The 58340-nt window shown below is 51.1% G+C and overlaps 2 protein-coding genes across 3 annotated transcripts; one reads left to right on the forward strand and one right to left on the reverse strand.

Annotated features, from left to right (window-relative positions):
* Positions 1-24864: 24864 nt before the first annotated feature.
* EDA2R (ectodysplasin A2 receptor) lies at positions 24865-38414 on the forward strand. 2 transcript variants are annotated; one of them, XM_082289153.1, is made up of 9 exons: positions 24865-25006; positions 29946-30054; positions 30712-30890; positions 31661-31746; positions 31900-32064; positions 32536-32682; positions 32825-33303; positions 33531-33579; positions 33971-38414. In XM_082289153.1, exons 2-9 carry the CDS (start codon positions 29968-29970, stop codon positions 34264-34266), a joined length of 1488 nt encoding a protein of 495 aa, XP_082145279.1. In that variant the 5' UTR covers positions 24865-25006; positions 29946-29967; the 3' UTR covers positions 34267-38414. The 2 variants fall into 2 exon arrangements, with proteins under 2 accessions (XP_082145279.1, XP_082145278.1); XM_082289152.1 differs by having other exon boundaries at positions 29964-30054.
* A 9921-nt stretch (positions 38415-48335) lies between these two features.
* Positions 48336-54158, reverse strand: LOC309577334 (G-protein coupled receptor 83-like; the record flags this gene model as incomplete). The annotated part of the gene is made up of 4 exons (XM_082289273.1): positions 48336-48930; positions 52084-52217; positions 52877-53002; positions 53775-54158. The coding sequence occupies 4 exons, from the start codon at positions 54156-54158 to the stop codon at positions 48336-48338; spliced, it is 1239 nt and encodes a 412-aa protein (XP_082145399.1).
* Between the last annotated feature and the right edge of the window lie 4182 nt (positions 54159-58340).

Raw genomic sequence — 58340 nt, forward strand, 5'->3', positions numbered from 1 at the left:
CTGGGGACTCTTGTCTTTAGTTAGCAGCTGATTCAGGAAATCTGCAGCAAGAAAAGTTCTGTTCTTTCATTTGGGATTTAACTCAAAGATGGAATCAACCTGCCATGTCCAAACTGGTCAGGGAGTATCGGTGCCACTGAATCTAATGCTGCTGTGACTGAGCTTTAATTGCACCTCTTGCTGAGGTATGCTGACCACCTAACTTACAAATCCTGTACACTAATGTACTAGTTTGAAAACAAACCAGTGGGAGGCACCAAGTCAGAATAACAATTTAATGGGGAAGTTAAAGAAAAGGAAAGAAAAAAAACCAAAAGAAAACACTGGTTCAAACTGACAGAGTCAAGATACAACCTGAGTCCCTGTTAGGCAGGGTGGTGGTAGCAGTCTGCTTGAATGGTGGCTGCAGTCCTCTGAAGCGGTGATCCTGTAGAAAAGAGGGTCTGCTCTTCCTCAGAAGGTCCAGTGGTGGCTGTGTAGCTCCTGTCCTCTGGAAATCCAGTGGAAAGGCCTTGTCTCTGGTGTTCAGCCTCAGCTTATATCCACGCTGGGATGCTTGGTTCCTCCCTCTGGGTGGAGCATCTCACAATGGGGTAATGAGTCATGAGGCCAGGTGTTGATTGGGCTCATTAACAGATGATAGTCCAGAGGGAGTTATCTATGAGTCATGCGGCAGGACAATGATGGGCCATTAACAGCAAGATAGTCTGGGGGGAGGAGGCAAGGAAACACTGCCCCACCTGATCTCAACGGCTGATGGGGATGGTAATAGAATACACTGCAACCCAGGACATTATCCACCCCTTATTCTATTACCATCTACATCATCCCAAATCAATACCTTCTTTAAACTCTACACACACATACATATATATATATATACAATGAAAGCCTACGCACCGTTCTCACCTAAGATTAGGTCTCCTTGTGGTACACAATGGCTTTCCCCATCTTTCTGCATTACCCACCAAATGCAACCAGGTCCTTGAGCAAAGACAATCCCACTGATGGGTTTGCCTTTGCCTGAGGTGGGATTGATCCAAACAGTCTTTCCTAAAATACCCCTCAGGTGTACCACAGGGACTCTATCTCCATCCACTGTGTGCAAGGGTTCAGACTCGGCGGGACCAGCTCAATTGATGGACCCTCGGGTATTGACCATCCAGGTGGCCTTTGCTAAGTTCACTTCCCAATTTTTGAAGGTCCCCCCACCAAGTGCCTTTAGGGTGGTTTTAACTAGTCCATTGCAGCGTTCAACTTTTCCAGCAGCCGGTGCATGATAAGGGATAGGATATATCCATTCAATACCGTGTTCTCTGGCCCAGGTGTTGATGAGGCTGTTCTTAAAATGAGTCCTGTTGTCCGACTCGATCCTGTCAGGGGTGCCATGTCTCCACAGGACTTGCTTTTCCATTCCCAGGATGGTGTTCCGGGCTGTAGCATGAGGCACAGGGTAGGTCTCCAGCCATCCAGTTGTCGCTTCAACCATGGTCAACACGTAGCGCTTGCCTTGGCGGGTTTGGGGAAGGGTGATGTAATCAACCTGCCAGGCTTCCCCATACCTGTACTTTGACCATCATCCACCGTACCACAGAGGCTTCACCCACTTGGCCTGTTTGATTGCAGCACAGGTCTCACAGCTGTGGATGACCTGTGAGATGCTGTCCATGGTAAGGTCCACCCCTCGGTCACGGGCCCATCGGTATGTTGCATCTCTCCCCTGATGACCAGAGGCATCATGGGCCCAACGAGCTGGGAATAATTCTCCCTTGTGCTGCCAGTCCAGATCCACCTGAGATACTTTCACCTTGGCAGCTCGGTCCACCTGCTCGTTGTTGTGATGTTCTTCATTAGCCCGACTCCTGGGTACGTGCGCATCCACATGTCGAACCTTCACGGTCAGCTTCTCTACTCGGGCGGCGATGTACTGCCAAATCTCAGCGGCCCAGATGGGTTTCCCTCTGCGCTGCCAGTTGGCCTTTCTCCAGCGATCCAGCCATCCCCACAGAGAACTAGCTACCATCCATGAGTCGGTGTAGAGATAGAGCCTCAGCCACTTCTCTCGTTCAGCAACATCCAAAGCCAGCTGGACGGCTTTAAGCTCTGCAACCTGACTCGATCCACCTTGTCCCTCGGTAGCTTGTGCAACTCGTCGTGTGGGACTCCATACTGCAGCTTTCCACTTTCGGTTAGCGCCTACAATTCGGCAGGAACCATCAGTGAAGAGGGCATAACGTCTTTCAGTCTCCGGTAGCTCATTATATGGTGGGGCTTCCTCAGCACGAGTCACTTGCTCTTCCTCTTCTTCAGAAGATAATCCAAAAGTCTCACCTTCAGGCCAGTTTGTTATAATTTCTAGAATCCCAGGGCGATTCGGGTTTCCAATACGGGCACGCTGTGTGATGAGGGCGATCCATTTGCTCCATGTGGTGTCGGTGGCGTGATGCGTGGAAGGAACCTTTCCCTTGAACATCCAACCCAGCACCAATAGTCGGGCTGCCAGAAGCAACTGTGCTTCAGTGCCAATTACCTCAGACGCAGCTTGGACTCCTTCATAGGCTGCCAAGATTTCCTTTTCTGTGGGAGTGTAGTTGGCTTCAGACCCTCTGTAGCTTCGGCTCCAGAATCCCAGTGGTCGGCCCCGAGTCTCACCAGGCACCTTCTGCCAGAGGCTCCAGGACAGACCATTGTTCCCAGCTGCAGAGTAGAGCACGTTCTTCACCTCTGCTCCTGTCCTGACTGGGCCAAGGGCTACAACATGAGCGATTTCCTGCTTGATCTGGGCAAAGGCTTGCTGCTGTTCAGGGCCCCAGTGGAAATCATTCTTCCTGCGGGTAACCAGGTAGAGAGGACTCACGATCTGGCTGTACTCGGGAATGTGCATTCTCCAGAAACCTATGGCGCCTAGGAAAGCTTGTGTTTCCTTCTTGTTGGTCGGTGGAGACATCGCAGTGACCTTATTGATGACCTCGGTGGGAATCTGACGTTGTCCATCTTGCCACTTTACTCCCAGGAACTGGATCTCTTGAGCAGGTCCCTTGACTTTGCTCCTTTTGATGGCAAAGCCAGCTTCCAGGAGAATCTGGATGATTTTCTCTCCTTTCTCAAACACTTCCTTTGCTGTGTTTCCCCACACAATGATGTCATCGATGTATTGCAGATGTTCTGGAGCCTCACCCTTTTCCAATGCAGTCTGGATCAGTCCGTGGCAAATGGTGGGACTGTGCTTCCACCCCTGGGGCAGTCGATTCCAGGTGTATTGCACCCCCTTCCAGGTAAAAGCAAACTGGGGCCTGCATTTTGCTGCCAAAGGAATGGAGAAGAAGGCATTGGCAATGTCAATAGTGGAGTACCACTTCGCTGCTTTGGACTCCAGCTCGTACTGAAATTCCAACATGTCCGCCACAGCGGTGCTCAATGGTGGTGTGACCTCATTCAGGCCATGGTAATCCACCGTCAGCCTCCATTCTCCACTGGACTTACGCACTGGCCATATAGGGCTGTTGAAAGGTGAATGGGCCTTGCTGACCACCCCTTGGCTCTCCAGTTTACGAATCATCTCATGGACATGGGAACCACAGAGTCTCTGTCAGTGCGGTATTGCCGGCGGTGCACTGTTGCTGTGGCGATTGGCACCTGTTGTTCTTCAACTCTCAGCAGTCCCACAGCAGAGGGGTCATCTGAGAGGCCAGGCAGTGTACTCAGTTGTCTGATATCTTCTGTCTCCACAGCAGCTATCCCAAAAGCCCAACGATGTCCTTTTGGGTCCTTGAAATACCCATTTCTGAGATAGTCTATGCCGAGAATGCACGGGGCCTCCGGGCCCGTCACGATGGGGTGTTTCTGCCACTCGTTCCCAGTTAAACTCACTTCAGCTTCCAGTACAGTCAGCTGCTGGGATCCTCCTGTCACTACAGAAATAGAAATGGGTTCTGCTCCCACATACCTTGATGGCATCAGAGTACATTGAGCGCCGGTGTCAACCAAAGCCGTGTATTTTTGTGGGTCAGATGTACCAGGCCATTGGACCCACACAGTCCAAAAGACCCGATTCTCCCTTTCCTCTACCTGGCTAGAGGCAGGGCCCCTCTATTCCTGGTCATGTTGCATTTTGCTCCCTTCCGGTGAATACGTTCCTGAGGTCCCTTCAAGAGGATCGGTCATATTATCATTCCGGTACCGTCTGGAGTTCTGTGTGCGAGAGACCGGAGCAATATTGACTCTAGATGCGCTTCTTGTGGTAGTTGTCCCTCTTTTTAGTTCACGTACCCGAGCTGCTAAGGAGGAGGTTTTCCATGCCACTTACTCATGTCTTCTCCATGTTCCTGAAGGAAAAACCAGAGGTTACCTCGTGGGGTGCGTCCTCTCTCCCTGGTTGGGGGACGCCGGCTCCTAATGGCAGAGACACTTGTTGGTTCTGGCGAGATCGGGTAAATCTCTTCCTTAAGTTCCTTTTTCAGTTTCTGATGGCCTTCTTCAATCAAGCTCCGGACTTGCTCAGCCAAAAGACTTGTTTCCACGGATGAGACATGGGTGCGAAACGGGGGCTGTGACGGTGTCCTCGTAAATCCTCAGTTTGTTCACCAAGACGCCCACCCTGTCCTCGCCTTCCCTCCATTGCAGCGTTGCCAGGTAACGGGAGTATATCTCTGGTCCAAGGCGTGCGAACCTCAACCACATCTGTGACGTGCACTGGACACCATCTGGGCTCTTAGGAAATCTCTCGTCTTCTGAGAAAATGATCTCCAGCACAGACAATTCCCTCAGGCACCGGATACCTTGTTCCATTGTGCTCCATTTCCCTTGGTGCACCTGGAGGTCTTCTTTACAAAGGTACCTGTCCCTTACACTTGTAAGCAGTCGCCGCCAGAGGCTGAGAGCTTCTTGGGTTCTCCCGATCCCCTGGTCAATGACCACATCCCGGGACAGAGATCCCAGCTGCCTGGCCTCACTTCCATCCAGAATGGTGTCATTGGCTGCAGCATCCCAGATGCGGAACAGCCAGGTCAGGATGGACTCATTTGTCTGGCAGGTGAATTCCCTTCGCAGGTCGCGCAGCTCACCCAGGGATAGCAACCGAGTGATGATCTCTGGCTCTGCCTCTTCTGGTGGGTGCAAAGGTCCTGCTGCATCCTCGTCAGTCACAATGCGGGCTGATTTGCTTTTTGATTTCTTCTTCTGAACGGGGGCAACTGCAATTGGTTTAGGCTGTTCTGGTTCGGTGATGGTTTGCATGGGGACACTGAGAGTGCTTTTGGTTCCCTTCTCCTCTGTGTCAGTCTGCGTGGACATGGACGCTGTTGTCTTGCATCTGGGTCCTTTCTCCTCGGTGTCAGTCTGCGTAGACATGGACGCTGTTGCTTTGCATTTGGTTTCTTTCTCCTCTGTGTCAGTCTGCGTAGGCATGATGTTTGTTGCTCTGCTCTTTTTCCCTCCCTCATCCTGAGGATGCTGTGCCATGGCTCTGATTCTAAGCGTGGTGTACATGGTGCAGGCTGTACAGAGAAGACAAAGCAGAACTGACAGCAAGTTTATGCCGTCTTTGACATCCAGAGGGAATTCAATATTTTCAAAAACTGCTGTGCCTGGCCTGAAAGGCTGGAAGAAACCACTCTCTACTCCTCCCACCAGGGGCTGGGTGCGATTGTTGGGGAGATCCCAGACATAGGAGCCCAGACTAGGACAGCCAAACAAAATTGAGTATATACTCCGAATGGTATTCATCGCCTCGCAGGTTATTATGCTGTAGACATAATAAACCATTAAAGCAATTCTGATACCATTCCCTGGTTTTAACAGGAGTAATACTACAGGCAGGTAGTTCCCCATGTGAGGAAAAATATAGAGAGCAAGATACAGTACCCACGTAGACAAGCTGAGCACCATGGTGAATAGGTTTCCGTTAACACAAAATTGTAATTCTGACTTTCTCTCAGAGCTGCCACACGTTGGGCGCCAAATTATGTACTAGTTTGAAAACAAACCAGTGGGAGGCACCAAGTCAGAATAACAATTTAATGGGGAAGTTAAAGAAAAGGAAAGAAAAAAAACTAAAAGAAAACACTGGTTCAAACTGACAGAGTCAAGATACAACCTGAGTCCCTGTTAGGCAGGGTGGTGGTAGCAGTCTGGTAGAATGGTGGCTGCAGTCCTCTGAAGTGGTGATCCTGTAGAAAAGGGTCTGCTCTTCCTCAGAAGGTCCAGTGGTGGCTGTGTAGCTCCTGTCCTCTGGAAATCCAGTGGAAAGGCCTTGTCTCTGGTGTTCAGCCTCAGCTTATATCCACGCTGGGATGCTTGGTTCCTCCCTCTGGGTGGAGCATCTCACAATGGGGTAATGAGTCATGAGGCCAGGTGTTGATTGGGCTCATTAACAGATGATAGTCCAGAGGGAGTTATCTATGAGTCATGCGGCAGGACAATGATGGGCCATTAACAGCAAGATAGTCTGGGGGGAGGAGGCAAGGAAACACTGCCCCACCTGATTTCAACGGCTGATGGGGATGGTAATAGAATACACTGCAACCCAGGACAACTAATAATTCTTCTCAAATACCTAAATCACTGATCCTGCCTGGGAAACAGGGGTGTTTTCCTTCTAGCCTCACCAACCAGTGAATTTTCTTTGGGCGAAGGTTAAAAGCAAAATAATGGGGAAAAGGAGAAAAAAAAAAGAAATCACAGAATGCAACCAGTTCCCACCTCAGAGCACTGCTTTCTTACTTGCTGAACTACAGTGGACACCTTTGAGCATCTGCTGAAGAAAGAGATAGAAAAAGAAATCTGAAAAAAACACAACAATTTCCACTGTTAGGAATGCTTTTAGCAACCCTTCCGTGGTCTGAATTTTAGACCATTTCTCAGTTAAACTTAGCAAATTCTTAAAGTTTAATTATAGACTTATTTCGTTCAGCCTGACAGCAAATTATTTCTTCAAGATTTCACCCCTCGGGGTGTACACTGGAGCATCTTTCTGGGAATGCTCCCCTTGATTTAAACATCCTTCTGAGGGTGATGTGCACAGACTGCTGCAATAGGAAAAAAATCCACATCCAGCAGTCACATAAGTAGTGTGTTCCTAATTAGTATGACTAAAGCTAAAGATCAGAAATTTTCCAGATGAACATTATGGCTACACACTGTCTTGTCTTTTCCTTTTGGGAACAATCAAGGAAGCATTTAGCTAAAGCACTTGCATGGGTAATGTTGCCATCTTGCTTTCATTCTGAGTTGACAACTGTCTGCAACTTATGCACAAAATATGGAGCATAAATACTGCTCCATTGAGGGGTAACATGTTATGCTGATGTAGAATTCAAAAGAGAAGTAGGGACTAAAGGGCCATTAAGTTTTTGTACTGGTTTTAATAGCACTACCTCACAAATATTCCGGTGTGCTGATGGACTGTCTCTCACCACAAACACTCAATGCAGACTCTAGGGCTCCCCAAGAGGGATAGAGCAGGATGCCAATACCTGGAAAGACTAGAGAAAATTGGTCAGAAATGAAAGAAAAAAGTTAAACTTTAGGACTGTTTGTTCCACTCTCAACAAACTGAGGCATCTCAGAGGAGGGCACAGGCCTAACTTCAAACTGCCATGAAGGACTTGAGAATCAGTGAAGATCTGGCATATGAGTAGTTCTGGTCACTTCGCTCACTGCTTCCTCTTGTTTCCATGAACATTCCACACAGATCACACAGGATTAACATAAAGCACGGGGTGATCACCTTAACTTCACTCAACTTCCATCTTCCCAGTCTCTCACCCTACTACTCCCACAGCTCTCATGTCCCCTGTGTGCCCAACAGCAAACTCTTGCAGTGGTTAAATGAGCCCAAGCGTGCCTGAGCTGGGGCAAAGGGGGAGGGTGGAGTAAACTTGTGGTTCTGGGAACAGTTCAGCACTTCTCAATATACCTCACGTTGCATGCTAGCTCAAAGAGAGCCCAGAGGTCCAGCTGCAACCTGCCTGGTCCTAGGCAGTCCACACAAAAAGAGAGCACGCAGGAGGGGACGAGCTCCTCACCCGAGCGAGTTTCCTCTGAGCTGGGTGTGAGGGCACGCAGGTGGAGGTGAAGAAGTAGAGGGAAGGGACTCCTCGTGTAGGTTCCACGCAGAAAGTTCACTCACACCAAAGGGTAGGGATGAAGAGCCGAGGATCTGCGAGCGTCCAGGGATTTTTGTAGTGGGGATAGGGAAGGCGAGGATAAGGGATACAGCCAATGGGATATGGGATAGGAGGAGGGGTTGAGGGCAAGGGGACCAATGGGATTAACAGAAAGGAGGGACTAAGGGAAGGAGTCAATGGGGTGTCGAGTATTACAGAACTTTCTGGAACTTATACGTATTAACTTAAGGGAGCAAAATGTGCATAGATTTATACATAAAATAGGGAGGGGAAAACATGGACCAATCATACAAAAATATGTGAACTGTGGAACTGGGGGATTATGGGCTCTCACCCTGAGAGTGAGGCATTAAGCTTCGGTGCCTGACCACCACAGCTTGGTGTTGGTTGTATCCTCAGGAGTCAGCGTGGCTGCAGCCACTTGCACCACCACAAATATACTTTGCAGAAGTGTTTAAAATATCTTGAATTCTCCTTGAATTAAATCTTTCTTCAGTTTTTTCTTTCTTTTGTTGTTGTTTTTCCTACCTTTGCTATTTCTGCAGCAAAACAAAGAGTGGCAGAACCCCCCAGATTTCTTTGCTTCTACTTTTTGTGAGCCTTCCCACAAAGCCACATCACTGATCCTGTTTCCTGCATTCCCTTCACCATGGAAGTGCTGTACTTTCATTATTGTGACACTTTATTTTCCTGCTTTAAATCCTCAGTAACTCCGTGAAAGTTGAAGTGACAGTCAAAGCTAGACACACTACTTGAGGAAATGATGGCTTGTTTTGTGGTATCAGAAGATCATGGGCTTTGGGGACTCTAAGTTCCACAGGATTTTGCATCCATACACAGCATCTTCATCACCAGTGTGTCCCTGCCCATCCTGTTCCTATGCTGGAACAATTCCTTACCTTCTGTTCAGTTCACAAACCCTCATCCTTCCAAGCTCCTCAGGCAGTCTTACATTCTCCCATCAGTTCTTCACTGCACAGTTGTCTTTCTAGAATAAAAAGATGCCTTTTTCCAAAGAGGCCAGGATGCCTTTTCTGTGACACAAGCATCTGTCTGTCACTGTGCACATCCGGTCCCTCAGCTGGCCCACGCTTCTGAACTCTTCTCAGTGGTGATCAGGAATTCTCACAATACTCTGAGTTTGCTTTAGCTTCCTTTCTTTGGTTTCCTTCTTAGATGCTGAGCGTTCCTGCCAGTCCATGAGCCTGTCATGATGCCTTGGCACAGTGAATACTGCAGGCTCCCATGGCTGCCTCCCTGACATGCCTGGCCCAGCACAGCGTAGCTGCACATGTCCTGGCACCCCCTGAGCAGAGCAGCCTGGGGTTTGTTTGGCCCACCTGAGCAGCCCTCTGGGGTGCCTCAGCAGGAATCTGCCAGTCCTCCAAAATCTCCTCTCTCGCCTTAGGCAGGATTTCATTGGCAATTTGTAGGATTCAGCACAGAAGGCAGGAATTGAGGAGGATTGGCACAGAACTACTCACCACTGCTCCTTTCAGAACTTCCTCTGCCTCTGGTGGAGCTGAGCCACTTCCAGAGGAGTCAGGGGGTTCAATACAGCACATCCAACAGCCCCCACCCCACGCCAGCTCCAAGAGCTTTAGGCTTTTCCCATCCCTGCTACAAGTTCTGAAGTAAAGCAGCCAGCCCCAGACATAAATCCACAGTGATTTATGTGCTGCTGGCAGGTTGTTGGTTTAATCTGTACAGATTCAGGTGTATTAAATTGATATGAAGGCTTTAGCTACAAAAAGGTGCAATTTTACATTCCGTGTCCCTGATTGCCTTGGCATATGCTGGAGTTTGCTTAGAACTTTGAGAAGGAAATCAGTCAGCAAGTCCTGCTGCTTCCAGCTCCTCAGATCTGGCTCTTCTCCTTCCTCTATGTCTGTAACATGACCCTCTGCTACCTTCCGTTACCTTCTGCTCTTCTGCCACTGACAGATGCTTGTCCCCTTTGGGTTTTAATCTCTACTGGGTTTAGATTTCAGCTTTATTTTATCATAAACTCTGCTCTAAAGTCAGGATATCTATTATCTGTGACTCGTGTGCATGTTCCAAAATGTAATTCAGCATCAGGGCATGGTAAAGATCCATTTTTGGAAAGTAAGTACTTTTCTCACTCCAGTGTTTCTCCAGCCATGCAACAGTGTGATGGGTGTCTCCCACTGAACAATGAACCCTCTTTCATGCAGCTCCTTAGCAATGGTAGAAATCACAATTTAAGTCTGCCTCCACATGGAAAAGGAGCCATGTGACCAAACAAGAGTAATGATGGTTAATGATCACCAGTGGGGTGTTGGCAACCACAGATCCTGCTCAGGCTAACAGGAGAGGTGGTGCCCCTCATCCTGACCAACCAAAGGCACCACTGAATGCTTTCCTGTGACAACAGTATGAACAGAAGAGACTGTCACCTGAGGTGAAATGTTGCTTTACAAGAACTAAACAAGAAATAACTGTGCCAAACCCAGACATTTTGCTAAGAAACTGGCTACCAGTGCTCATGGGGCATTGCAGTTTTATCTGAGTTCAGGGAAGAAGGCAGCTGGAAAGCCTCAAAACTCACTGGAGAAGAGAATAAAAAGGGCTTCAGGGCACAGAACTGGCTAGGAAAGTGTGCTTGAAAACTGCCAGCATGGAAACTGCTAGCTATTGCTGACCTTTCCCTTGTTTACAGAAACAGAACTTTCAACACCTGTAACTGGGACGGAATTAGCTGAAGAAACTTCTGACTCATATCATCATTTTCACCTCCTAAGAAAAACAATTCTGTAAGGCTTCAAGCACTCACCATGCAAGCCACAAGGCAGCATCCCTGGAGAACAAGCTGTCTCTGAGCACTGCCACCCGATTTCATTGCTGGGGTTCATTCCACGTCCCTCTTCATCGCTCCCAACAGCACCCTGACACTCACATGTTGTCTATTCATTGCTGCTGCTCCATCCCCTGGACTCCCTCCCATGCTCCTGCCTGCCAGCCTGGCAGCAGCACACAGATAGATCCTGCCTGATTTCACAGTGGATCTTTGCTTTCCATGAGGGCATTATGGATCTCTCTCATCTGTCACTGATAACACTGACTGTGCGAGGCTTGTACCGACCAGGTTCCTGTCAGACCTTTGCTGCTGAGCTGGAGCCGAGTGATGCTCCCCAGGCTCAGGAGAGCATGAGGACACTGCTCACACATGGTTGTCAGGACAGAGCAGCACTGTGGGGAGTCAGGCCTCCCTGGCTTGGGACACAGGTGAGAAAAGGGCACTGTTGATGCATGCACTGCTAGGATGTTCTTGCAGGGAAAATAAACAGTGAAGCTGTTGCCCAGCCTTTCAGAGTGCTGGGAGACAAGACAGGGCTTGAGTATCACTCATTATTCAGCTTTCTGAAAAGAGCTCAGTGGAGAAAAAACAATTCATTGGTGTTGATCTTTCGGATCATTTTTTGGTTATCCTATGCAACCAGGGGAGCTTTAAATTTCTGCTTTCCAAACAACAAACCAGTGAGACTGAGGTTTGGATGTGATCATCTGGGACCTAGAGCTGAAACTAAAATCTGCACACTTAGTGATGAAATTCCGTGTGTTGGCAGTGTCAGTGACAATCCAGCTGCAGCACAACTGCTCATGCAGTTGTCTCCATGTGCTTCTCCTGTTTCTTGAAGAAACTCAGTATTTCATCTTCCTGCAAAATATTTAACCAATTCCCTTCTCTGTACAAGGCAATTTGTGATATGGGGTAAGGAGAAAGTTCACTGGAAATAACTTTGGGGAATTTTTATAAATATCTCACTGCTACCAGGATGGGGGTTTGGGTTCTTTCCCCTTCTTTAAAGTTTATTTTATATCAAGTTTGTAACTGTGACTGCAATATTTTTTCTGCCTATAAAATACCAAAAAAAAAACCTAAAATCTGTGGGATGATGATCATGTACTTTTTTTAAAATCTGAGATAGGTTTATTTATCTCCATTAATGCTAGACAGGGATATTTTAGAGATTCATGGCTGGATCCATGTAAAGCCAGGCACGACAAGGAGAAATGCAGGCACGGTATTTTTCTGTTAGTGCAGTTTAATGAGCAAATGAAAAGGAGCAATCCTTTTTGTGCCCTACTCCTGCAAGAGCAATTCCATGATTATTGATTTTTCCTAGAAATAACTGTTTAATATTGAAATAGCTGCTGAGGTACAGGATGCACAATGTTCATACTGCTTGAGCTTTTTATTTCAAAGTGTTATCAGCACTCACAAATCAGAGTTAAACCACTGCCTTCCATAGGATGAGATTTAATTACAAGATTCAATTATTTCTGTATTGAATATTGATTTCTGGAGAAAGAAGTGACAGAGAAGAGGGACACAGAAGGACGATGCAGAACCAATCACAGTTACACAAGCATCCCCAGACCCAGAAGCCAAGACATTCCTGTTTCATCATTCACAGCAAAACTATCTCAGCAATGTGAAAGTTGCTGGGTTTTTTCTTGGGTATTTAAATGATGTTAATAAATGTTAGCTTATTATCCAAGCCGTTGGTGTCCTCTTGTAGGGCTTAAAAACTGACCTGCCCCAACTCTTGGGGTCATGGTCCCAGTTCCCCCACACCATCCATGTGGAGGTAATGGGACTGACCTGAGAACTGCAGTGGTGCGAAAGCTGGAAGAGGAATCTCTCATTTTCTCTCCCAGCTTTACAGCATGCCCAGACAGGCTCTTTTAAATTAAATGCACATAGATAGGTGTGAGAAATCTCTCCACTGATATTTTTAATGTTTTTTTCTTAATTATGTAGTGCCTAGGTGTCTTGGGGTGATTTTATGATAATACTGTATTTCCCTATCATCTGCTTTATGCCCAGAAATGGATCCCATAGCTTTAAGCTGGGTCCAGGAGAGGGGGGAGAGAAGCCAGGCGAATTCTTCAGAGTGGTTTGTGTTCAAGGACTCATGCACTCCCCCACGTTCTCACCACTGCAGAGCTGAGGGAGCACCTTCCTGCTTTTAGCTGGCCTGTTAGCTGAGGCAAGAAATTTTCCCAGGACTGCATACCGAAATCCTCAGGAACTTCTTCTTCTTCTTCTTCTGGAACTGTTTGGCCTAGCTGTGATCCAAGAACCAGATCATCAGACCCCGTGGACCAGCAGGGAGGCTGAGGGAATGCTGCATCCCAGCCTCGGACTTCAGGAGGGGCCAAGCCAGCTACACAGGGAACTCTACAGAGGGAACTCTCAATCCACCAGCTTTCTCTGCAATGAAGAGGTTTATTATCTAACATTACTCTATTTTTTTTCTTTGCCCTGCCGGCACTCTGCTTGTTAAAAAAAGAGTTTTTTTCTCTTTCATCTGAGAAATTCCTTCTGTATCGGTGGGGGAGGCAGAGCTGAAACCTGCCTTCTTATGAGGAGACATTCATTACAGGACGTTTCCTCCTAAACTTGTCTCAAAAGTGAGGCACTAGGTTAACCCTTGTGGTACATAGCAACTGTCCTTAAGAAAAAGAATTTCCTCAGCAAGGCTTTCTATACACGGCCCTTCTCTGCCCCGGTGCTGTCTTGTGTAACAAGGCTGAGGGAGGAGTCCTGCTGAAGGTGGAGGAGAGAGCAGAGGGAGGGAGACCCAGCCCTGCAGAGACGCCAGTGCCATGGATGATGCCAGTTTCCCTCTCCTTGGGAACATGGCCTCTCCCCCTGACTGTCTTCTCGGCACGACTTTCAGACCAAATTAGTTTTGCCTTTATGACCCCTGGAAGCTCTGAATGCTCAGTGTCTTGGCAGGGCTAGAATCCCAGCTCCAGGGGAGTCGCGGGGGCAAAGGTACAACCTCAGTCCCTTTGATCAGTCTGGCTGGCAGGAGCCCTGGCACAGGGCGTGCAATGGCATCCTGTGCTCAGTCTACTGTCAGCTCTGAGCGTGGCATTCCCCAAACACCTACGAGTTACCCTCCAGCTTTGATCATCTCAGTTTATTGGGAAACAGAGATTATGTGATACTGCTGTGCTGAGCTTCTTGGAATCGCAGACATCCAGCAGTTCAATCAGCAAAGGTAATGCACAAGGTTTGGGCAACAGAAAGTATCTTCTGTAGAATAATAATCACCGAAGTGTCTTTTACTGCTCTCAGTAAAATACACACTTGCTTTGGTGTGCATCTTGAACAGAACCAGGAGAACCTTCTCACACTGCTCCTTTGCCCTCCTCTGCTCTGGAATATGCTCACTGCTGTGCCTGCAGCATAGGGGGAGCTGGCAGCATGCAATGCTGCCTTTTAAAAATGTTTCCTATTCCACTGGAAGAGAGGTGCACTGCAAAAAGCACAGAAATTATTTTGTCATGGACCTGATTTACTGCATGTGTGTTTACCTGGGTCAGCTGCCAGGATGCAGGTCTAGTGCACAAGTTTTGGCAAAGTTTGGTAACAAAGAATGGCAGTCCCATGCCAGCCTGCTCCAGGAGTACCAGTGATCCTGGGAGCACAGTCGCAGTAATTAACACATTTCAACCCAGTGCTGACTGTGACAAGCTCTGCGCTGTGGAGACCTTTTGCTCACCACAGGCAGCTCTGCAGCATCTCCACAACTTCAGCAAATCATTCCTTCAGTGAGACAGTTATTTGCATGTTGTCTAACCATTTACACAGAGAAAAAATGTCATAGAAACATAGAAGGGAAGGGTTTGGGTTGGAAAGGGCCTGAAGGATCATCTCATTCCAACTCTCTGGCACAGGCAGGGGCACCTTCCACCAAACCTGGTTGCTCCAAGCCCCATTCATCCTGACTCTTGGGTGGTGAGAGCACATGTCCCAGAGTGTGTGGGCTGGGAGGGTCTGTGATTTGCTTTACTGTATCTGTGCACACACAGAGATGAAGTGTACTAGTTTGAAAACAAACCAGTGGGAGGCACCAAGTCAGAATAACAATTTAATGGGGAAGTTAAAGAAAAGGAAAAAACTAAAAGAAAACACTAGTTCAAATTGACAGTCAAGATACAACCTGACACCCTGTTAGTCAGGGTGGTCGTAGCAGTCTGGTAGAATGGTGGCTGCAGTCCTCTGAAGCAGTGATCCTGTAGAAAAGGGTCTGCTCTTCCTCAGGTCCAGTGGTGGCTGTGTAGCTCCTGTCCTCTGGAAAGCCAGTGGAAGGGTTGTCTCTGGTGTTCAGCATCTCAGATTATACCCATGATGGGATGGTTGGTTCCTCCCTCTGGGTGGAGCATCTCACAATGGGGTAATGAGTCATGAGGCCAGGTGTTGATTGGGCTCATTAACAGAAGATGGTCCAGAGGGAGTTATCTATGAGTCATGCGGCAGGACAATGATGGGCCATTAACAGAAAGATAGTCTGGGGGGAGGAGGCAAGGAAACACTGCCCCACCTGATTTCATGAGGATGGTAATAGAATACACTGCAACCCAGGACAATGAAGTTTCAGGGGGAGTCAGTTCTGGGGTTTTACTGGCGCGAAGCACCTCCTCTGTTATGGTGTTTGCTTTGCAGATTTGTACCATCCCCATGTCACTGCCTTTGTCAGTGACTGCCACAGGAACTGTTAGTGCAGGTGTTAATTCATCCTGTGATGGGATGAGTGAAAATCCCTGCTACTTATCCCTCCCCTGGGCATCCCTTTACAGGCCCTTCTGTTAGGCTGTTTGGATGCATCCCCCTTTCATAAGGAGCCTCCAGGAGCCCATTCCCAGAGGAGGAGAGGGAGCTGTGTGTGAGCACTCCCTGCTCCCAGCTGGGTCACAGATACATGCAGGCAAACTTCCTTGCAATGCTTTGGCACTTGTATTTCTTATTGGGCCAGATATACTGAGGAGGAAAAAAAGGATTTAACTATTACAGTTTGTAAAAGTTCCAGTTAAGCTTGAAGTTAGGCAAAAAGGAAAACAGCTAGGAAATAGATCCATTTTTCACTGCTGACTCAAGATAAAAGATTCAGTGAGAGGCAACCTCTGCAGTGCTAAACTGATGATGAGTTCTGAAGACATACGTCTCTGTTCTGACAGGACCTAATACTACATAAAAGATATTTTTCAAGAAGCAGTTCTTCAAACATTTATTGGTCAGAGAAGAGGGTCTTAATGTGTACATTCATGCAAATTATAAACCACAATATTAACCTTCACTGAGAGCAGATAAACATGCTATGAATTGCTTGGAAGGCATTAGAAGTGTTGTTTCAAGCATCTTGATTTTCTTCTACCTCTTCTTTTTTATCACAGAGTGGGAATAGTGTGCAAAATCATTCCAGTTTGTGCAAGACTGCAGCTTGCACATGCTGCCTGTGGTACCGAGGCACACAGCTCCCATGGTTTGGCAGGGAGAGTCACAGCTCTGAACAAGCTTCAGGACACTCCAGAATTCTGCTGCTCTCATCATCCACACAGCACATGCAGCAATGTGGACATTAGGGTGCTGTGCCCAAGCTGCTGGGGCCTGGGCAGTGGGCTCACATTGGTCCTTATGCCGTGGCTCAGGAGCGGTTCCGCCCCATCCTGCAGCGTTCTCCTGCAGCCACCTGTCTGCACTAGCTTGTCCTCTTGCTCCAAGCTAGGTTGGCATCTGTACCAGAAGAGAATGGGAATTGGCAACTGAGTGCTGTTCTGAGGAAGCTGATGGCATTTTCTGGAAACCAAGGGGTTTGTCAATTGCTTTAATTACTGAGTAAGACACACCCAGTCCAGTCAGAATCCCAGTTCCACATTCTCTCAGCTGTTTGCTGATGTTGTTATCATTCTGCTATCAATGGTGTTATCAGCCCTTCTCCATGCTTGGTGAGTTTCCCTTTGTTGTCATCCAGGTTGCAAGGTGATCCCTCAGCTGTGGTCCCCGTGATGAGCTCCACTGAAGCCCGACTTTGTTTGCTTCCCTGGGATTTCACAGGCACAACCAGTCATGGAGTTCAGACACGCGTTCCTCTGAAGTGATAAAAACAATATATCTGATGAACCTAGAAATGTTGCTGAGAAACAATTTCTGTGAAAAATCAGGCAAATTAGGGAGGGAACGGGGAGAAAGACCACAGGTCTGATGTGGAGCAGCTGAGGGAGCTGGGGGCACTCAGCCTGGAGAAAAGGAGGCTCAGGAACTCCCTGACAGGAGGCTGTAGCCAAGTGGGAGTCAGTCTCTCTTCCCAGGTAACAGGTGTCAGGACAAGGGAAAACAGCCTCAAATTGCACCAGGGGAAGTTTAGGTTGGATATTAGAAAAATTTCTTTCCAGGAAGGACTGTCCAGCCCTGGCACAGCTGCCCAGGGCAGTGGCGGAGTCCTCATCCCTGGAGGGATTTAACAGGCATGTGCATGTGGCACCTGGGGACATGGGTTAGTGGTGGCCTTGTCAGTGCTGCAGGTGCAGTTGGACTTGATAATCTCAGAGTACTTTTCCGACTTTAATGCTGTTGTAATTCTGTGTGTAAGGAGGAAGTGGAGGAGAAGAAAAATGAATAGAAACCCGTGTTGAAGTTTGTTGGCTCAGTCCAACATGAGTGCATTCTGTGCCAGTCACTCACATGAACATGCTGAGATATGATTAGCTTTGACTTCTCTGATACTTATCTTCACAATTTGTTCTATGTTTTCACTTGTCTTTTTTTTAATAAGGAAACATGCCAATAAACTGAATGAGTGGGTCAAGTTCTATTTGTCAATTTAATTTGTTTTGGCTACAATGTGAAGATTAAACATGCAAGTGAGAGGGAAACAGGATGAATATGAAAGCAGGTGATCTGAATGCACAGCCAAAAACCTGAGCTTAGACCATGCACTGCAAACCCACCACCTGGGTCAGGAACATGTTCCTGTAAAAGGGAACTGATGTAATCAGGTTAAAACTTGCCTCTGGTGAGCCAGATGTGACCAAAAAGAATCTGCTCATTTAATACGAACCATAAGTATCTCAGACACCCCCCCCCCCCTTCTGAATTATCATAAACAGGACTGATTTTTTTTTTTTAATTGGCTAGTAAATGCAGCTGGAAATCACTTTTCTTTTTGTAACTGCCAGTATTGTACAGGTGTCACACAGCCAGAGAATTTTGGGAAGAGGATTCAAGGGCTTTCTGCTCAGCTGAAGAACAGAAATGTAACGGAGAGGCAGATCATCCCTGGCATTCGCAACATCTTGCCCCTGAGTGAAAAGGGCAGTGGGTGTTGGACACCACCGTGCGTGTCAGAGTAAGGGGATTTTACAGAGAGAGCAGTTCATCCTCCACGAGTTCATCCTGCAGACCATCCAGGTATGCCCCCCGAGCAAAGATATTTTTCCTACAAGAAAATCAGTAGTGGAAAGGGGATGTAAAAAAGAGTGATATTTAACATGGTGTGAGAGAGATGATTATTCATGGCAGATGATGGTGACAGCTGGGGAATCACAGTGTCAAACTCTGCAGCGTGATGGAGAGGAATTACTGGTTGTACACACAGGGAATTGTTCCTTCTCCCCTGAATAAAACATACTTTGCTTTCACACGTACTCGCTGATGTGACAGGCAGGACAGTGCAAAGGATGAAGGATACTTGCACTTAAAAGCTTCTAGGAAGGAAATCTTGTTTTGTTGGGTTTCTTATTTGGCAGAAGAATCTTGTATGAATCCAACCCTCCCTTCTCTCAGCAGAAGGCAGCTGGAACTGAACCCTCACACAATCTAGGGTAATATCGTATGTGCGATATTAGAAATGGTTAGACTTGATCATCTTAAAGGTCCTTTCCAACCTAAATGGTTCTGTGATTCAATGGAAATCCCAACTAGCTAGGGTAACAGCTAGGACTGACCTGAAAGGACTGTCTGCTTTTCCTTGACTCAAAAGACAGACTATGATACCAAGAAATGCTTCTCGTTAGACAGGAGCCTGATCAGGGCTGGCTCTTCTTGTCATGGAGTTTTACACAGAGGGCTGAGGTGTATCCACTGCCAGAGCAGGTGTCTCATAGTGATTCCCTGCTATGACTCCCTTGCTGCCCAGGCTCAAGCCAAGCTGCAAAATCTTGAGCTGAAGCTGAGCCAGACTCAAGGGACATTCACCAGCTGCCTGAGGGACCCTGCTGGCTCCTGGCTGGGTCGGTGCAGCCCAGCCCTCCTCCCGTCTGTGCTTCCAGTAGTGACACGATGAGGGATCTCTCACCAGACCAGAGGGGGTCACCCATCAGGAGAGCAATTCTATGTGTATTACCTGCTTCTAGGTTCTCCCTGGAGCCAAGAATGTTGCAAGTGAACAAGCAGCTACAAAAGAACCATCTAATTAAGACCTGAAGTCATAAATCCGTGGTAGTTTGTTTTCAGTGTGGCTTTATTTGATATTTGCCTCAAAGAGATCAAGAGAGTCAAGGGCAAAGCAGGCTGTAAGGAATGAAGTGATGGCTTTGTCCACTCTTCTCTCCTGCACCAGCAGGGCCCAGAGTGGTACAAGCAGCTGTGGACAGTCCTCCTCTCCACCCTGCTGAAACTTGCCAGGCACAAGGGGCTCTTGTGGGCTCATCAGATATGCCTCACGCTCCTCACACTGCCCACTGGGCTCTGCTGAGCTGGGCCTCACAAGTCTTCCTGTTCTGGGGAGTCTTTGGTCTTGTGCTTTTCCATGGACATACTTCACCCTCTGGAGAAAATGCGGGATTTGGAAAAGCTGAGGTCTGCAGCTGGGTGAGCAAAATAAGAACACTTGTGTCCAAAGTGCAAGTGTGTCCAAGTTGCTGTCAGAGCAAAGTCAGACAGGGAAGATGCTGGAGGCAGGAGGAAAAAAGGTCATCTGGTTTGCTTTTGTCTTCCAAAAGAAAATGAACCTAGGAAGAAACATATCAAATGGTGACATTGCCTAGATTTCTGAGCAACTTTCCTGGGCCAAGAGCCTGGGCCAAGAAATATTTGAAGCTGTGAGTGCACTGGGCCCTTCAGAGCAGACTGACACAAGGACCACTTCCTCCATGATGTGTACCAAGAGAAATTATGGCCTGGGCCCATCTTTAAGCAGTTTCTGTCTTTGCAGCCCCACATCCCAACCTGTCAGTGCTGGAGCTGACTGCCCCACAGCACAGCAGCCCTGGCAGCAGCCTGCCCTGTGCCCGTGATCATTGTGCTGTGAAAATGACCTGGAACAGGCTCATGGACATACATGGCTGCTCATTTATAATATAGCAGAAAAGTCACTGTCACTGCCAAGAAAAGACAAAAGGCCACCAAACAATAACCCAGCCGTAAATGAAGGCTATAAATATGGAGATGGGTGGGAAGTAACTGCAGGTTTCCTCTCATACGCATGGCACCCAGCTTGGAAAGTCAAGATGCTGTGTGTGCCATGGGCAGCCTTTTCTGATCAGAAATTTTTCAGTGAAAAAAAAAAATTAATCTGCTTTTCTTAGTTTCCGTCTGTCAACATTAGGATGCAAGGTCAGAGCTCAACTTTGAGTGGAAAACAGGGATAAGTGAAGCCTGTGGTCCCTGGGCACCCTCTCATACAGAGGAAGCTCCTTCAAGGATTTGAAAGTAAGTTTGAAAAACCAATTCAAAAATATGATCAATTGCAGAGAATGAAGCTGTGGGGACAAGTGAGAGCAAAAGGTCACCCAAAGACCCTGGTACATTTAAAAAATTGCACTGATTGCAGCTGCCTTCATGCTGTGACTGCCCTCCCAAAACAGTTCTCTGTGAGATTCATTGGGCAAAGGCTGAAATATTATTTAGTTGTACAGTAACACCATAACTGTGCCACAGCCATAGTTGTTGCCTGGTGGATAAGAACAGTCGATTTGCATTAAATCCTGAGGACATACTTTAGGCAGCAGTTTGCTCCTGCCACTGCTGAGTTTCAGTCCAATTCTTGATCCCAGATGCAGCTCCGGCAGAGGATGTATGCACACATTTAGGGCTGGATTCTGTTCAGCTGTGGAAGGACTGTGTGCTGGCCACATCACAGGAGCTACATCTGTCCTAAGAGTCAGATGGACTCAGTGGCAGCAAGTGAAACCAGACAATCTTCCTTTTTACTCCTCCTGGAAGGAGGAGAGGAGAGGAGAGGAGAGGAGAGGAGAGGAGAGGAGAGGAGAGGAGAGGAGAGGAGAGGAGAGGAGAGGAGAGGAGAGGAGAGGAGAGGAGAGGAGAGGAGAGGAGAGGAGAGGAGAGGAGAGGAGAGGAGAGGAGAGGAGAGGAGAGGAGAGGAGAGGAGAGGAGAGGAGAGGAGAGGAGAGGAGAGGAGAGGAGAGGAGAGGAGAGGAGAGGAGAGGAGAGGAGAGGAGAGGAGAGGAGAGGAGAGGAGAGGAGAGGAGAGGAGAGGAGAGGAGAGGAGAGGAGAGGAGAGGAGAGTGCAACAACAGAAAGAGAGAAAAGGACAAGGTGCAACTGAATCTGTGACCTTCGTACACGAATTTGGAAAGCTGCTGATGTTCCTCGGGTCGGGTGGGGGGTGACGCGGCTCCCAGCGATCACCCAGTGCCCTCTGCTGACACCAGACCGGAGTAGCCTTGCAGAAGCCCGAGCGGTATCACCCGAGTTGCTCAACAGATATCCCGAGTTCTTAATTCCTCTGGCAGCACAAAACCACAACAATTCCCCTCTGGGAAAATGATGGAACCGCGCTGGCCTGCCCCTTCCCGCAGCTCCTGCGGGGATGCCCCGTGTCCTGCCCGTGCCTGCCTGCCCGAGTGCGCTCATGGAAACACCCGTGATTCAGCCTTGCAGGATGCTGTGGAAAAACACTCCGATGGTGACTGACTTCTGCACCACATCGTGTGTCAAGTGGATGATCCTGCTGTGCCAATGGAGGATATTTCTACGTCCGTATGTCTACGTGTCCGTATGTCCATGCGTCCGTGTGCCCGCATGACTGTGTGCGGGGGGGGTGCTCACAATCTGCTTTGCCTCCCCAGTTGATTCCTGCCTGGTCTCGGTGCCCTCTAGTGTTGTGAACACTCCAGTATGTAAAAAAACTGAAAAACTGATCCCCACTTCAGAATTTCTGGCTTTGCTAACTCTTAATACATTAATCCGTTAATTATGCAGCACAGTTACAACTTAACGGAGACAACGTGACCCTGAGCATATCAGATGATCACAGCACAACACCAGACACCTGAGAACACGGTTCTGTAAACTGAAGCTGATGTCCCCAGGCCTCAGCCTGCAAACCACAACCAAATCTGCTGGCTGTACAGCACTCTGCCTGACACAGCCATCCCTGCCTGCATCTGGTATCATCAGCTTTCCCCGATGTTCTCCTGGCTGTGGCTGCGAGGTGCTTATTGAGCTGGGAAATCATCCACCTCAGTCACAGCCGGCCCCACAGACAGGAACTGGGATTAGAGTAGGACTGCCCGGTTTGGTCTCAGACCCAGTGTTGGTGGGCTCAGACTGGTCAGAGCAGCATGGCTTTCCAGAACCCCGGTGGGGACCACCACAAACCACCACTAACCACTACACCACCACTAACCAACCACAAACCACCACTACACCACCACTAACCAACCACAAACCAACCACAAACCAACCACTAACCAACCAATAACAACCACAAACCACCACTAACCAACCACTAACCGACCACTAGGGAACAGGGAGAGAGACCACAGGTCCCATGGGGAGCGGCTGAGGGAGCTGGGGGGGCTCATCCTGGAGAAAAGGAGGCTCAGAGGGGACCTTCTGGCTCTGCCTGTTTTTAAGCCTGTTTTTAAGGGTTCTTACCCTAACCACCACAAACCACCACTAACCAACCATTCACCACCACAAACCACCACTAACCACCCACAAGCCACCACAAACTATCACTAACCACCACTAACCAACCACAAACCACTACACCACAAGCTATCACTAACCAACCACTAACCACCACTAACTAACCACAAACCACCAACCACCACCGCAAATAGCCACCAACAGTCTCAGTCTGGGGCAGCTCTGCCCATGCCCATCCAGCAGCTGGACGCGCTACCGGCAAATCCTTCACTCCGATGCAATCGGCCTTTTAGCAGCAATCAATTCTGCAGGTGACTTCTGCTGACGGGACTGTGCTCGGTGAAACCACTCTGGTGCCAGGCTCCCGCAGGGCAGCTGCTGGTGTTCCTGTCCCGCACGTCCCACCACAGGAACCCCCCCGTCCCGTGGCCGTGGGTGATGTAATGAGGCGATTGCATCAGAGGCGGCCCCGCTGAGCCGCCTGCCTGTGTGAGCGGTGAAATCATCCTCACCGCCCAGAACGGCTCCTCCGAGCTCCCCTCGCCTGCGAGGTTGCGTCATTGACCGGCTGAAGCACTGGGCTGAGAAATCCCACTAGCTGGTGAGGGAACTGGGAGAGAGAGCACAGGTCCCATGGGGAGAGGCTGAGGGAGCTGGGGGGGGGCTCAGCCTGGAGAAAGGGAAGCTCAGGGGGGACCTTGTGGCTCTGCACAACTCCTTGACAGGAGGGGGCAGCAGGGGGGGTCGGGCTCTGCTCCGAGGGAGCAGGGACAGGATGAGGGGGAACGGCCCCAGGTTGCACCAGGGGAGGTTCAGGTTAGATACGAGAGAAAACTTCTTCCCTGAAAAGTAGTCAGGCACAGGCTGCCCAAGGCACTGATGGAATCACCATCCCTGGAGGTGTTCAAAATGAGTGTGGTGTGGCACTTGGGGGCATTATTTAGTGATGAACATGGCAGGTGCCAGGTTAACATTTGGATTCAATGTTCTTAAAGGCCTTTTCCAACCATAATAATTTTGTGAAGTTGACTGCTTAACAGAATTCCATTAAATCCTTCAAGTTATTCCAACCTGACAGTCTGGCTTCTGTTGAAGCTGCTACACAGTGACAGTGGGGAGCTGAGGAGAGTTCTCAAAAGCACTGCCTGGAATGAGAGTGCTTGAATTTTGCAAGGAAAGAGAGAGAAACGGGGACCATTCCCCAGAATAACAGGTTTAAACCCAAACATAGTTCAGGTACTCATCCTGGCACAGCAACCACTATGGGCCAGTGCACAGAAATGAGCAGCACTGACTGCCCATCCTGCCCCTCCCAGAGGTCAGGAAGGCAGTGGGGAAGGCAGCAGGACCCTGTCGTGGGCCTGAGTCAGGACTGAGGAGCAATAGTTTGGGGACAGCGCACTGAACGGGGAGCGCTGTCACTGGGAAAATCAACTCCCCCTGCACAAGGAGGTTCCGTTCCACACAGCAGTTTGGTTCACACTGTGGTAGTCAGTCATTGCACGGCAATCCTGGGGTACCAAGATCCAGAGCCACCCAGAAACTGAGGGCGAGTCACGGCAAGGGCTGGGAGACGTTAACGCTAAGCCCAGGAGAGCCCTCTGTTCCGGGGCCGTCCATGCCCGGTGTGTGCTGCCCACACACGCGATATCCACACTGCACACACACTGCGGGGCACAGTCGCAGTCGGAACCGGTGACATTATTCTTTTCTGGTGTGTGTTCCCCCACGGCTGGCGAGGGCTGGCGGGGCTCCTTCAGCCTCCAGCCCACACCTGAGGTGCCGGACAACCCCAGGCCTTGGGGAACACGGTCCCGCAAGCCCGGGGGTTCTCTAGTGTCACACCGCGGCCGGTGACAGCAGGACGCCCCATCCTTGTTGTGCCCAGACTCCGCTCGGCGCTGAGCCCCGCCGCCCCGCTGCCCCCGCCTCGCCGCTCCCCGCCGCCCCCGCCGGCGCCGCTCCCCGGCATCGCCCCGCCCCGGCGGCGCCGCCGCCAATGGGGGCTGCGGGGCGGGGCGCGGCGGCACTCCCGGTGCCCGGGACGGGACGGGCTTCCACCCGCTCCGCTCCACGCGGGGCCGCCGAGTCACTGGCGGTCTGGTCCCGGCCCCGGCCCGCGCCGTCTCTCCTGGTCCCGCCGCCCTGCCATCCCGATCCCGATCCCGGTCCCGGTCCTGGTCCTGGTCCCGGTCCCGACCCGCACCGTGCTGCTAGCACCGGTACACAGGTAAGCCGCGGGGTTCGCGCACCTGCCCGCCCGCCCACGGCGGTTGCGACCCTGCCCTGTGCCGGTGTCACCGTCGGAGGTGATTGCGGGGTCGGGGGGCCCGGCGGGACCTGCGGCGGGTCCCGCTCCCGGTAGCGCAGCGGCAGCGATACACGTGGGCTGTAGCCGGCTCCGTGATCACCTCCGAACACCGGCGGTACCGGGCCGGGCGGCACCGGGCCGATGGGTGCGAGGGCCGGGAGATGCGGAGACCGAAGCCAGGGTCCCGGGGGATGCCGAGCGGGTGATGCGGGGTGACGGAGCCCCTGGCCGGGACGTGCCCGGGCATATCCCGGCGCGCTGCCGCCTTCCCCCGAGCTGGCGGCGGGGGGCGCCGGCGGGGCCGCGGGGGTCTGGCCGGGCTGCGGGGGCGGTGGGCGAGCCGGGCCGGCGCTCGCCGGGGCGTGCCCACGGCCGGCACCCGCGTGGGCGCCGCGCTGCCCCCGCACCCGTCCCGCCGCCAGCCTCGCCTCGGCTTTTTTTTCCAGAAACGAGCAGCTGCCGGATGCGGGGGTCGGTTGGTTCAGGTTGCCTATTAGGAACAATTTCTTCCCCGAAAGATTTCTTGCCCTGCCACAGGTAGTGGTGAAGTCACCATTTGGGGAGATTTAGTGGACGTGTGGATGTGGCACTCGGGGTCATGGTTTAGTGGTGGCCTGAGCAGTGCTGGGGGAACAGTTGGACTCCATGGTCTCAGAAGGCTTTTACGGCTTCAGTGATTCTCTGATTGTTGCAGGAAGATAGTGACAGTCACTACGATTTAGATGTGGCTCAAAAAACAAATGGAAATCCAAAGTTTTATGCAAATTGATAGGAGCTTTGGAAGTGTTACTTGAGATACCTGGTAAGACAGAGTGTGGGTTTCCAAGGTGGGCAGCCTTAACTTGGCAAAAATCACTGGAAAGTGGGCATTGTGCCCTGGGGACTCCTGCCGTGTGCTAAAGGGGGGTGAGAGCAGTCCGGAGCACTTCCTCTCCCACCCGAGCGCACTTAAAGCAAACACAAGTTCCCAGCCACTCCAGATAAAACAATTAATGGGCAACTGTGTGCATAGAATCTCCAGATTGGGAAACCTGCTGATTTCCAAGTCACGTGGAAAGCCTCAGATTCCACCTTTTTTCCTCTTTTTTGCTTCTGTGATAACCCCTTTGCCCACATGAGTCCCACTGCTGCAAAGGTTCTCCCAGCATGGTTTGTAGCACAAGGAGATGAGGAATACACTGCTCGGACCAGAGTGAGGGAATGGCTGAGCAGGAGACTGGAACTGAGTGTGGCCAGCCATGAGGCATGCACTCATATTTTCCAGATAGCATTTTTTCCCCCTGCTTTTCACTTGCAGTTCTTATTTAGGATTTCAGCTCTCTGTTCTTAGGTTCCAATGTATACAAGTGTCTCATCTGAGGCATAGTGCTGCCTGACTGTGCCAGTCAGTCCTGCAGCAGAGTAGAAATCTCCTGTAATGGTGTGCTGGCTCACATGGTGACATGGAAGAGCCACTGCCAGGGTGTGGGTATCTGAGTCCCTGAGGGTGGGTCTGGGCACCTCCTGTCCCAGGCAAGCAGAGACCCATAGCTTGAGGGAACAGGGTCCGTGGCTGGGACAGGAAGCAGCCCACCCCATCTCCTCCTGTCCTGCCTGCATCCCTGCCAGCCCCCCCCCGCCCCAGTACCTGCTGGGCAGATGGGGAGAATCAGCAGTGATAATGTTTTCACTGATTACTTTAATTTTGTACCTTTTCACTTACTATTTTCTTCACCCTTATATTCCTACCAGAATCCATTAGCTGCACACAGAAGAAATAGATTGGATTCCAGTATAGTCTTTTTTTTTTTTTAAATTACACTTTCACAGAGAGAAGACAATGGCTGAGCTGTAGTGTTGTCACAGGGTGGATGAACTGCAGCTCACGCTGTGGCACTGCTGGAACGATTTCTTCTCATGCAGTGAAACTCATTCAGGAGCTTGTGGTTTTGGTACCTTAAGGGCTGATGCAGTGGGGAGCCCATTCTGCTCTCCTGCTCAGGCAGGATGTCTCTTTAAGGCAATAAAAGAGTTCTTCAACAAATTAATAACATTTTTAAGTTACATCTCATGCATCTGGCACTGATGGCAGGAGGCTCTTCTTCTCCCTCAACCTCAAGTACATTGACACTGTGTCCCATGTATACTCATTGTTACTGTGTCACCTTTATATTCCCCTGTGGCAGATAAAATGTGCAGCTCTGGAAGTCGCAGGGAGACTCCATGTGTTCCCAAAGAGGTGGGAGTTCTAGGTTTTGGCTTTTCCTTTTGCCTCAGTAAGACCAGTTGTTTCAGTCACACATTAGGTGATCTGCAGTTGCTGCCATACCAGGGCAGTACCAGGTGGTTTAGATGTGTCCTCCATGTACAAATCAAGTGTCTTGGGTCTGGTGGTGTTGAAATAAGAAGGACAAAGATCCCACAGCTTTGAATTTCATGCTGGATATTCAACAAAGTGTTTGTTCCCTGTATTGTTTCACTTGAGCAGCAGCAGACCTGCTCTGTGCCCAGTATCCTGCTGGCACATTGGGGATGGCTGTCTCCTCCATCTTGAGTGATTCCATCATCCTGGCAAATGTCCTTGTGCGTGGAGTGGCTCTGACACAGGATTCCTTTGGCCTGTGTAACTTTCTGTATTTGGCAAACTGCTTTAAACCGGGTTCTTGTGGGGAGGGGGCTCTGAGGGCATTGTCTCAGCTGCAGGTCCTTCGGAAGGCTGGAAAATTCTGTAAATATATGAAAGAAAGTGGCCAAGATGTGTTCACAGGACAGTTTCACCAAAAACCCTGCTGGTTTGGGGTTTTATTGTTTTGTTGAGGTTTTTTTCACCAGTATTTTTTTCCTTGTGTTACAGCACTTTGGAGAGAAGGTAAAAATCAGTCCCTTGCCCTCCATATTCTGGTATCTGGACTCCTTTCCTGTTGCCTGCAATTGTTTCATTCATCTTTTGCTCTTATTAGGAGCAAAAGCCTGAACCAAGCCTCCAGACCAGAGCATCAGTTGTGCTGACCCACACATGAGGCAGAGGCACCTGCTGGCAGGGGCGAGCTAGGCTCTGGACACCAAACTCACCAAGAGGCTGGGCTCAGGCCACTGGCATGCTGGCTTCCCAGAGTGGTTGGGTGACACCTGCCCAGTGTGCCGGCCCCTCCAAAGTAGTTACCTGTCACCCATCTGGGACTATCTCCCTGCTTTTTATTTTCCCTCCTGCATTCAGCCTCTAGCTGAACCATGACACCAAACCCTGTGTCTCCTGGGGCAGTGGCACTGAGCTCCGTCTTCACCACCTTCTGAGATGGTGACAAATCTTTTTTTATTCAATGGTGTCAGGAACCTTTATGCTGGTTATAAGCTCTGCCCATGCCCCTCCCGAGGTGCTTGCAAGACAGATTTAGTCCCTTCAGCTCCTCCTGGCCTGTCCCCATGGACTTGGCTGCTGATCCTTGTATCAGCCCATGTGCTTCGAGCAGGAGCTATGTGAGGGTGACTCATGCACTGTGCTCGTCTGGGCAGACCTCATCTCCCATGAATCTCAGCCCTCCAGAGCCAGGGGAGCCCAGCCAAGTGTCCGCTTCCAAAAGGCACCGGCAAGGGAGTGGTGGGATTAGGCAGAGGAGGCAGAAAAAGCCTGCAGAGGAATGCTGCTGTGGGAGGGGAAGGAGCTGTGGCAGGAGGGGCTGGGGGTGCTGGGGGTCCTGTAGCCCATCCCCCTCTGCTGCAAGAGCCTTGCAGGGGCCAGACGTCTGGCCAAGCTTCCGTCCTAGAGGATGGGTCTAGTTAAAGTGCCAGGTTCCCCCAGTCAGTTCAGGCTGTTCAGGATGGTGCCCTCCAAAAGGTGTTCACTATTCCTGATGGGTGTTGAGAACTTGCTCCCAGGGCAGGTTGAACAGTTTCTCTCCTTATTTTCTGCACAAGGTAATGGGAAAAGCAAAGTGGAGATTGGTCTAGTGAGGGCCAATTTTATTCCCTTTCTGTCATCAAGGGAAGAACTCATCTAGAATCTGCAGAAATAATCAGGCAGCCCCAAAACTCCGAAAAATTTCTCCATTTTGTAGCTCCAGTCTGCTTGCTCTGGTTGAGATGCTGGTCCTGTGCTGCCCTTTGAGCCACCCTTGCTGACAGTGTGGCCCCGTGGCTCCTGGGCTTGTTCTGTTGTTACCTTCAGCTGAGCCATTAATGCACCTCGAGAAGGCTCTGGAGGATGTTTTGGAGGGAGGTGGGGGCTTGTTCTGCTGGTCCTGAGTTTGCTGTGACTGAGGCTGGGCAGAGCTGAAACATGCATGGAGCAAGAGCCTGAGCAACTGCACAGCTCCAGGGTGGAGCAGCAGGGCCACAGGTGTGTGTGTGTGTCCCCCATTCTGCTGGGGGTGCAGGGTGTGTGGGGGGAAGTGTGTCCTGTTCTGCCAGGGACACATCAGCCACCAGCATTTGGTGCTGTCACACCAGTGCAGCCTTGTTGGTCAGAGCTGGGCTGCTGGATCCTGAAGCTGGGGCTTTGCTGAGCCTGTGCTGGGGCTGAGCTCTCTACTGATTGTTTGTGGTACCCAGAGCCATGGCTGGGGCTGGCAGAATCCACTGGTGACCTGAGCAGTTAGTGGTCAGTACTTCAATACTGTGACTGAAATTTCCTTTGCTGCATTGCGATAGCAGCAGAATGGGGCAGCCCATCACCTGCCTTGCTGGGAAGCCTGGCACTGATGAAGCCATGTGGAGTGAGCCAGGAATTACCTCCTGCCCAAGTCCCATTCATGGTGCTCAGCAGTGTTGGCTGCCATCCTGGCCAGGTGGAAATGTCCACCCAGAGATGGGCACACTGCTCATCCCAAATGTGTTAAGGCTGGCTTTGATCCCTCTGCCTTCTGTTCCTCTCCTCCCCAAGCTCTCTTCTCCTCTTCAGCACAATGGCCTGCCAAGAGAGTGAGTACCTGGATGACCAGAAGAAATGTGTCCCTTGCAGAAAGTGCATGCCCGGGCAGGAGCTTTCCAAGGTAAATTGACTTCTCTTTAAGGAGCAGAAATCATCATGGGTGGCATCCAGCTGGGTGAATCCTCTTCCAACCTCCCTTCAGAAAGATGATCTTAGGTCTCAGCATGTTGGGAAGAGGTAAGACTTAGTAGGATGGAATGGTGGATTGTTTCACTTACCCTGGTAGAAGGGTGAGACAATGGAAGCAGGAAGTGGTGAGGGATTTAAGGCAGCACAAGGAGCAACCTGATTTCCTTTTTTGCTGATGGAAGTCTAAATTTCCTCTGGATTGTAGCCCCAAGCAAGGTCACACTGCATGGCTTGGCTGCACATGGGTGGGTGCCAGCAGGACACTGCTGCAGGGAAGCAGCCTGGCCTCACTGGTGGGAGTGCCAGCAGGGTTCCCCTGGCAGTGCCTCCTGGGGCTCAGTGCTGCTGGAGCTTTCCAACACCCAAAGCGCACCGGCGGGCCCCAGCTGGGCAGCACACAGGGTCCCTGAGTGTCTCCTGGGAGCTGCACTGGTGGTGGCTGCTCTCAGCTGGGTTCTGAGCACCCCACACATGAGAGGTGACCCTGCCACCCTTTACCCCCAAAGAAGGGACACTGTTCCCCTCAGTACCATTTGGAACCCGTGGTGGCCCCTCACCACAGCCATGTCCCTACCCTTGTGCCTTGCAGGACTGTGGCGATGGCAGTGGCGGGGACGCGCAGTGCGTGGCCTGCCCTCCCAGGAAGTTCAAGGACCGCTGGGGACATCACGGCTGCAAGCCCTGCCTGTCCTGTGCCCTCATAAACCGCCTCCAGAAGTCCAACTGCACGGCGACAGCCGACGCGGTCTGCGGGGAGTGCCTGCCGGGGTGAGCAGGGCCAGCCCAAGCAGAGCCACACTTGGGGGCAGGCAGGGAGGGGCTGGGCAGAGGGGGCTTTACCTGAGGCTACGATGGTCCCACATGGGAGCTAAGAGGAGCCTGGTGACCCAGTGATGCCTCTGTGAGGACACTGCTAATGACATGGAAGTTAGGCTCGTCTGGTGGGTCCCATTGTGGCTACAGAGAAGGGAACCTGAAGGCTCCTGTAAATGAGCCATGAAAGAAAACTTCCAGACTCAAATTGTTCTGTAGACACTGGGGTGGCTGAGCCCTGGAAGATATGGGGTTCTAGACCACTATGGTTCGTAGTCCCCCCAAGAGGGGGTTAAGGGGTTACTGAAATGAAATGGCTGCATACAGCCAGCCTGTGCCCAGCTCAGGGGTGGCCAGCAGTGGGTCTGGGACAGGAGCGAGTCAGGGTTCCAGTGTATGAGCCTCTTCTCAGACAGAGCTGTAGCTGGGGTGTTCCTGGCCCTTTGAGGAGCTATTAATCAGTATAATCCACTTCAGCAGACATGGGAGTGGGGGGCTATTGGAAAGATGTTGCTTCTTGACAAATGGCTGGACATGAACAAGTAGGTGTGATGTGGCTCCAGCCACTGATGAGAGCCCTGTTGCTCCTGTTGCCAGCCAGGCAGGAGTGCGGGGTCAGCTGTCCCCCTCTGCTACGGGGTGGGTGGCACAGCTGGCTGCACAGCCAGGGTGGCGGGAGCTTGGTGGGGGCCAGGCTCTGCTTAGCCCGTCTGCTCTGTTGGCAGGTTTTACCGGAAGGCACGGATCAGCGGGCAGCTGGAGTGGGAGTGCATTCCTTGCACCAAGCAGACGCCATCCTCCGAGCCACAGTGTAGGTGCCCCCGCTCTGGTGGGGTCAGGGCAGGTGATGTGGGCACAGCGGAGCCACAGCCCCACTGGAGGTCATGGCATGTGACGAGGGATGGCAGGGAAGTGCTGGTCCAAGCCTTGGAGTTTGGCTCCAGCGCTTTGTGGCTGTTCGCAGGTCGGTCCAGAACAAACCTGGTGAAGGTCGCTGTCCCTACTGTACCACCACAGGACACAGCCCTTCTTGCACTGACGAGCAGCGCCCTGGTCATCATCGTCCTGGTGCTTCTGGCACTCTCCATCATCTACTGCAAGCGATTCTGGAAAAGCCAGTGCCAGAGAGGTGAGTTGGTGCTCTTCTTGCCGTGCCGTTCACCTGTGCCCGTGGCCCCTTCTTGCTGTGTAGAGCATTGCCACTTTCACAGCACAGTAACCCAGTTGTTCCTCACCTCGTACAGAATAGACACCTCATCCTGCTTCTCATGCCTGCAGGACCTCTCATGTACTTTTCCTGCTCAGTGACACAGAGGAGCCTCCCTCCTTCTTAGGGCCATCAGGAGGAAGAGGAGGAGGCCATTTCACAGTCGGAACTGGTGATCCTCCCTTCTGAGGTTTCTCAGTTGGGTGGCTCTTTTCTGCTGAAGGAAGAGGGCTGTAGGTTTGGTGGCCAGGGTTGGGGCAGGATGGCATCCAGCAGCATGCTGGGGAGCTGCTGGCTCCCAGCTCCTTGCTGGCAGACATACCACAGGGCTGAGGACATGCTAGGGAAGTGAGCCAAGCCTTTGCTCAGGCTGTTTCTCTTCTATCCTCCAAGTCTTCCTGAGGACTCAGAATTTCTCGGGCCAGCGAGCAACATTCCCGACTGCAGCAGTACCTGGCAGGTTCCTGTGTGAGGAGCAGATGTCTGGACCCTGCTGCCTGGGTGTGAAGAACTTGAGCCCTTGCTACAGGCAGGCAGAAGGTACCTGCTCTTGCTGCCTTCCCTGGGGAGGGAGGGTGGTGCTGGGTTCCAGCTCACATGGTTCCAGGATGAGATGCCCTTAGGCAGGAAGGATGGAGCTGGATGGTGAGCTCCACTGATCCGTGCTGGTTTCTGGTTCCAGGCCCTGTGGAAGCAGTGCAGTTCATTTCGGATGGGGAAGCTGTGGGTCTCCAGCTTCCCTCTCTCCAGCCAGAGATGGACTTGCCACCAGCCATTGCAATCAGCACTGCCTCCAAAGCCCAGCTGGGCAGGAGCCTCCTGGAAAGCCAGCCCCTCATCCGGGCCTCAGGCCACAGCGACTGCCTGGATGGGGTCCTGCCACCCCCCACCCCCAGACAGGACCGGCCGGGCCCAGTGGAGGCCCTGGCCCCCCTCTCCTCCTGTGCCTCTGAGATGCAACACAAGTGGCCACATGCACCAGTGGAGTGCACTGAGCTGGACCTCCAAAAGTTCTCCACCCAGGCAGAGTTCATGGGTAGCGAGCGGCTGGAGGATGCAGCAAGCCAGGCAATGAAGAGGATTCCAGCAGAGAGCGGTGGTGTAGTGCAGGAGGGGGCTCATCACTTGCCCACAGCTGAAATCCCGCAGGGGGAGCAGCCGGTAAGTTCCTCATCACTCCTCAGAACTACTGCCAGTTGCCCAAGGCTTGGGCGCAGGGGCTGGGCTTAACATAGGGGTAGGAACGTGGACTGAAGTATGTTAGTATGGGGTGATAAGGCTGGAGGAGAAACACCATTCCCTGAGCCCCTGTGATGGCCCTGGGAACAGTGCCAGGCGTTGCTGTTCTCAGCAGACTGCCACCAACCTTGGGGTCTTTGTCTCGCCAGGTGGATGATGCCCAGAGCCTGGTGACTCAGATCAGCAGCACGGCCAAGGGTAAGTGGCCTTCCAGTCTCACCTTTGTACTCCAAGTACTGGCATATCAGAGAGGCAGGTTCTTGGAAGGGAGCTCCTCCAGAAGCCCACCATGTCCCCACCAGGGACTTACCTGACTTGTGGCCTTTGGTGCTGGTCCCCAAGGTACATTTTCTGTGATTCTGCCTTGAGTGGCCTGCAGGCAGGTGGCCCAGCTGTTACCAGCTTTCCCAAGACTGAGCCAGCTCCATGTTGCTGAGCTCTAAAAGTGATGTTGGAGGAGATACTGTCCTGGCAGGGTGGTTTTCACCTGCTCGGCAGGGGCTAAGGCTGAAGACTGGCTGTTCTCTTGCCCTTACCCTGTCTGAGTAGGATGGGTACTAACCCAGCTTCGCTGTGTTGCTGCCCCCAGGTCTCCCAATAGCAGAGCTGCCCCATTCCTTGGTGCAGTCACTTGCATTCTTGTTGGACCCTTCCTTGAACGGTGTGAAGAACTTCAGCCACGTGGCACTGGAGCTGGGGCTCATGCCCCAGTTGCTGGGACGGATTTCGGGGTTTGAGCAGCTGGTCGCACACTTCACCTACGCGGGAGCTACGGTCACTGTCCCACTGCTGGCGCAGGCGCTGCAGCGGCTCCAGAGGTTTGACGCCTTGCTCCTGCTCTGCGACCACTTCACACTCAGCCCCACGCCAGACCGCCAGCGCTAGAGGACAGGGAGGGACGGAGGAAGCTCCATGCACTGTTGCTGGTGTGGAGAGGATCCAGTGGCCTGCAGTCACATAACATCCCTGGTGTGCATGGCAGGAGAACATAGAGATGGTCTTTGCATCATGGAATGGAAGGACACAATGGGGGCATCCCTGCACAGGGGTTCCAGGAAGCACAGCTGTGCCTTTTACCAGCTCTGTGGGGGAGGGCTTGCTCAGGCCCTTACAGAGGCTGTTTTTCTCTGGCTGTGACACCCTTGCCTGTCAGTTGCTGTGCTGCCCGTGCTGTGCTGCTCTGGCTGTGCAGTGAGCCCTGTCATGCCCCACTGTTGCTATGGGGTCCCTCAGCCATGGGACTCGGGCTCCACGGGCAGTGCCCTCCTGTAAGCCCAGCCATTACCTCTCTTCCATTCCAGCTTTCCCATCCTTCCTCTGGCCCATGCTCTGCTTTCCCAGGTGTCAGTTGCCACTTTCCCAATTTACTTTTCAGTTGCTTCTCTCCCTCTGTGCTGCAATTTCCATGGCAGAGAACCTGGCCATGGCTGGTATGCCAGGCTCCAGCCTTTGTCCCCCTGTGCCACCCTGGCACATTCCTCTTGTGCCCATTTGTGGTGCGGTGCAGTACCCTGGCAGGAGTTTTGGACTGATTGCCAGGATGAGCTGATGTATGTCCTTGTTGTGGGGCTGTGGCTGCTGGCCATGGGCAGGTGCTGGCTCACCCCAGCCCTGTGGCTGTTCACTGCCTATCGCCTCCAAGGCTTCGCAAACTGCCTGCGGTGGCACAGGGTGTCAGGGGCAGGGATGCTGCACCGCCGTACCCTGGGGAGCAGGAGGCAGCTGAGGGCTGAAGCTGTAACTGGTAACAGGCAGCAGTGACGTTCCTGTGCCAGCCACAGCAGGAGCTCCAGAAGCTCCTCCTCTTTTAAAATAATATTTTTCTTTTTTTTTTTCCTGCCTAAAAATGGCCTGATTTCTCATTCCTAGGAGTTGCCTACTGGGAAGGGGGAGCACGCTTCTGCTTGGTATTTTCTCCTGGGGGATTTGTCAGAGCTTGCCATGGTCTTGCTGTCACTGGTCACCCTGATTTCGGTGTTGTGCCTGCAGCCTGGGGGCTGCGGGCAGCTGGGCTGTTCTCAGCCTGCCCTGGCCACTGGGGCTCTGCTGGCGGCCCTCGAGAGGAGCGGGGGCACGTTCCTGAGCGGGGCCCAGCGGCGCGGGGGCGGCCAGGCACGCGGGGCCTGCGGAGGCCGCTCCCGCCGGGGTCACGGGCGGAGCAGCTGCCGGCAGGGCTGGAGCGGTGGCTCAGCGCCCGGCAGCGCTGGCAGAGCGCGGTGCTAATGACACCACGGTGAGGGTTCGATCCCTGTGTGGGCCATTCACTTTCACTTCAGAATCGGACTCCATGGTCTTTGTGGTCCCTTCCAACTCAGGATACTCTGTGATAAATGTCACCCTAGCTGGCCCGAGACTCCCAGACAGCATCCCTGGGGCTGAGCTGCTGACGTTTGTTCTGCCTGTGTTGCTTTGATCCTCACTGCCGTGGCTGGGTCTGCTGAGTGCTTTCTGCTGTCGTGCCTGTCACCGGGGTCTCAGGCCAAGCCAGTGGTGTGGCAGTCACCAGCAAGTGGCACTGTTACCCCACTGCCAGCTGCCCCTCCCCAGGCCCCCTCAGCTGAGCCCACAGAATTCTCCTTTATCTGACCACAGTACCTGAAAGAAGCAGGTATCCTTCTAGGAGGGCAGACGTCCTCCACACCCTGGGTATTAATAGCTGCTGGTGTTTCCCTTTCCTGTTTAATGATGTTGGGGCTTGAATGTGCCCAGGACATGCTCAGATAAGCAAAGGCATGGGCAGTTTCAGCTGGATCTGGCACTTTCTCTCACTGCTTGTTTCTTCCACAGTCAAGGCCGTTTTACTGCTCTTTGCTCCCCAAGACCCACAGCGTTGAACCTTGTGCCATGTGGGGCCAGGATTAGTCAGACTCTTGCTGCACTCTTGGGCTGTTAGGGAGCAGCCTTGAGTGTTGCTGCAGCACACGCAGCCTGGGGCCAGGGATTTCCTGTTTGAGGCTTTTCTGTGGCACGGAGAGTGCTGGGTTTAATCACCTCACAAAATCCAGTAAATATTTAATCCCTTTGTGGACATAGTCACTTCCTGTGGGAAGGAAAATAACTTCACCCGCTGCATCTGAGTAAGAGCCTCCCTGCAGCTCGGCTTGCCGGCCCTGGCTTTGAAGTTGGAACTGGCCTGGGCAGCTTGTCCTGTGTGTTCCTGTGTCACCAGTGCCACCAGTGTGTGATCACTTGGAGTGCAGAGTTGCGGCAGCTGGGTAGGATGGCAGAGCCAGCCTGCTCCTGTCACAGGGCAGTGTCAGGAGTAAGAGATGGGCAGGAAGGGCTGGTAAATTAAAGCTGTGAATATCAGGGACATATTACAGGTGTGTGCTGCAAATCTCTTCACATGCTGGGCAGCTCCACTGGTGTGCTGGGGTGGGTCTCTGGGCCAAGCAAATGGAATGAGGCTTTAGTTCATTTGTTTGGGTTTTTTACTCACTTTTATAAAGAAATCAACCCCATTTCCTTTATAGCTTTTAAGGTAAACTATTATTTTTCAGGTGTTTGATGTCTGAGCAGTATTCCTTACAGTCAAAACTTAACCCCTGCCTTGAGGGTGCAGCGCATTGGGTGGGTGTGTGCTGTGTATGGGTATGGGTATGGGCTGTGCCACACAGGGTGTGTAGGGTGGGTGTGTGCCATGCCACAACTCCTGCCTCACTGGTGCTGCCCATCAGGCCTGGCCATGCCACTGAGTGTGCTGCCTCAGCACTGGTTAGCAGGGGCTGGTTTTAGATGTGTTTGAACTGTTCCCCCACACAGCCTCACACATGGTATCAGTGCAAGTCCCACTGGCTGGTGCTCCAGCAGGGCTGGACACTGCACAGGAATGTTGCAGGATGTGGCTTTTCAGCAGTGAGGTTCCCCCAGCTCCCAGCCAAGGGCTGCTCCCCACTCTCACTGTGTCCATGGCAGGCACCTTCCTTCAGCTGTGGTGACAAAACCAGCTGTGTTTACAAGGGCCAAAAGTTCAACAGGTAGCCTTTAGCCCACCCTAAGACCCTTTGGCCAGGCTGCCTCGAGCCCAACCAGAGCCCTCAGGGAACCATGAGAGCCTTGAAAACGGTGATAACGCTGTGACTTGGACATCAGAACAACGGTGATCCCTGGGCAGGGAACTGCTTCAGTGGGGAACCAATGGACTTGATACTTGACTTTTGCTTTTTAATAGTATTTTCAACATAATACATGGAATGTAAGGGAGGGAAATTCCTGAAGTGCTGGATCTCACGTCATAGCCTCAGGAAGCCATTTGTGCCAAGCTGGCATGGCTCACAGAGAGGTGAAAGAAATCAAAAAACTCTGCATCTGTGCAAACTTGAGCTGGGACTGAAGGGTGGAAACACTCCAGTGCAATGGGGTTGTTTTTTTACAAGTGATTAGTTTCCACACCAGTCTTGCCTGGAAGTCTGATTTGCAGAGGAATTTGTATGATAAGTTTAAATCCAGCGCTGTTCTGGGAAGCTCTTAAGCATAGACTTAAAATAGGCACATACTTCAGTGTTGTTAAAGTGTTTATTCTGATGAACCATTGATGAACATCCCTCGGGTGCTGTTCCTGAACAGGGGGCTCATGAGAGCTGTCCCTCCAATGTGCTTTTACAGAAATAGGCAATACTGAAGAAAACTTGGTGTTACTGATCTGAGCACACTTCTTGGAAGAGTCTGCAAGTGTTGGGGGGGATACCCTCTCCATGTTGGATTATTTGATACTTCAGACTCTGGTGCTTTTCAAAAAAAAAAAAAAATCACTACATTTCTGTAGCCATGGTTTACCCAAGGGAATACTTGTTGGTTTTTTATGGTAGATGTTATTTTTCTTTAAGGTTACGAATAGGTTATTTATATTTTTGTAAATTCTGCGCCGTTACTTTTGTAATTCTGCTGTAGCGTTGTTTCTGTTGGGTTTGGGGTGTTGTCTGTGTTCAAATGAAGCAGAAGCTGAAGCTCCTGCCATCTGTTAATGGAAGGGGGATAGTCCCCCACATTCCTCCAGACCTGGTGCTCTCGAGTGATGTGTGTTTGTAGTTCAATAAATTTTGGAGCCAGACATGGTGATGTTTGGTGAGTTTTGATTCCTCTCCCCATCACCTGCTGGTGGGAGCTGATGCTGCAGGGGCCAGTGGGGGCTGGAGGGCCCTGTCTTGGGAGGGGGCCCATCTGGCAGGGCAGGCAGCACTTCTCAGAGAGATGCTGCAGCAGCCGAGGCCATCGGCCTCATCCCCTGGTGTTGGAACAGGCGGGAGGGGGTGGAGTGGGTGCTGCTGGATGGGGTGCCCGTGGTCCTGGGCCCATACCCTCAGGGTCCCCAGAGGGCACCTGCCCCAACCACAGGCATCAGCTTTTGGTTTTGGGTGGGTTTAACATTCCCCAGAGGGGCTAAGTCTCAGGTGTGGTTCACGGCATGGCCTGGGGACAGGGGGAGGCAGAGACCCCTAAGCAATGCCCAAGGAACTCCCATTCCTGAAGCTTCACTGAGGAGCAGTTGCTGTTTAAGCTCGGTAATTACAGGTTCGTTAAGCCTGTTCATGCCCTTACACTGATCTGTTTAAAATAATTATTACTATGAGGGATGTTTCTGGTCTAATTAAAGCTATGATACTTGTCCAAACTCTGGCAGGCTCTATGAGTGCTTGCAGTGCTGCAGCTCATCCTGTGTGTGAGGATCCCCATGCAGTGCTGTGTCTGCAGCCCTGGCTGCCTCTGTCATACCACAGGATAACAGCTATGGACAGCACAGCCTCCGGAGTCAGGGCCCAGAAGAACCAGTCATCCACCCCCAAACACAAAGCCATGCAGTGGTACAGGTACTCTGCATCCACAGTTTCCAAAGAAGCCTTTTCTGTGGAGTATGTGGGTGCCTGGAGCCTGTTGTCCCAGATGCTCTACATGGTGCAGCCCAGGTGTTCTGAGAGCACTCAACCTCACCACAGTCTGCAAGGGGTGTTGATCCCTGTGTCCATGCCTGCACCCCAAGGCAGACAGTGTGGGCAGGGTGCTGTGGCCCTCCCATGGGTGACCTGAGCCCAGAGCTCTGCCTGTGCCTGTCACTTGGCCAAGGCCACTGTCACTGCAAGAGGAGAGGGCCAGAGGTGTCCATTGGGAGAGCAGCTTCCTGCATGCTTTTGGGGTGGGAATTCAAGGCATGCCATGCCTTACCTTCAGGTGATTCCTGGCTCTGGGGTTGTAACCATCCGGACTCTTGCATTCTCAGGTGACTGGACACACTGCAGTAGGTAAAGGGTGGGTGGGTTTGGCCGCACCTCAGGTCTGCTCCTCTGAAAGAACAGGGGCACCCCTCCCATGCAGAGCAGACGCTCCCACCCAAGGCAGGAACTCCCAGTGAACAAGAGGTTTACACCCACTCTGCTCCTCACCTCAGAGCGCTTGTGTTGTCTGGTCTTGCCTCGTTTTTGGCTGAAGCCCAAGGAGCAATGATAAATCAATCATGTTCCCCTCAAAGTACTTGGGATTCTCATACTCCACCCTGGGATAAGAGGTAGCTCCTGTGAAGCAGAGCTGGCAGATAAACACACGTGCTCCATGTGAGCAGAGAAGTGTGGGGTTGAGGACCCATTCCTTGGTGGCCACTACAAGGCTGGCTCCCACCCCCAGTCCTGGTGCCGCCTCAGCCACACTTCACAGAGAGATTGGCAGCATGTCAGGGTGCTGGGGTACCCGGTCCTTACCTCATCTGCCTCCAGCAGGAACATCTCCAGCTGGGATGCAGAGCTGTGCAAAGGCACTCACAGCTTGGTGAGCCTCCAGCTACCAAGGGAATGCCAGGGAATGCTGTTTGGCCCAGACAAGGCACATGCACCAGGCCTTCTCCTGAGCTGTCTTTGGAGCAGGAAGGCAGACATCTGTCCTGCTGCTCCCAGCAGTCACAGATTGCAGCCAGCAGTCCTACTGAGCCACATGTTCCTGACCAATGGGGGTTTGCTTCAAGAGCTCTAGTGAAAAGTGTGGGGTGTGGATACCTCACCTGCACACCCTGAAATGTACCTGCAGAGGTAGGGACTGTGGCCCTGTCCTTGTGTGGACAGTGACCCCTCAGCAGAGCTTATCTCAGACCTGCTGAGGTGAGACTGCAAGTCTCGTGAGGTCTTTGTATCCTTGTCACAGGCGACCCCCGCTCTGAGGGCATGTCCTTCTCCCCATGAGCACTGAGTGGCAAAGGGGAGCTGGTGGAGGGGGCTGGCCAGGGTGAAGAGGTGCTCTCACAAATGAAGTGTTCCAGGTGGGATCCTGCCTAGAACCAGATTAATTAATGATTGCTGTGTTAACAAGGACAGCATGGTGTGTGGACAGTGAACTCAGAGGAGCTTTCTAAGATCTCCCTCATGCAGATTCTGAGGGCACAGAAGCAGAGCTTTCCCAGTTGGACTTTTTACTAAAGCCCTATGTTTGCATTGGGCTGAGATGACCTGGATTAAGAACAACGTTTTGTTAAAGCACTGATTGAAATGCTGTCGTTAACAGGGAGGGGATGGCTGCCCTTTTCCATGCAGGAGAGGGGAATCACACACTGCTCTGGGGAGCCTGAGCTGCAGTGTTTATTGAGAAAAGGGCAGGAATGACACCGACAGCTCTGGAGCGCCCTGGCAAACAGCTTCCCTGCTTTCACACTTCATTCCTTGCCTAACCAGGGGGCTCACCAGTAAAGAAACCTTAAACACCTGCCCTCTGTGTGCCCCTGGGCCCTGCACAGGGGTGGGGGGAACAGGCAGATAAATTTCCATTGCTAAAATTGAAGACTGAAATCCATTAGAGAGACCTGAATTTCCATACCCAAGTTCCTTTCCTTCTCCACTTTCCTTCCCCACAGGTGGTGTTTTTACTGTTTCTTCTCTGATTTTCTCATTCTGTATTTTCCCCAGGCTTCCCCTGCACACTCAGTTCTCACCTCACCGGGTCTCTGTAGGACACGAGGGCAATCACAAGCAAAGGAAAACACACATTTCGCAGCATATTGTTGAATTGGATGTGTTTGCCAGGAGGCAGAAATCTATTTTTCTTCTGTCTTCCACACTCACCTTCCCAACCTGTCAGATCACTCACAGGGACTTTCAAAAAGCAGGTGAAAATGTCACAGTGCATGTTTGGGGCACGGTGTCCAAGGCTGCTGGGTGCCCCTGCAGGAAGTGCCACCGTCACCCATGGTCTCAGTGGGCAAATGAGCCACCAGACTCTGAGGAGCTGGGCAGAATGCTTGGGGGAACATCAATGAGAGCAAAGCATCTCATCTAGGACCAAACTGTGAGCAGCAACATCCACCACAATCGAGAAAAGAAAAAAAATCCTAATTCCTTTATTGGCAGCAGATGTTCATTTTTAAGGGGAAACAAATCCAGACATGAGCTGTGCTGGAGGCAAAAAAGCACTCTGTCTTTGGGGACAACCTGATGCCAATAATTATTATTATTTTTATCCTTCAAAAATACATTATTATCCCAAATGAAATTCCTATATTCCTGCCTCGAGCCCTGGTGGTAACTGAGGTTTTTGAGCCTGGCCAGCCTGTTTCTCTATGACAATTAGTGCTTTAATGAGAGCTGGTAGCCTGGGTACTGGGCTGATTTGCCTTCCAATACAGCAGCATTAGGAATGGAATTTTAGCAAAAGAATAAAGTGTTTTTACAACCCATTAAATACCTCTTCACACTCCCCCTCATTCTCCCCTGAGCTGGTTTGAAGGAATTACGGGATTACAAATAAATACCCCAATCAAATACAATAACAACAGAGCCAATGTTCATCATTTCTTACCTCCTACAGTTAATGTTAACATGTCAGAGCAATGCCCCAGGTCTATGCCCTGGCTACCTCCAAAGTCAGACAAGTCAGACGACGCCAGGCTGGAGCTCCCATCCTGCCCGGGCCCTTGTGCTATGGGACCCAGGGAACAGAGCAAGGACATTTCCATCGAGAGCAGGTGGGCTGTGAGCTGCTTTGCTCCTCACCATTGTCTTATCCTGGTCCTGTCCACAGGGTATTCCCAAAGCACGTGCCCCACGCCCTCTGCCCTGGGCACCTACAGCGTCATGCTCCTGCCCTGCAGCACCTGTGCCACAGAAAGTGGTTAGAAATGGCAGCCTGGTGTTGAGAGTGTGTGTGTGAACACAAACACATCAATACAGACAGAAATGAAATGGAGGAAAGGCTCCTGTCCCCAGCTTTGTACGGGGAGGGGGAGCAGAGAATGTGTTAGCAATGCTCAACACTACAGAGGGGAAAATTGGACATTTGTCCTACCTTCCCCCTCAATCCCTCCTTCCTGCACAGTGACCAGGAGAAACAAAGGCAAAACAAATAAACTAACAGCTTGGCTTCACAATGAAGCTGAGAACTACTCAAGTGGTGAAGATGTTCCCATTTATAGCTGACATGCCTGAATATATTGCTAAATATTCATGGTCTTTATTTGCTCTGTTAATCATAACAGTTCCCCTGGAGAGTGAATGTCCCTGCATCCTGCCCTGCAAGCTGTGCAGGACAGCAGAATACTTATATTCTCCTAAATGAAAGGCAAAGTAAGGCAAGTTAGAGCAATTCTCTTAAATAGAACACAGGGTGTGTCAAATTTAATAACGGGGAAAAATCTATATCCTCCCATAGAAACACGAACGTAAAGAAGGAAAGGACACTGCATTAAAGACTTTATTTGGAGTGCAGCCATTGCCATCTCCATGCAGGAACAGTCGGCGTCAGTCACTGCTCATCAGCACGAGCAACTTGTGTGTTTAATTCCAGAACAGGGTGGGAAATGGGAGATGAACAGTTAAATAACTGAACTGTGGAGTTCAGGAATGACAACGTACTGTGAAAGAAATACTGTAATGGTAAAAACTAAAACTCGATTCCTTTCCAGCCTTTAGGAGAGACTTGGTTTATTAACCTGAAGGTGAAAGGTCTGAGCAGTGCATTACAGTTCAAAAGCAAATGAAACTGTCCAAAACAGCCCAGAGCCACCCAGCCTACTGCAACTCCCCACTGGTGGAACTGTGGTAAATCCATCACTGAAGTGATCCAGGCACTCCTTGTATTCTGAATTCTGCCATGTTTGGCATATATCACCAGTAAAAGGTCAAAATAAGCTGTGGAAGATGAAGGAAGCTGCGAAAGGTTGAGACCATTGATTAATTGATTGCTTAATTCCTGTGGAAAACTGCCTGAGACAGGATGTGGCTGCAAACAAATATTGTCTGTCTCAAAAATAGAAACAAAATCTGCTGCTCTGAAACTTGCTGCCATCATTTTTGTTAGGTATCATAAATTATCTCCTATCAGTACCCACAGTCTGGCCACCCCGGAGTCACACTGATTGTGGTGTTCAGCTTGGCTCCAAGTGTGGGTTTGAAATGGAAATGTCTTGTGCAGTGCTGTAGGAACAGCAAGGAACGGTCAGACTGAGGCTTTGAAAATCCCTGTTGCTGCTGTCAGCTACAAACACAAACTGCAGGTCCCTACAGAGCAGAAATCCTGGAGACAGGAGACCACCAAGGTCCCACAGCCTGCAGGACACAGTATGGATCGGATACACACGTATGCAATGAAAGCATGTGGGAATGATATAGAGAATATAAACCATCATGCTCTAAAGCCCCATTAATTGTGAAGTAATAAGCAGAAATTCCATTAATGGGGACACACCCTGTACTTGCCCCTTACAGTGTCCCATAAAGCAGTTGGGTTTGTCTCCAGCAGATGCATTAGATTGTCCATTCATCTGATTTTATAAAGCAATTAGTCTGTTCTCATCTGCCAAGGAGACTTTTATGGGCCTGTCATGGAGGAGTCTCTTCAAGTGACAGACTACTCTGTTGTACAATCAGACCCAGTTCCTGCAAAGACTGTGGCTTTTGGGGGGGTTTATTACTATTTTTTCCCTCTTGCCTCTGGTTAAGCAAGAGCTGCTCTCCACTGACAGCTCGCCGCAGTGTCCTTCTGCAATTTGGCACTACTGAACTGGGCAGCATCAGCAGTGTGGGCTGCTGGGGGAGTGAAACATCAGTCAAGGGCCAAGTACATTAATCCAGCCCTTTATACCAGGGCAAAGAACAAAATACCAGGGCTGGGGAGCAGGGCAAGAGGTGCTTTTGATTTGCTGCCTGTGGGGACTCCATGTGACCTCCCGAGGGAGGGTTTGTTCCAGCACACCCCCAGGTACAGCGCCCACACCCCTGCCTGCTCTGGCCAGTCCCTCCTGGCTCTCTCCAGCACTGCTCAGAGCAGCCTTTGGTACCCCTGCCCCATCCCATCAGGGACCCCAAAGGACATTAGTCCTGCTCCAGTGCAGACACCCAACATCAACAGCCCATCTGGGGAGAGAGGGGCCTCTAATGTACCTGCTCGGCACAGATTGGGAAGAGCCAAGCACTGGGAGTACTCTGGTATCACCTCAGGAGAGTAGTTTAGGAACAGACCCTGGAACTGGGGTGGGGATCACTGCTGAGCACTGGTAGGACAGGGCAGCTTGTGAAATGCCATTAGTCTTCAAACCAAGCGCTGGCTGCACGCTGTGCCTGGTGCTAGACCTGCCCTCACTTGCCGGTATTCCTGCCTGGGCTCCATCCAAAGTCTGGGAGATCAGAAGCGTTCCTTTGCCCACCGCAGCGCAGAAGTAGTGGCGGGGGAGGCGGCGGGAGAGAGCAGGCGGGTTCTGTGGGGGCAGGTGGGTTCTTCGGGGACAGGTGGGTTCTTTGGGGGCAGGCAGGTTGTCTCCACAGTCGGTGAGAGGGCAGAGCTGTGTGCCCGGGCTCAAGGGACAGACTTTCCTGCTGCCTGGGGCACAGGGCAGCTGCACATCATCTCCCACGCAGGAATTCGGGGTGTGCCTTTCACATCCAGTCTCCCAGGTAAGGGTCAAGCTCCTTCCTCCCCTGATGTGTGAGTGACTGAAGATGCCAAGTTATTTTTCAGTGCAAGAAGATGGTCTGACACTGGCCCACCTACACCCCCACTTCCAGGGCTTAAGATGGATTTAACTGAGGACATTCCCCTTTATCCCTGCAGCGTGCTTTGGCCAGCCCCTCCGTACTGTTTTCCACTTGAAGAGCTAAGTGATGATGATTGTATTCTGTTTCTCCTTCCTGAGCTAGTTTTCTGACTCATTGTGGGGGTTTTTCTGCTAGCTTTTTGTTAATCTAGTTGGCATGTTGTGGTTTCTTTGTTCATTATGTGGTGGGGCTATATAAGAGGATTTGTCTCTGGAATTCAGGTATCCCCTGCACTGTGTTCCCTGTTATCGTCTTCATCAGCAACTCTGCTGAAGGCACTCTGCTGCATTTGGCATGAGCTAACCTTAATAAATTTGGGCTGTTAATCACTCAGACATGTCTCGTTGGATCTTTCACACTGATTTGTGTGTGCTCAAATAGTTTGCCGGGAGTAGACTTGTGGTGACTCAGTGTTTCAATAATCTGCCCTCCAAATTCTCCCTCGGGGTTCTGCCCCGCGGGGGCTTCGCCGGCCGAGGGAGCCGCGCCACAGCCACCGAAGGCACCGGGTGAGGGTTCGGTCCACAGATAGGAAGAGGGAGGGGTCTCCTCATGGCGGAGGATTCTCCTCCCACCCCACTCTCCTGTCCGGTTCCAGCTCTGGGTCTGCAGGACACAAACAGCGCTGCTGCTGCCCCGGCCGGGGCAGGACCGTCCGCCCACCAGCACTGTCCGGCTGGGAGCGGGAGCACATCCTTGGTCCTGTTTCTGGGAGCTCTCCCTTGGATCCCGGCGCCGCTCAGGAAGCCATTTCCACAGGTGGGCGGCGGGACTGGAAACAGATTAAGGAATGTTTAAGCATCTATTTACATGCTGAGTTGACTCAGACCCAGAAGAAGCCGAATTTCACAGATTCCCTTTTCCAGAGCCTGGCTTGGAGTCCAGCAGGGATGCAGCCTCCTGCCTCAGGTGCTGTCAGTCAAACTGAGGTGTGCCCCAGTCAAACAACGCTCAGGTTGTATTTTTTTATATATATTGTGCATTCTATGTTTGCTTGAGAGCTGCTGGGAGTTAGGGCATCCTCAAGTGATACAGGAGCCTTGGGGCATTGGGCAAAGCATGCAAGGCCCTGAATCTCACTCAGGCATTGATAATTATCAGTCCAGATAACTGAGCCGTTACAGAGATTCGATACAGTCTGCTCTTACATCCTGCCCATTTAGGGGAGAAAAATTCAGCAATGAGGAGACGCTGCAATTGACAGATCCAAGGAAAACCAGCCAGGTTATTTCTGACAGCAAGAGACCGCTAACTACAGGGATTAGCAGAAGATCAAGGGAGTGTGGAGAGACCCACTTCTTTGGAGTAAGGGCTTGGATTCCTCCAGAAAAAAAGGTTATTAAGCCATTTAAGGAAAGAAAGGAAGGAAAATAAACCTAAGAAATATAAAAGACAATACATGGCAGTTTGAGAGCTGCTACCAAAAGCTAATGAGGGGTGAGGAACAGTAAAAAAGCAAATGATAGCTTCTCTTAATAATTAAATGAAGTGATGCTCATTAATTAGACATGATTTTAACATTTTGAAAAACTTAAAATTATGCTTTTTGACTGAAAACAAATCCTGCTGTACAGTGAGGGAAGAGAGTGCTGGCACCCAGCACAGACAGCTTTGAATTCCCATGTTCAATAATTGTGAGCTCCAAGCGAAGTGCCTCAGGGACCAAGCATTCACCCATTCCTTCTGCCACTCCTCGTGTTCTGCTGTTTTCTTCTGGTGCAGGCATTGCAGTGCACACCCGAGGTACCCAACTGGGGTCAAGTGGCCTAAAGAAAGGACCCCCCTCCTTTCTGTCCTGTTCTTTCTCACTGCACAAATGGAAAATAACAAAAAAAAAAAAAAAACCAAACCAAAAACAACAAAAAACCAAACCAAACAGTCCTTAATTTTCCTTCTTTGGTCTGGCTTATCTTCCCCCAGGAAGGTGGTAGAAGTATGTCCTTATTCCCTCAAGTCACTCAGGCCCCCCACTGCCTCTCTGGGCAGAAGCTCTGTCTGGGCCATCACCCAGGCAGACCAGGAGCCCCCCAGCAGATATGGCTGCCCTTGGGCTTCTGGAATCCATCACCTGGTTTGCACCAACTAGACAGCCCCAGAGTCCTCAGTTGCTCCTCACAGGACATTCCTTACGGCCCTTTCTTGCCCTCCTGTTGTTTAAATGAGACTTTCACAGCAACTAGTAACAATGCAGAATGATTCCATTCTTCAGTGAGTCAATGCTACAGCCCTGATGAAATATTTTGTGGCCTTTTGTAAAGTGCCAGTGTAGCTCTCTTTACTGAATTAATATGTTTATAATAAAAAGAACTTCTCAATGAACTACATTAGCCTGTCATCATGCCCTCTGAGCCTACGGCCGTGGCTCCTAGGGTGCATCCCTGCTCCCCTTGTCTGAGGGTGGCTTCCAGCTGCTGTGGGTGGGACAGAGGGCAGGAGGGGCAGCAGAATCTGAGAGGAAAATGGCTGTTAACAATCCTTACCTCTGTTGGATACTTTGCTATACACTAACTGGTGAGACTCCCTACGGATGGAGTCCATCTGCATGTCCAAGATCTTCCTTCAAACACCTGTCATCACGGATCCTTTTCTACTGCTGTGCATAGCCCCACATTATGGCACATGTTACAGGCCAGTGACTCAGCCCAGTGATGGAAACACAGGTCCACTCCCTCTGATAGCAAAAAATGAGAAAACCTGAAAGTAGATCACTCTGTCTGAGAAGCTCCATGCCCCCTGTACATATTCCTGCCCCCTGGGCCAGCTGCAGCATCAGTTCTACTGGTAGAGTGCTGGAGAGGCTGTGTGCCCACCATGCCAAGCAGAGGAGGGGCTACAGTGAGACCAGCCAAAAGTCAGCAGTAAAAAAGCAGAGCAGCAACGCTGGCTCCTGAGGAGAGACTGGGAGATGCCCTTTGATGCCTCCCACAGCCAGGTAACTCCCCTCAGCCCCGTGGCTCACAGGTCCGTGTTGGCCATTGGGAGGTTCCCAGTGGAGCATCTGGCCTGGGAGGCAGGTCCCTTCCTGCACCTGGCCTGCTCCACCCATGCCTCACGGCAGGACATGGCCCTGGGTGGCAGCACCTGGTCCTGAGCCTGTGGCGCCTTCTGGCAGATGCAGAGCAGGGACCGGAGCTCTGCGCGGAAGTTCTCGTTCAGCCAGCAGTAGATGAAGGGGTTGTAACAGGTGCTGCTCATGGCGAACCAGTGCAGGGCAAAATAGAGAGAGTTCTTTGTCTTGATGCCCAGACTGGAGATGAGCACCACGTAGCAGTTCAGGGGGAACCAGCAGATCGCAAAGACCACCACCACCAGCATCAGCATCTTGATGCTCTTCTTCTTGTTCCTGTGGTGGGTGACGTACTGCTGCGTGGTGATGTCCCCGATGGCATTGCGGAGCCACAGCTTCTTGGCCAGACGCATGTAGGTGACAGTGATAATCAGCAGAGGCAGGAGGTAAAGAAGGAGAAAGGTAGACAGGTCCAGATACTTCCAGACCAACTCTGCAGGCTCAGGGAAATCAGGAAGGCACAGACTCCGGACAGTGGCTTCCCTTGAAAATGAAGAAATATAGATAGAGCACATGGCCATTGCTGTCACATGGGTGCTGCTGGCTCAGCAAACCACAGTGGGGGTCTCACACTGCCCACAGCCAGCTGCTCAGAGGTGTAGTGCAGACAGAGGGAGGATACAGAGCCACAGCTCTGACATGTCTCTCTCAGGCTGGACCTGCAGCCTCTGCCCTCCACGGGAGCACCCACCCTTCTGTGCCCCTCAGCAGCCAGGACCCCTCACCCTGCCATACCCACCAGCACAGAATCCCTCAGCGAGAGCTGCTGTAGCAGCTCTAAGCCAAAGCTGTTCTGGAGGGGAGGGAGGGGCTGGAGGCTGTGAGAAAGCCTCACAGGCATGACCAACCCACCTCCCTTCCCTTCCCTACCCACCATTCCCTTGCCATTAGCTCCTACAACCTTCCTGCTACCTCTTAAAACTGGTGTGACAATTGGTCACTTGGCTCCAGTTGAACCACTGACAATTAACTGACAGAAGAACTGAGTGTAATCATACACAACAGCTCATTTTAACAACTCCCATACACCTGTCCCATCCCATCCAGGAACCAGGTGTGTTCCCACTGCCTGGCCAGCAGTGGCTCAGGCCCAGCACCCTTTGCTGCACCACGTGTCCCCTCCACACCCTGCAGCTGGTGACTGGAAGTGATGGAATTTATTTCCAGTGGATGTTTTCTCCTTTTGTTTCCCTTCCCCCCCTCTCTTTTTCTTTCTTTCTCTTATTCCATTTTACTCTTCTCTCTTCATCCCTTGTCCTCTGTTCTCCTCTATTCAGCACAGATTTTAGCCCTCATCAAGCTGTACTGTTCATTGCAGTATTGATTAGTATCTTTAATATCCTGTTTTCAACCACTGGAGCTGCCTTCTGTGCCACAAATAGGAGACTGTTGAGAACAGGCAGCTGGAGCAGGGGATGAGGTCAGAGGAGTGACAATGGGTCCACCGAGTGCAGAGGACCTGGAGACGCCACTCAAGATGGGAACTGACGCAGAAGGGAAAATTATCCTTTCTGAACTGCAGTCTTGGCTTTTCCTCCCCTGGATCTGACTCACCCCTGGCACACGGGACCTGCCAAAGGGGATGTGACAAGGCAATATTTTGGTGAATTCTGGTACAATCAGGGACTCAGATGTGCTGCTGTGTAGTACAGCCAGAGATGGATGTTGGTGGAGCTCCTGTTTCCCATCCCAGAACCCTAACCACTCCCTGGTAGGGATCTCAGGAGCCCTGGCCCTGCAGAGCTATTACAAGCAATATTACAACTGGGATTTTTTTTTTCAATGGAAAGCAGGGACAGGAATAGCATGTCCTGGAAGTCCTTATATCGCTGAGCTGCCTCGTGCCAACATGGGGCTCGGTTTCCTCTGGCCATGCCAAAGGATGAGCAGAGACAGGTGCCCCGAAACAGATCATAGTGTTCGTTCATTCATGAGCAATTTGTTCCCTAATCCCCAAGCACAGCTGCGGAGCAATGCAAGCATGGAGTAACCCTGCCCTGTGTTTACAGTCTGGACAGTTGGAGGTATGATATCCCCTGAGTATCTCAGTCACATCAGGCACAAGCACAGGCAGGGGAGGACTGCAAAGCCCCAGTCACACTTCTAGCTGGTGCAGCCCCTTGTACACAAAAAGCAGTGACAGCCTGTGCAGACACTCACGCTCCCCTCCCTCACCAACAGGAGGGACTTGGCTGGGCTGCAGGAAATTAAATTTGTCCTTTATAGAGAAGGTCAATATCTACAATAGAAATCTCATTCCTACTGCCTGTCAGTGTCTCCTTGCTCCACTCCCTGGGATGCTGATCTCAGCCTGAAAATACAGGTCATGGTAAGATTATCCCCTTGGCCTCGAGGCTGGCATTCCTGCGAAGGGCAGCACCAGCAGCGTGACACCCGCCACAAAAATCCCACTTGGGTACTGTTACAGACTGTTTTCTAGACAGGAGAGGTCACAGCAATGCCACAGGCTGGTGGGGACAGGAGGGACAGAACAGGCTGGGTACCACAGAGGAAAGGACTGCAAGGGCAAAGCAACCCCAAAGTTTGGATTCTGTATTTCTCCCTGGCAGAGGGTTACAGCAGAGACAAGTGCCATTGCTGGGCCTTTTGTGGGGAGATATTAAAAGCAGAAGCTTCTTTTTCTTTTTCTTTCTTTCCCTCTATATCAGAACCTTCTGTATTTTCTTATATTTCAGCAGTCCTCACGTGGATGTTAAATTCCACTTCATCTGCTGTCACTGTGCTCAGCCAAGCAAAGAGCTCCCTTTCCTGCAGGGAGGCACCATGGCATACCAGGACAGCTCTGGTTCCTGCCAAAGCACTGGACCCTCACCTGCCCCTCACTGGGTCCCCCCAACTCCACACTGGTCCCCCACAGCCCTGCTTCAGAAGAAGGGGGTGGGGGCTTCTCTTTTTCTCATTAGTGTAACATTGGGCAGAGGAACCTCAAGCTTCAGGGAAGGTTGGTCCTGCTTCATAAAACCACATGGATGAAATACAGGGAAGTCACAACCTGAGACTCAATGTATAAAGTCCTGGGGAAGAGGGATTGGTGGCTCTGCTGACAAACCAGGGTGGTCCTCTGTTCCTGCTCCCTGCAGAGCTTTGGAGATATCAGAACAGGTATTCCCAACAGGAGGTTTATTTTCTTTCTTTTTGAAACTGCAGTTTGACTCTCTCTCTCCTCCCTGCCTAAGCAAGTTGGATGGGCTTGGTCTTGTTGGGTCTGAGGAGCTGAGCAGGCAAAAGGAGGGAAGAGGAAAGTCCCTCAGGAGAAAATTATCTTCTCAGGACAGAGCCTCTCCTGGCAAGGCCATGACACTGGAGAAGGTATGTGTCACTAATGTCTGTGCCCCAGCAAGGCTATGCCTGGGACTGCCCCAGCACGTGGCTGAGAGTGGGACCCAGACCCTCGTCTGGGCATGTGGGAAGTGGCAAGAGCAAACCCCGGGCAGCAGGCTCTTCCACAGCCCCAGCCTCTGCTGTGGGAAGTGGGATCTCATACACCAACACCCTCTCATCCCACACCACTGTCCCCATGCCTGGGACACCCCAACGCCCTCCCTGCTGAGTGAGTGGCACTGCACAAGGACTGCCAGACCTCCACACACTCACTGGGAAGGGGAGATCACTCACCTGTAGTTATACTGGAAAAGCTTTTGGTAGATGGCATGGGGCAGGGAGAAACAGGTTGCCATCAGCCAGATAACAGAGATGCTCAGAGCTCCCTTTGTCAGGGACATCCTCTGCTTCAGCGGGTTCAAGATGACCTGCAACAGAGACTCTGTCATGACTCTTCTCCCACGGGAAGCAAAGGCCCTCACAGCCCACATGGGGGGTGAGCAGTTTGTGACATAACCTAACACAGCTAATGAGAGGAAAATGACAGCCATGATTAGGAAAATGTCCTGTTCGTTAGAGTGACCTGGAAAATGGGAAACATTGAACTTCTCAGTCTGCTCAGAAGAACTTTCAAACTTCATCCTCTATCTTGTTCTGTGAGAACCATTTTCCTTAAGCTGGGGGTTACATTAGGTCAAAAAAAGAAAAGATATCCACACAATGGTCTTCACTCAGGGGTATGTTTGTTTATTCTGTATGAACTATATAGAAATGTCTCTTGTTATAGCTGGGCCTGTGAAGCTGAGCTTTTCTCCCCTCTGCTGAGGCAGAAACTCACCTTCCATGAAATTTTCTTTGTTAGATCTTTAAGCTGGTAAAATCTGATAGTCTGGAACTTACTATTTGAGAATAGCACAGGGAAGGGGAGTGATTGCTAGGGATAAGCACATGGCCTGGGCTGTCCTTGCTGCCCTGCACTGGACACACAGCCAGCGTTTGTCATGGCCACGGAGAGACATGGGTGAAAACTTCTCACAGCTCAAGTCTCCTCCAGAGCCTTGGAAGGAAGAGGGGAGGGCAGTGTCACCTGGTGCCTGTCGAGAGCTATGGCTGTCAGGGTCAGTGTGGAGACATGGAGGGAGCAGTACTGCACAAAGCGGCTGATGTGGCACATGGCCTTTCCAAAAATCCACGTGCTGTTCACAAACCGGACCTGAGGAGAAACAACAGCTCATCAGCCAGAAAACGTGCTGAAAACAAATACATGGGGAAGTCCCTTGGCTGGAACCTGAGCTGGCTCAGGGGTTCTGGCTGGGTGGGCAGCTTCACCTGGAACTTAAAGAAAGATCAGCTATCCTGGTCTCTGAAACACCTTTACAGAAGAGTTTATGGGGTCAAACCCTGCTGATTATGAAGTGGAGCTACCACAGCCCTCCTGGCCTGTTCTACAGGCCTTGCTTGTGAACAGTGGTAATAACTTTTTATTACACTAACAACTGTATTTGGAAAAAGTGGACCAAGGTTTGGTATCAACCCCACTGTCAGATCTGGAGAGATTTCATTGAAGCCTTTATCCAGCTGGCATCTCTGAAAAGTGCGACTACTTTCTTCCACTCACCCAGTATGACTGGCATTCAGACTGTTCTGACCCACTAAGGGACTCTCTAATGCTCTCCTGCATGAGCATTAAAAACACATGTTCACCCAGGCACTTGTTCTCATCACCCAAAAAGCTCTTGCTGGGGTTTCATAGCACACATGGAGAGGCTTTAGAGTTTCTAGGAGTTACAGAGTCTTAACAGAGAAACAGAGAGCCCACAGGTTGCTGAGCAGTGTTTTACTTGCCTGGGAGAGTTATCAGTTAGACTTGGTGGTGTTGGGTTCCCACCTCAGCCCTAGGAGAAAAGCCTGTGACCACCAGGCAGAGTTCTGGTGGGAGGGAGACTCCTGTCCTGGCTGAAGGGACAGCAAGACCAGCTACTTACCAAGGTGAAAGGTGTGTTGAGCAGTGTGATCATGATGTCTGACACTGCCAGGTTAGCGATAAACAGGCTGGTGGCTGAGTGCATCCTCTTGTTCTTCAGCACCACGTGACACACCAGCATGTTCCCAAAGAGAGACATGACAATAATGACCGAGTACGCCACGATTAGGAGCGCTTTCACTGTTGGTTTCTGGGATTCTGGCTCATATTTAGCCAGCTCAGCAAATTTCTCCCACTCAACAATGCGGCTCTCTGTCCAGTTGAAGATGGTCCTGTTAGTTGCATGGTAGATGGACATGAGTTTGGCCAGTGAAGAGTAATGGTCAAACTCCCCAAGAAACCCCATCACCTGTGACCTGTATGGCTGAAGCAGTGAGCGAGACATGGTAGGTCAACCCCAGTCTTTCCTGCTGAGGAACAGTTCCAATGGTGTGTCCAAAAGGGGCTGGTTTGAGACCACACTTTCTCTCACATATCAAGAAGAGCAAGAACTTCACAGGTGAGCTCTGGGCTCAAGCAGGCTCTCTGACCATCCCGTGCTGCTGTCGCAGGAATTTCTTCCCAATGCAGAAACATTCACCTTCCACTCTAAACAAATCCAAAGATGTCTTTCCAGCAACTGAAATCTGAATTCTGAATAGAAACCAACACTTCACTTTCTGGACCAGATAGGTCTGTTTGTGACAGTGCATACACTACAGCATGATTACATGCCAGTTCCCTGCACACTCCAACCACAAGGAGAAACCAAACTCCCCACCCTTATCCCCCTCCCTAACTCCTACCCTTACCCCCCCCTCACTTACCTCGCACTGCCCGGCCGTTTTTGTCCCCTTCGGCCTCCGGTCCCAAGGGGCAGCAGCGGCTCTTCCGGCTCCCCGCGCAGGACACCCCGCACCGCACACCCCACACACCCCACTCACAACACACCCCGCAGCGCCCACTGCCCGCGCCGCGCCCTCTGCACTCACCGCCGCGCACTCTCCCCACCGCACCGCATCCCTGCGCCGCACGCACCCCGCGCACTCTCCGCACAGCCCCGCGCACCTTGCGCACTCTCTCTCACCCCGCGCACTCTCCGCACAGCCCCGCGCACCTTGCGCACTCCCTCTCACCCCGCGCACCTTGCACACTCTCTCTCACCCCGCGCACTCTCCGCACAGCCCCGCGCACCTTGCGCACTCCCTCTCACCCCGCGCACTCTCCGCACAGCCCCGCACCGCGCACCCCCTGCACGCCCCGCACGTGCGGCCGCCGGCAGCGGAGTCGCCGGTCGGGGCGGGGCTCGGGGAGCGTGGCTGCTCCATTCATAATACGGTGCGGGCGGGGCCCCACCGGCCCGGGAGTCGTTACCGGGGGTTAATTGGTGCCGCGGTTTCCTGCGCGCACACGCACCTGCAGGTGCCGAGTCTACTCCCACGGTACCCGGAGGGGCTGCTGCGGACTCGGGCTAAGCGGGGCCAGGGCGGAGGGCAGCGCCCACTACAGTGGCGAGCGGGCACGGAGCATCTGTGTTTGCAGACCCCTTGGCAGTGCCTTAACGGGAAAAGGGGAAAACCATCCTCACAAGCCTCTCCCGGGACGAATCTTTGCGGAAAGGCTTCTGGTGGAGTTTCAGCGCTTGTTTTTTGGTGTTTTTCCCACGGCTGGGTCCCTCTTGACAGATGCTGACACAGAAGAAGAGAGTTTAAGTTTCAAAGACTTTAGACAACATATTTTTAAACTAGGTATTATAATCCTTCACGTTTTGCATCCTGTATGTGTCACTTATTCCTTATTAAAAAAAAAAAATAAATTTTTTTCCTGTCCATATCCAGTCCCCTGCATGACCGCCTTCCCCTGTCCATGGCTCTGCTCCTCTTGTCCATGTCCATGCTGTGGCCAGGCCATGCAAGGACTAAGACAGGGGAGTAGCTACAGGATGGGGAACACATGAGAAGGACACGGGACATAGAGGACGTGCCTCTTGTCAGACTCCAAATTCTACTTCTAAGTGAAAAGGTCCCATGCTGACATGTGGAGCCAAGAATTCACTTTTATTGTCAGTCCAGGCCAGTTCAATAAACAGCTCCGGTCATCCTGTGTGTTCCAATGATAACAACACTTCTATTTTCCAAATTATCTAATTTTTCCTAATTCCAATTAATAATGCATTTTTAAATGTCGTTCACAAGCGCCCTGATGTCCATCCTGGTCCCTGGTATTTGTAACCTCTATCAGGGCAAATAAACCATGACGACAGGTTAAAGGTTAAGTTTTTCCTAGTTTGGGGTCTGTTTGCCGTGGAGCAAACGGGGCATCCCAGTTTGCATCGTGTCAGCCATAGGCTCTTGGAGAGACTAATGAAGATCTTCCCAGCAAATAGTAGAAAAAGAGTCCAGATGGAGACAGGAATTCCTTCTGCAGGAGGAAATATCTGTATATTTGGTGTGTGTTTCCAAGGAACTGGCTCTTTGCTCAGAATTTTGTATTTATGGATTCCCAGGTCTAAGAGATGCTCCGGCTCATGCCTGTGGCAGAACTCCAGTTGCTTTCAGCAGAAGCAGAATGAGCTTTGCATTTACTCTCTGGAGTTTCTTGCCTGAGGGCTACAGAAAAGACACACTGGATGTTTATTACCACTATAGCAAGATGATCTGGGAGGCTTCTGCTATTTTTCAGTCCCCCTGAAGCGGTTCTCACTATGGCTGTGCGATTATTGTGCATCCAAAGAGCCATTTCATTATCCTCCCATGCTGTTCTTGCTGGCATACATCATCACTGGCTTTAGAGCTGCAAGCTCAGAAGAAGAGAGCTATGAGCTATGAGTTTAGTCTAATCATATTTCCAGCAAAATCCCAGGCATGCTAGCTTTCTCCAGGTGCAAATTATCAAGTACAGGTATGTGCTAGAACCTCCTGAAACACTCAGGCCCTCACTGGCTAAGGAGTTAAGACTTGATCCCTTACACAGCAATAATCCTGACCAGCCTCTCCTGCCCTCGGACCCCAGATGGATCTGCCCGTCCCATGTGTTCCATGTCATTAGACAAGTCTCTGATTGATGCTTGTCTGGTTTTCATCTGTCAGAAAACACTTCAGGAGCAGGAATGGTTGTGTTGTGGGATTAAATTGTCAGAGTTTTCTGCCTGTCCTTCTTGAGTAAAATTCCTGTTATCTCTGCGGAGACTTTGCAGGCTGCAGGTATTAAAGGTACTCTGTGTCTTTCCTTCTGTGTCTTACTCTTAAATGTCAGAAGGTCTTTTTGTTTTCTGGAGGGCTAGTTTCCCTCTGGACAGAAGAATCAATAAGAGTGCAGATACATAGACACCAAAGGCTTTGGAACTGAGGAGCTGCAGAACTCCTCCTTTTGCTCTCAGACGTTTGTGTCTGTCTGTTAGATTCTAGGGCACAAAAAGTATATCTGAGCCCCTGAAATATTAACTACCAAGCCTTCCATTGCATGTGCTACTAATGTGCACAGCCCAGACGTGTTATAACCCAGCTCAGGTTTGCCTGAGGTGGCAGCAGGCTGAGAGCTTCGGCACCAGGCGCTTCCACCCGAGCCTGGCTCTCTGACTGCTTCTGGAACCTTCCTCCAGCCCAAGCCATGGAGGCTTTCAGGCTCCTCTCACCTGGCATGGACACACCACATTTCTAAACAATGGATGTTGCATATGTAAAGCAGAAACTACAACTAAATTTTAAATTCATCGTCCAACTTAAATGAAAATTCAGGGGGCAGAAACTGGGAAGTGCAAATAGTCATCCTGATAACAAATCTCAATTTCCCCTGGGTCAGCGTATGATCTGGCATTAGTTGCCACTGACATGGGAACAGTGTTTTCGTGTGCATTATGTCAGGCCAGAGCCTGCTGTTATCATGTGCTCTGACTGGCTCTGAGATTCAGCACAGGCGAGAGGGTGGAGGGGCAAGTTGTACAAAATGGGCTTCAAAAGGAGAAATAAGAAAAGAGCAACAATGCCATAACAATTGTATTTGATATCCTGTGAACAGTTACAATTTAGACTTTATTATTCAAAATACAAATTACAAGTACATAATAGCTACTAATAATGCAGTTTCAAGGTAGTTGGAAAAGAAAAGCTTTATAATGGATTTGATATTCCTCAAGGTTCAGCTGTAAGGTTTGGGTGAGAGAACAAAGAGAACTACCATTGTAACTATCTATTACAATCTACCATTGTAACTGTGGCCCCTCCCCACTCTGATGGGCTTTGTCTAGTGGCCCACTGGGGCTGGATCTTCAGGCTTTTTTTTTTTGTTTCTCCTTGGAAAAAAGTCATACAGAATGACTGACAGCACACACAATTCCTGTCTGATTGCTGGTTCCCTGATTTTCAATGGGATGCAAAACCCTAACAGGTAACAGTAATAGGCAGCTCCTACCTGTGCTGTCCTACCAGCTCTGAGTGCTCCAGCCTGGCCATGGCTTAGGCCATCAAAGCCTGGCCTTTGGGTTGGTGCAGCCCATCCGTGTGGGAATTCAACCCATCAATGTGCATTGTCCTTTGATGGAGTGAACTATCAGCTTCAGAAGCCTCTGAGCCTTGAACATTCCTTATCA

Source organism: Coloeus monedula (genome assembly GCF_965178545.1).
Source record: "Coloeus monedula genome assembly, chromosome: 12".
NCBI classification, from domain to species: domain Eukaryota; kingdom Metazoa; phylum Chordata; class Aves; order Passeriformes; family Corvidae; genus Coloeus; species Coloeus monedula.

Bases quoted from the DNA above. Each gene is read 5' to 3' on its own strand.
- EDA2R (XM_082289153.1), top strand. From the start codon at position 29,968: ATGGCCTGCCAAGAGAGTGAGTACCTGGATGACCAGAAGAAATGTGTC. The intron at 30,055-30,711 runs GTAAATTGACTT...TGTGCCTTGCAG, and splicing joins CCGGGCAGGAGCTTTCCAAG to GACTGTGGCGATGGCAGTGG. The intron at 33,304-33,530 runs GTAAGTTCCTCA...TTGTCTCGCCAG, and splicing joins TCCCGCAGGGGGAGCAGCCG to GTGGATGATGCCCAGAGCCT.